This window comes from Microchirus variegatus (assembly GCF_963457635.1).
Source record: "Microchirus variegatus genome assembly, chromosome: 9".
Taxonomy (NCBI): domain Eukaryota; kingdom Metazoa; phylum Chordata; class Actinopteri; order Pleuronectiformes; family Soleidae; genus Microchirus; species Microchirus variegatus.
The window spans coordinates 18,730,606-18,802,258 of NC_139810.1; the positions used below are offsets into that span (position 1 = coordinate 18,730,606).

The 71,653-nt window shown below is 40.9% G+C and overlaps 5 protein-coding genes across 5 annotated transcripts; 2 read left to right on the top strand and 3 right to left on the bottom strand.

The window, feature by feature from the left end:
* Window positions 1-384: 384 nt before the first annotated feature.
* Window positions 385-12,740, top strand: rimkla (ribosomal modification protein rimK-like family member A; the record flags this gene model as incomplete). The annotated part of the gene is made up of 5 exons (XM_083894529.1): window positions 385-547; window positions 7,998-8,228; window positions 9,461-9,547; window positions 10,834-11,037; window positions 12,220-12,740. 5 exons carry the CDS (start codon window positions 385-387, stop codon window positions 12,738-12,740), a joined length of 1,206 nt encoding a protein of 401 aa, XP_083750655.1.
* Window positions 12,741-17,318: 4,578 nt separating this feature from the next.
* On the bottom strand, window positions 17,319-26,742 carry zmynd12 (zinc finger, MYND-type containing 12; the record flags this gene model as incomplete). Its single annotated transcript, XM_083895467.1, has 8 exons — window positions 17,319-17,450; window positions 19,468-19,613; window positions 20,967-21,060; window positions 21,176-21,298; window positions 21,952-22,121; window positions 22,226-22,397; window positions 23,457-23,586; window positions 26,600-26,742. The coding sequence occupies 8 exons, from the start codon at window positions 26,740-26,742 to the stop codon at window positions 17,319-17,321; spliced, it is 1,110 nt and encodes a 369-aa protein (XP_083751593.1).
* Window positions 26,743-27,137: 395 nt separating this feature from the next.
* On the bottom strand, window positions 27,138-31,035 carry LOC310931864 (epithelial membrane protein 3-like). The gene is made up of 5 exons (XM_083895102.1): window positions 30,957-31,035; window positions 29,594-29,685; window positions 29,111-29,213; window positions 28,867-29,007; window positions 27,138-27,572 (listed from the first exon to the last, which is right to left on the bottom strand). Exons 2-5 carry the CDS (start codon window positions 29,669-29,671, stop codon window positions 27,397-27,399), a joined length of 498 nt encoding a protein of 165 aa, XP_083751228.1. The 5' UTR covers window positions 29,672-29,685; window positions 30,957-31,035; the 3' UTR covers window positions 27,138-27,396.
* A 2,990-nt stretch (window positions 31,036-34,025) lies between these two features.
* On the top strand, window positions 34,026-45,170 carry ccdc30 (coiled-coil domain containing 30). The gene is made up of 26 exons (XM_083894632.1): window positions 34,026-34,234; window positions 34,405-34,525; window positions 34,645-34,835; window positions 35,100-35,186; window positions 35,359-35,436; window positions 35,939-36,095; window positions 36,672-36,743; window positions 38,252-38,367; window positions 38,459-38,565; window positions 38,667-38,859; window positions 38,983-39,081; window positions 39,562-39,690; window positions 39,785-39,922; window positions 40,218-40,396; window positions 40,496-40,757; window positions 41,043-41,165; window positions 41,632-41,802; window positions 41,944-42,153; window positions 42,677-42,834; window positions 42,975-43,140; window positions 43,406-43,527; window positions 43,640-43,781; window positions 43,881-44,017; window positions 44,406-44,523; window positions 44,712-44,776; window positions 44,872-45,170. The coding sequence occupies exons 1-26, from the start codon at window positions 34,079-34,081 to the stop codon at window positions 45,092-45,094; spliced, it is 3,720 nt and encodes a 1,239-aa protein (XP_083750758.1). The 5' UTR covers window positions 34,026-34,078; the 3' UTR covers window positions 45,095-45,170.
* A 4,245-nt stretch (window positions 45,171-49,415) lies between these two features.
* On the bottom strand, window positions 49,416-56,464 carry LOC310931634 (zinc finger protein 362-like). The gene is made up of 9 exons (XM_083894855.1): window positions 56,392-56,464; window positions 54,189-54,252; window positions 53,662-53,917; window positions 52,563-52,667; window positions 51,526-51,841; window positions 50,843-51,067; window positions 50,132-50,210; window positions 49,821-49,979; window positions 49,416-49,702 (listed from the first exon to the last, which is right to left on the bottom strand). The coding sequence occupies exons 2-9, from the start codon at window positions 54,249-54,251 to the stop codon at window positions 49,586-49,588; spliced, it is 1,320 nt and encodes a 439-aa protein (XP_083750981.1). The 5' UTR covers window position 54,252; window positions 56,392-56,464; the 3' UTR covers window positions 49,416-49,585.
* Window positions 56,465-71,653: the final 15,189 nt, after the last annotated feature.

The following is a 71,653-nucleotide window of genomic DNA, read 5'->3' on the forward strand; positions in this document are numbered from 1 at the left end:
GTTTTTTTGTGGTCGATATATTTTTTTTGTTTGTTGTTGGGTGTGCGTGTGACTCGCCTGTGTCGAATTGGCGCGGCCTGACAGAGGATTAGATGGCTGCAAATGAAGGCACACCGATGTGATAAAGAGCATTAGCCATCCTCGCCGGCTCGGCCCCAGACAACGGTTGAGTCGTGGTCGCGTTTCCAGCCACCATCGCAGCCTGCACGCACCGCTAGCCGCCGAGGTCTCCATTGTGTGAGCATCTCCTGTGCTATCGCTATAACCAGACCCCCGGATCCCGCGCTGCCATCACGCACCTGCCCCCCCTTTTCCCCACAGCTACACCCGTTGTGTCTCTAGCCTTTTTTTGTTTGTTTCCTGAATCGACGCATCCAAAACAAAATGTGCTCTCGGGTATGGTTCGTGACCGACCGGCGCATCAGCCAGGAGTATCCACAAGTTCAGATCCTGCGGGCATTGAAGGAGCGCTGCGCCGAGGAGGATGTTGAATTCCGCTCACTTCTCATGGATCAAATTGTATTGACGATCACCGAGGGACAATTGGGTGAGTGGAAGGCAGCTAATGTAAGCAATCTGTCTGTTCGCGGGGGGTTGTGTGAGTTAATACCGCTGTGGAACGCGGGTTATTATTTGAGATCCACGCAGTCGTGTGTGCGCGGTCCACACACACACTATTGTTTGGGGTCTCCTCCACAGAGTACAGCGAGGGGAGGGAGCGCTAGCTGCTAGCAGAGGAGCGAAGTGTGCCGTGACCGCCTAACCCACTTTCCAGTTTCCTGAGAGCTTCCACTCTGAGGGGAGCGATCACTCTTGATTCGATTTCGCTGAGTATGTCGCAATCCCAACAACGGATGATCAGATTTTCAAAACAAGAAACCGAGTCATGAGATCATAGAAGACAACTGGTGTCATTTTCTGGGGGGGGGGGTTTCCTCACATATGTAAATGCAAGGGGGGGGGGGGGGGTCGCACGTACAGATAAGGGCTGCAATAATTAACCGATTATTCGTCGCTTATTGATTGCCTTCTGTTTGTTAAATGTTAATATATTCTGTTTTCCTCGGTACCGTTACTCCAGCAGGTACATGATCACTCTGTTCAAGCATATGTCTGTATAACAATATACTATCATAGCTATAATCATCAAAGATACTAAAAGACAACCGTGGCTTTTATATTAATGTCAATGGTGTCCTTAAAGATAATATCAGAGGTCATCACAGGTTCACAATACCACATTTGCACACACAAAAAGATCATAATTGGGCTCGTTGAGATTTGGGAAACATCAAATGTAATGTTTTCGTAATTGTAGACATTTTATAGACAAAACAAGTAACACACAACACATGTTTTTTTTTCTTTAACACTGAAGGGCAGATTCATCATTAAACGATTTAATTCAATAATTTCTGTATAAAATACCACATTTAAATACATTTTCACCATGTATCCAATTGTTTACATAGAAAATGCATTGAGGTCAAAACAAGGGATATAACAAGCACACCCTGCATATATATATATATATATATATGTAAATGATACATGATTATCATTTACTATTATTACTCTGTCACGCTATTATTACTTAGATTACTATCAAACCAAAAAACGACAATGATAATAATCATGTTCATTGTCCACAAAAGTGGAAATTAGCAAACACACACAATATTGAATAACACATGTATGTACACAGATAAATAATAACAAGCATGGCTCTGAATATACAAGACTGGATCCACTCTGATAAACTTCATGGTTTGTTTTTTTTCTATATTCTATAATTCGTCACTTTTGTTTTCCATCCCACAGCTTTTCCTAGAGCACAACATTTACGTTCAGCCTGTTTTACTATGACAACGTTTCATGGTATTGAGCCCAAAGGCCTCGATTAAGTGGTGGTAGCAGTAGGAACACTCAACAAACAGACACACATTGAATTTTTCAGGGCGGTGTGAAGTGGGGCTGTGTCGCTAGATGAGAGGTGTGGAAGTCTCAATTAACATGAGAGTAGGTTGGCATTAGCAGAGGCTGACTAGTTGGGGAGAGGATTTGGGACGGAGAGAGGTGAGACAGGGCGGCGTGTCATTTTTTTTTTCACTTCTCCATGCTGCCATTTTGTTCTGTTACACCTATGCAAAGCTTAATATCGAACATGAGGTTTCAAATACCAGCAATAGAACAGACGGCCCAACATGTGATATGTGTGTTTCACACATAAACAAGTCTTAGTCTTGTGACATTGGATCAAAATTGGATTTTACTTGCATAGCTGGAAAATCTGATCTCAACTACTGGTTATAACTCAAAATGCTACATTTTGTGTTGGCATATATACACTTCTTTAATGGGTAAGGAGACAGCTGTCCAGACACACACACACACACAACTAGAGCAACGCAGTTAGCATGACGTGTAATCCATGCTGGCTCTGAGTTGTCCGCACAGTAAATAGCCTCTGACCCTTGGCTTGACATGACAGATTAACAGCCAGAAGACAGTCTAGCCACATTATATGTTCTAAAACACCGGAAGCAATGGAGTACATGCTCTGCTGCTGCAGGGCATGCTAAGTGCATTATGGCCCAGTGCACTCTACGTTCACCCAGAGATGAATTAACCATGCTTCATTTACATACAACCCACAGAAGCTCTAAAGTTGGACGTTTCTAAAACAGCTGACAATGAGTTAAATTGTTTTTTTCTGGCTGGGGAGCGGCACATTTAGAGCTAGATTAAAGCCTGGTAAAGGCTATAAATAACCAATTTCAAGTCCACTGTGGCCAAGGAAACACTCAAATTAGGGACTTTTTGAAATTAAGGCATTTGGATCTCAAGAGAGCGACAGAGAAGGAGAAAAGCGGCCACAGAAAGCCACCAGCAAACTATATTTTTCTGTATAGCAGTTGGAGCATCGTTGTAATTTGGCCCCAGCATGACACACTCTGAGCTTGCACTGTCGAATCCTCCAGAGTCAGCAGTGGTTTAGTCTACGACAGCGTTACACGTGTATGTCTGCCATGCAAATGCAATGCACAGATGAGGAAATTGTGGCCAAGGGAGACATCGCCGAGCTCACAGTCTTGTTAAGTTGAATGTTGCTCCAGAATGAATTCATTAGCTCATAATATTCATTTACTTGTAAAAACCTTGAAATGTGTTCATGCACAAGTGGCACTTTTACAGCTCACTATGCCAAATTGTCATTCTGACGGCCCCTTATTGTGCACTCAAGCCAGGTCGAGGTCCGTGTTTCACACTGAAGTTAACGAGTTCAGTCTGTCCTCGGGAGCAGTGACAAACACACACATGCACATCTAACCACTCTTTTGTTTTAACGAGCAATCGATGGCCGCTCACATTAAACGGCCAAAGCCAGCCTACAGCTAGCCGGAGGCATTTCACATCCCATGACCTGCGCTGTTAAGAAGTTTAAACGGAGCCAAGGCATCACTTGATGTCACAATCCTTTGTGATCCGTACACATGGTCACTCCAAACGCGATAAATGTAACGCCTCTATGTCAGTGAGCAAGAAGATGGATCATATAGATGCAGGTTTGGATTGTTAATGTAGTGCTAGACATGTGAGCATGTGTACCAGCATCAGCATACATGGTGATGTGTTTAAACACAGTTTAGGTTATTTATCGCAAAGAAAAATACATTCAAAATAATAGCACAGGCTAATGCGTCCAGGAAACATCCAGTTTAGTAATTAACAGACAGTGTCTCACTTGTGGGAACAGGAACATTTGCATTTTATTGGGTTTGCCAAAGAGCTCAGTTTTCTTTGTTTATACAAACCACTGGTTCTGGTGGGTAACACATATTTCCAGACTAGCATCATGTCTAAATGATAGAAATAATGATTCAGTAAGGCTTGGCAAGTTTATACACACTCACTCTGCCAGTACTGACTCATCTATTCTCTACAAATACATAATGATTTTTTTTTTACAAGCTTGACTCGCAGGTTTAATGGTAAATTCATAAATCACAAAGACATTATCATGTATACTGGAGTCATTTTTTATGTGATACTGATCTATTGCCGTAGCGCTGCCAAATACCTTGCCAAATAGCAGGTAAAATGAACAAACTGATGTTCACCACTGTGAAGTAGATATCTGCCTGAGATCAATGCAAAGTAGTTAGCAGCTATGTTGGTTCATTATCTCCATGCTTGCTCGGCCTCACTTTATGCAAATGGAATATTGAAGGCCTTGTTAGCCTAAATGCTAAAAATTCTGTAGGAAATTGTGGGAAAGCCTCATTTAGTGAGGATATCCAGGATTAGACTGAGGCTACATTTAGCACCGTCAGGACCCACCAGCCCCAAACATCACATGTAGCATTTGTTGGCACTGCTGGCTTTGCGATGTTGCAGCGGTATGCACAGAATGCCTGTTATGCTTGACAGCTTTTGTGGGGGAGATTGAAAATGCGATGCACATGTACAGTTCATCGAAGCATGAATAGTTTGACAAGAGTGCTGTTGAGGCAATAGGACGCCACCAGTAATAATTAGAAACAGGGCACACAAACAGAACATTAAGACATTGTCCCACAAAAACATTACATGCCGTCTTTGTTTTTTGGTTTTTGTGGTGGTCATATGACGGATAGTGCAGTGAATCGGTCCTATTCATCTGGCTGCCTCATTGGTCTCTGTTTGGTTCCCCTGGAGATGCCATGAGCATCACTAACAGTGAACACTGTCAAAAACCATGAGACCACATCCCCTGACACTTCCCACTGTAACACCACTCACTGTCTTCTCAGCGGCTGCACAATCGGAGCAGTGTGAGAGTGTTGAATAGGGCTAGAAAGACAGTAAATCCTCTCCTACACTGAGATTATGAGGAGGAAGAGGGAACAAAAAGGAGGGATAGCAGCAGGCTTTTCATGGCTTCATCTGCCCTTGTTTCACACGTGTCGCCCCTCCCAGTTTTCCATGCTACCACTACAAGACATCTCTAACCTTCTCTGCACGCTGCCTTTCTTTCTCTTGTTCCCTTTTCTACGTGTTTGTGCACCTCAAGTTAGTGGCCCTCAAAACAAGTGTTTATTCAACCCTTGTATGCTATGCAGGCTTGATGCTCAGTGTATCCACCAGGACATCCATAGCTGTGTCTCTGTCGTTGTACGTATGCAGTAGCCATCTTGTGACCTACGATGACCTCTGCTAGCGGTGCTGTCACTATGGCGACTCAGTTCAGAGCGAGGTGTCTTTCAACTTAAAGTTTGTGGGTTTGATTCCTGGCTTCTGCGAGTCTACATGCTGATGACACTTAGGCCCCGTCCCAATACCTCCCCTAACCCTAAATTTTTACCCTAACCCAAAATTGTGCGCATTCTCGTGTAGTTAGGGGTTAGGGGAGCAAAGGGGTTGCGATTTTACCCTTAAAATCAACCCTCAAAATGTAGTGAGCTCTGGTGTGGGCTTAAAACAAAGTGGAAGATGAAATTACCCATGATGCTTTGCAAATTCAGCAAGCCGGCTGGTTTTTTTCTACAAAGATGGCGGCCACATCTGCAGAGGAACAATTTTGTCGTAATATATTTTCACAAATAAGCATGCTACAATGTCGAAATGTGTTGGAATATGTTGGTTTGATATACATCCAAAGGAGCTTTGAACACTAATGTCAGAAAATAACTGACAATTTATGAAAGCAGCTAGCTAACTAGCTAGCTAGCGGCTATTTGCCGAGTGCTTCGAGAGAGTCTCGTTAAATAGCCGCTAGCTAGCTCTGCTACATCTGGGTAGTTTTGTCAGTGTTTTGGATGTGTGTATTGGTGTTCACTTGAACACAAATACCCTGGACTTGTCAGATTTCAGTCACATTCGTGATATAGCGTTTACGAGGACGGAGAAAAAAACGGCGTCGACGGAGAAACACAGCCAACGCAACAGGCAACACAACAGCTGGATCCGCCTGCATTTTTCCTGGATGAAAATAGTAGCACGCTCCACCGGTAGAATTGTCAACATGTCACGTCAGGTTAGCACGTTCGTTGCGTGCACAACGCTAATTTGCCACTTCCCTCAACAAGGGGAATTTACAGTTGAGGGCCCTCCAAACCAAGTAGACATTTTAAGGGGTAGAAATGGGACGGGGCCTTAATCCCACCTTGCTCCTGATGGCTGTGCTGGCAATGTGAGTGAATGGGTGTAAATGGCAAAAACTGGTCATCAAGACTAGAAAAGCGCTATACAAAGATACAGACCGTTTACCATGGTGTACCTGCAGATACTAAGATGGCTGATGAATCCAGGACATGGTAGAGGTGGACAAACATGTCTCTTTCTCCATACGTACAGTATACTTTGTGCACACTTGCACGTTCCCACAGGTTTTTTGTCGCCCACTCGGTTCGTCAAGATGAGCTGTTGAGTCGCGTCGCCTGCCGAAAAATCTCACAGTGTCTCTGTTTCCTCTTCTCATCCAGGGTGACAAAGTAACACCAGTCACCAGACAAGTGCTGCCAAATCTTTGGCTAAGGCGAGTGAATTTGCCATCTGTGTTTTGGGCAATATCAAGCCAATATTCTGTTATCACAAAATCCTTGTTTGGCTCTGTTGCTCGAGACTGGAGATGGCTGAATGATGAAATGGTGCGTTTCAGATGTATGAAGAGCGTAGCAGGCGAGCCTAATTCTTGCCATCACACACTCACGCAGTGCTCCACTGCAATGACTGATCAGAGACAGGTTTTTGTCCAGACGAGCATTCAAACGCCACACTAGAGATAATCTACAGCCATGCAAATATCCTTGAAAATGCATATCATGTTGCATCACACATGGATGCCGCATCCAGCCCATTGTTACACACTTGAATAATACCCTGCCCCCTGTTCCCCCCATGTGGGCAGTTTGTGGCATTATGAAATACAGACTTTTAACTGCACAACAAGGTCAGAAACATGTTAACCTCACTATCACCGGCCTCAGTAGACCTTCACAAAAAAAACCTTGGAGTTCACAGAGTAAAACATGACCAGCTGAGTTTTAAAAAGTGTCTGTTTTAAATGCTTGAAAACACTGGAGAAGTCTGGATGCAACTCTAACTTGTTTGCTTCAAAACTTGCTCATATAAAATTTGAATATGCAATTTGAGTGTCCAGCTGTGATGCAATTTCACTTCCATGATACAACAAATATCCCCCTAGTTTCGTTTAAAAAGAAAAGAAAAAAAGAGGAAATAATCATGCACCACACAGAGTGGGCATTTCCGTTAGCATGCAGGTAAACAAATCACCCACACTTGATGTACTTCACAGTTTCAGTTATGTCCAAAGGACCACTTTCAAATAGGAAACTACCATATGTGGGCTAGGATCTTGTTTTGAGTGCATTTACACTTCAGCTCAACCATTAGGAAACAGGTGTGAATCGAGTCTAATGTACATTTCACTTTGAACGAAATTAAACAGTGGACTAGAGATTGGAGTCAAAATAACCCAGAATTTAAAGATACACAAATGCATGTATTATATTGTATTATACAGTTAGACAAGGAAGTAAAGAGAGGGAGGGAGACAGTAAATGAGAGGAGCTGGTAACACCACAGGGGAATAATGTATATGGATATGCGCTGAATGTAAATAACGCTATCAGCAGTCAGGACACGTTCTAAATTCATGGCTGAACCCACAGGCCTTGGAGCTGGCTGCCTCTGCCTGGCGTTGTAACCTGGCCAACGCTCAGTCTGGGGCAGTGTGGTGACGGGACAACTGGAGCAATGTCCACAAACAGTCTCCATGAGAGGAGTAAACTTTTCCACCAGTAGATGATGGATTCAAAAGCTCCCTAACCACTTTTTATATCACATTATGTTCCCAGCTAAAGTAAAAAAAGAAATGACTTTAGGGTTATAACAATCAGGTGTCTGTCTTGCTGCTCACTAGTATTTTGTGACCTGGAGTGTGCAAATGATGTATTTTCATCTAATGGTCTATTTTCTGTAATCTCACCCTTCAGGTCTGCGAGTGGAACAGGAACTGGTGACGTCCTATCCACAGGTGGTGGTGGTGCGGGTGCCAACGCCCTGGGTGCAGTCAGATAGTGACATCACTGTGCTACGCCACTTGGAGAAAATGGGCTGTCGACTGATCAACCGACCCCAGGCTATACTCAACTGTGTTAATAAGTTCTGGACCTTTCAGGAACTTGCGGGCCATGGGGTGCCTCTTCCCGACACTTTCTCCTACGGTAAATCAGCACCTGATGTTAATTATTCTTTTTTTTTTTTTTTTTACATTGTGTTGATTTGTTTTGGTCGCACTGTGTTGTTGTAACTAAGATGACTGAAGCTGTGAGTCTCCACAGCTCCGTGAGTAGAATGAGGGGAGTTAGAAGATGAATGTGGAATGTAAGCCACTTTCAAAACACATCTACTTCTCAGTGTGTGCATGGTTTATTTATGCCGGTAGAATTCGATAAAAAAATAAATAAAATAGGAGTAAACACTCGCTGTAGATTATTTGAAAATAACAGTGTGAGTTAATGTCTAAATAAACACAGTGTAATAAATCATATCTGGAGACAAATTTAGAATTAATTAGACAATCACTACTCCACTGAAATGACTCAAACAATTGAGAGAAATTCTCTACTCATATGTGTCATTTTAAGGCATGAGAGAGCTAGAATCCTGTTTTTATTATGTATATATATAGCAAAACAAAGACTGCAAACATCCAGGGAGCAAGATGCAGACAGAGAGAGAGAAAAAAAAAAGAGGAGAGGGGTGTTTGGCCTACATTCCATTTGTCTCTCTCCACAGTAGGCCAGGCAATGCATGCAGAGCAGCTGGAGAGCTTATGTAACAACCTCTCCCCCCTCCACCACCTCCCATTGCTCCACCCCATGCCTCATGATTTTTCAAAATACATGAAAAAGAAAGCCGTTGCCCCCCCCTCTCCTCCTGTTGACTGCCTCAGCAGCTTGTGACGTGGAAGGGCCTACACTTGGTGGCCACCCCTCTCCTTATCCTCTGCTCTCTTTCTCTCTCCTCTCACTGGAAACACATGTGCGTCTGTAACAAAGCTACGTGACAGTGTGGCTCACATCTGCTCCCTTGACCGAATGCCACAACGAGACGAGACAAGCAAACTGGGGCTGGAGAGGGGAAGGGGAAATTAGTTGGGTTTTTTTTTTTTTGTGTTTTTAACAAATTTTTCAATGGGCTCTCAAACCAAGGCTGAAAAGGCTTAAGTCCATCTGTTGCTACAATCTGTTGTAATGATCCAGTGTTGGTCAGCTGCTTCACATTAATGCATTCTTCAGAAATCACTCTGTTCCAATCATATGAATAAGTTAGGGTCAACCCTCCTGAAGACTTGCTGTTTTTGAATCACTTTTGCTGCTTTAGCAGTGTTTTTCCCTTCTGTATTTTTAAGGTTTTTAATGGGTTTTTTTCTGTGTGCGTGGGCATTTCCCAGGAGGGCACGACAACTTCCGTAAGATGATTGACGAGGCCGAGCCACTCGGCTATCCAGTTGTGGTGAAGAACGCACGTGGCCACAGAGGTAAGACAAATTGCACCGCAGGCCCCTTATTGCAGCTCAGCCCACCCTTCTATGAAATTCATTAACAGAGTGTTAAATTATTAGAGCTCTGGTGCTGCAACAGACGCCTGCACAGCCACTGCTGGGTTAATCATTTTAGTTTCTAGTTTACAAATTGACCCTAGTTTTCTCATTTTGCCACAGCGTGGAAAAATTATGCTTCCGAGACATCAGCTGACCCATTAGGCATTTTTCTATTCATATTTATTGACACTTGACTGGCTTTGCTATTGTGTGAATGACTAATAATGGCCCTTGGCTAGCCCAGGCTGTCATCTTACCACACTGTTGGGAAGAGGCTTCTGGTCAGCCATAAATGTGACTTCATGGAGTTCCCAAGGGTTGCTTTATTTCCTTCTGTGGTTGACTCTTGACCCTGGCCCGAAGTCCAGCTTGCCTCCCTTTTCCTTGAACAAATATAAAGACTTTTTATCTTATTTTGGTCCCGATAGCCATCGTCTCTAATAGAATTTTACTAACTGACCCGTCTGCATGCAGTCTGCCTGTGAAGAAGTGAAGCAGAAATGACGATAGCAGAATTAATCAAGCGAGGAAAAGAAACGTGGCAACAAAAAAAAAAAAGCAGGCTAAATTTAAGTTCCTCCATAAACAATGACCTCCTCTGATTTGTGGGTGTGGCTTTGATGGGACAGGCTGGGATGTATCGGTGGCTCTTTTGTAAAGACACAGATGTGAAATGTTGAAAATCCCCCAACATTAATGTGTGCCTTGAGGCGCACAAACAGTGCTGTGTCAACAGAACAGACCCGACATAATCTCCTGTCTCCCTGAGTCATGACTCCTTGTTTGGCATCAAGTGTTACATGATGCCTGCCAGTGTCCATATTCACATCTTTATAATGTTAACCAGGGACCACGTCCTCGCACACTACGTGCACATACACGCAACAGTCACATGATATTCCCCTGGCGCTGGAACACAGGGGTCAGAGGGCCTGACAAACAGGAGACAGAGCCAAGTGGTGCTAATTAAAACAGGCGTCTTCTATCCTCTGTGAGAAGCCATTCTGTGGCTGACAGGGTTTTTTTTTGCCCTGTCCATGATATAACCATAGATCAGAAATGAGAACTGGCGTGAGACTTGGTCAGCAAAAGCAGCGACTTGTCAGCTGAGACTTTGAGGAAGTAATACAGCCTCAGCTTATGTTGCGCAAATATTAGACCCTGCAAGCTTCATGTTGACATGTTAACATAAATCCAAATATTCTTCTTCCTCCTCCTCACAGGAAAGGCAGTGTTCCTAGCACGGGACAAACACCACCTGACAGACCTGTGCCACTTGATCCGCCATGACACCCCCTACCTGTTTCAGGAGTACGTGAAGGAGTCGCACGGCCGCGACGTGCGGGTGGTCCTGGTGGGCGGCCGTGTCATCGGCTCCATGCTACGCTGCTCCACCGACGGTCGCATGCAGAGCAACTGCTCCTTGGGTAGGCAGACGCTCAGTCAGAGTCCGCGATGACACAGTTAATTGTTTAACTATTGAGCATTATCTCACTCACATATTGAATTTCCGCACTTGCTCCCCCCTCCCTCCCCATAATCACTATTTAATGTGGAGGCTTCTAAATGCCCTCATTGCTTTGGTCGCTTGAAATCTGTCCTCAGTTGAGTTTATGGTTCCAATGTTTTGTTTCTAGAAGTCAGGTTACATAGTCGCTCTGGTTTTTAGAGAACTGAAACTCACCACATTATCAGAAACCAGTTTTAAATCGTATTTCTTTTGATCAAATTATATTTTTGACAAGCGCACAAGCTATTTCCACCCAGTTGAGTATGTAATGTGCTGTGACATCAGTTATCAGATTACTTTTTTTATGTGACAGATCATGTGGGCACTTTCATTCACTTAGGGTGGATTTTTTTTCCACATTTATTTTTAAAGGACTCATATTATTATACCCTATTTCTCCAGGTTAGCCTAGTTCCCTGGTGTCCTAATGAACATGTCTGTGACCTTACCGTACCTTAAGGATGAAGCACCACAGCAGTTCAATCACCCGGCCAAAACAGCCCTGTTCAAAACGCTTGGTTTTTAGTGCCTGTCGCTTTAAATGCAAATGAGATACAGGAAACTGAGTCAACGTCACTGAGGCTCTGGCAGCTAACAGCAGGTAGCATTTGGAAAAGCCTTCATTTGCCGACACGCGACGGCACATTGCCGTCATATATAACATGTGTCCACTGGACACGTAAATCCTCTGAGGCTGGAAGTTTGTGTAGAACTCTGTGCTGCACTGTGCAGCCAAGAATAGAACACTTTGCGGACATCCGCTCTTCCGGATACTGTTGCCCTCGCCTGCACTCTCTCGTTTTTTAGGGACAAAGTGGAGGAATTTATCAGTCTGACGTCAGATTGCGTGCGGTAGTCAACATGTTTTATTGACTGAGGCGGACCACAAAAACATGACTTTTCACACTTTGCCTACTCATGGGGCCTACAGAGTCCCAAATATAAGTATTAAAATGATTAAAAAGTTAATTTTGAATAATATGTCCCATTTAATGATGGATCCTTACTATTAAAAATGACTTGTCAAGTTAAGTTAAGTTGAATAAGACACATTGAGTGGCGTGTATTAACCTCTCTTTGTCTCTTCCTGGATTGATAGGTGGCGTGGGTATGATGTGTCCACTGAGCGAACAGGGAAAGCAGCTGGCCATAGAGGTGTCTAATATCCTTGGCATGGATGTGTGTGGGATTGACCTCCTGCAACTCAACGATGGCTCATTTGTGGTCTGCGAGGCCAACGCCAACGTGGGCTTCATCGCCTTCGACCAGGCCTGCGGCATGGACGTGGCGGGCATCGTCGCCGACTTCGCCCTGTCGATGCTCCCCAGCCGCCTCACCCGCAAGATGTCCTTGCTGTCTGTCGTGTCGAGCACCAGCGAGACCAGCAGTGAGCCCGAGGTGTGCGCGGTGCCCTCTGGCGGTGGCTCGTTGCCCGAGGCCGTCTGCAACATGAGCGTGGGCTCTACTTCCAGCGAGAGTGACCCGGAGCTGGCTGAGCCCTCCCAGTCGTCACCGCGCCAGTCCACCGCGCCCACCTTGGCCGACCTGCCGGACCTCCCCGATCCAGCCTACAACTTCAACACCCTCCTCGCCAACGAGATCAAGTTATTGACTGAGTGAGATTCAAAGCGGCTTCATGCACACACACACACACACACACACACACACACACACCGACACCACGAAACACACATCAAAACACGCTTACCCACACGTATGTATGTATGTATGGCAACATTCCTTAACACATATCAGTCCAAAAATGATACAAACACAGGATGTCAAAATGCAAAGCTAGAACAGAGTGAAACCGAACATGCAACAGAAACATAAACAAACCAGAACACAAGCCTTTTTCCTGCTTACTCCTTTCAACAAAAGCAAAGATCTGAGGCTGCTCCCCTGACTCTCCTGCCTTTGCACCTCTACTCCCAAACTGCAAACCTCAAAGCTTAGCTCACTCTGCAACACGGTGGTGTGATTACAGTACACAAGACGAGTGCTTACTGACTCTTGTAGTTTCTGTTTTTGGAAAACAATGAGGGGTAAAGGGGTTTGAATTTATCTTTTTCTTGTGTTGTTATCCTCAAAAAGAATAGGGAATTACTGTTATTGGGAGGAAAGGTTTTGTGATGAGGCTGTTTGTCAGAGTTTGGTGGATTAGAGGTAAAATGAGAAGGTGGTTAGCTTAAGCACATCCTTGTGCGAGGCGCATTCCTGTACCAGTCCCTCCAGGAATTCGCAACGTTGTGATCACAGCAATTAACGTCAATTCAACCATTACCGAGACCCTTTTCCACAGTTTTGTCTAATCACCGTAGTTTTCCGCCAGGCAAATCACCGTGACAGAGGCCGCTTCATCATTTGTCATCGGTTAATAGAGCTACTGAATACAAAGAGTGAGAATGGACTTAGTCCAGTGAATCAGACACTTAACAGTTTTACAGCTTTTATGATGTTGAAGCAGTTGAATTTTGATTCAAAAATAGACTGCTGTGAGTGAGTGTGTCTCTCACACACACACACACACAGTCAGCAAATCTCCGACACAGCAGCTCAGTCAGGACTGTGATAATCCTAATTCATGATCAACATCGCACATATCAGCGCCATTACTTCCATTTTGACTCGTTAGAATATTTATATGGAAGATATTCATGTAACTGAATCTGTATGTCGACATTTTCGACATGGTAGGCCACATTTTCTGCAATTTCTTCGCAAAAAAAAAAGCGTTTGTGGTCACAACAGTCACGGAAACAGCCTGCGAAATCCTGGAAGGACTGCTATACTGCCAATTCCAAATGTAGCAATACAGACACACACGACAGAACGAGGACCAGGAAACGAAGGAAATCTAAAGTCACGGCTATTCACGACGGGAGAAAACGAATGTACACAGTATCTGTCTTTTTTTTTGTTTTTCGGATGCAGATCAATTTATTGAATGAAATACTTGAGTTTCAACTCTCTTTGCCTTTAACTTTAAGTCACATGGTAACACAAGTTCATGTCATCACGATCCACGGAATCCCAGTTTTCAGTCATTTGTATTACAACGTTGCGCGAGCTGCTTCATTTACAAAGAATACGAGCTTGAAATCTCTGTTCGGTGTGAGCGAAGCAGACGCGTGTAAATGGACCTGTGCAAGGTAGTACATATCACACTGCCGGTCTGGAATTACATGTATAAAACTTCTACTCTTTTTCATTTTTTACATACCTAGGTAACTAGTTTGATTAGCCTTACCAGCAGCAGCGGTAGCCTGTTGTTGGTTTTTTTTTAAAAACCAGAAAATTCCACTCAGTGTTTAGCACTTTATGATAAAGACAAATTTAGGAAAACACCGTACAGTGTGTGAAACCTGCATTGTCACATGCAAGCGAAATATACCTCAAAAACAACGATGTCTCACTGCCATAGACAGACTGATATACACTACATATCGGCCAGGATCCTCGTGGTTTTCAAATGACCCCTGACTTACCAGCTGTTCTCTCTTTGTGTCTAAGAACTTAAAGGTAGTTGTGCATTATTATTATTATTATTATTATTATTTCTTTCTAGCCTTTTGTAAATATTAAGGTAGTGACTTAATGTAAGTACATGTGAGTATCCAGCTGATGTAACTGGAATGGTGGAAATGATTTGCCAACCTAGAACATTCATAAGCTATCATCGGCAAACGTATTTGTACAGACCTGGAAAATGGAGAGGATAAAATTGAATTTTGGTGCTAAGATTTCTGGATTTAGTTAGAGTTGATTTCTCGGACTTTATTTCTAGATTTTTCCGTCTTGTTTTTTTTTTTGTTTTGTCTTTGTTGTTTTGATAAAAAATAAATACATAAATAAATCATGAACTACAAAATATGCTGTCATGACATTTTTGGCATGGTACAGATCAATATTTTTGCAGTCACTTTGAATAGAATGTTACTTTCTCTTTCCTCAGGAAAACACCAAACATTATCAAACTGGGATTTTAGTGACCAAGCATTTGCTGCCCGTGTTTGCATTCTGCTATCCATTTTATTTTTTTACACCCTCTGAGATTTTAAAACTGAGGCAGGCAACTCTGGGGGGCACCTGTCATTTTTAAGAGTTACTCACAGATCGAATCAAAAGCACAAATGTTAACCAAATGCAGACTGTGCCACATACGGAGGTCAAGACCACGTTCTTTTAGGCCTGTAACCCTTTCTGTTGAACACATCTCAGGGAAGCAGCCTGGATCCCCCCCCCCCCCACAAAAAAAATCATATCCATCCAAACACAACAAAAACACAACACTTACCCACAAACAACAATGAAAAAAAAAAAGGTTGTAAGAAATGTGGTGTATGCCATGGTTAACGTGCACTTTTTTCTCCCCCTCCCCCCCACTTGTTTTGTATTGTTTCTTGTTTAATTCTTAATTTATTTAAAAAAAAAGAAAGAAGTGGTTTGTGTGCACTAATATTGTCTCAATAAAGTGAAACCGCTGTGAAACTTGATTTTATTTTTTCCTTCTTTGTGGCCCATTTAATTGTCTAGAATCAAAAAGAGAGGCCCTGCTTTGTGGGGGTGGGGGTGGGGGTGGAGGGGGGTGTTAAACCTAAAACCCACCGGACAAAGAGGAAAAGCAGCTTCAAGTGATCACGCAGGAGCTTTACTGAGAGAATAAGACCATTTTTACACTACTGTGATGTCATCCAATAGCTCTATCATCAAATAATCTGACAAACAAAACTGTGAAATCCTATGAAACACTCCAGGTCCGATAAACTTGAACACTGATCCCGTCTCCAATGTTCAATAATCCAGTGTTCAAATTTTACACATGGGTATCTCCAGTTGTTGTTGTCCCCCCCCCCCATTTTTTTCTTTTCTTTTCAAGTCTTTGTCTTTGTTTTGTCATTCCACATTGTGTACATGTGTGTGTGTAAATCATAAATCTCAAAAGCCAGCCACTTAGAACAAACTCCTCTGTTACAGCCCTGTTATTCGAATCAGTATTTTATACGTCAGCCGTTGACGGTCCATTTAACTGTGCCCTAACAACTCTCAATATGCCTTTCACGGTTTTCTCTGGAAGCCTTGTTTTGAGTCAGGGTCCCAGTCCAGGCAGGTTGTTATTATCTATTGGGAAAATATGGAAAAGAGGATACAAGGCATGAACGCTGTTAATAGAAACCAGGTACCACATGCTAGTGACGCCAGGACACAAGAAGTGTATGTAAATGATGAAATTGTTCAGAGTGTATCTGCCTGTGTGGTGCTCGGCCAGCGTGGAATAAATGTTTTTTTTGACAAGTCACTGTGTGCGCCGACACAACCGCGAGCACAAGGTTGCTTTTTAATTCCAAACTTGCTGCTAATGTATATTTGGCTGAATAAGGAAAAAGGGAATATCCAAGTGTTTTCCATGTCTTGCTGCCTCTCGACACATGCAAATGAACCTGAATGCCAAAAATAAGAATTTGTTGTATAATTCCGTACTAATGACACTAGTAGATGAGTGAAATGTGTGTTTCTTTGTTTTGATATGACGAATAAATGTGTGAGAATTGTATATATGTTGGGATTTCGCAGCGAACATCAGGTGCATTTTATGTCGACGTGTTTTTAATACCTGACATTTGCTCAAAAAGGTTTACAAAAGTTATGATGTTTATGCTTCGTTTGAGAAAAAAAAAAAAGAGAAAGAAAAAATGCAGCTCTCTGTTGATAGTTAAAACAAATTATATTTAATCTGCATATGGTGGATTGATGAAGATTCTGAACTGCCAAGATGAGCAAAAACATTGTTTAAAAAAGGTTCCTTGCAAATGGGTTTCACTATTACTCCATTATTCTCTGTATCATTCTGACAGTCTTACAAAAAGGATCCAAAATTTGTGTCATTAACAGATGTGCAAAATGTTGTAAATATATATATCCCTCTTTTTTTAGATTAAAATAAAGATGAGTCATTGAAAAGCAATGGAAACCTGTCTGCTCCTCCTCTTACTGCTTTTATCGAGAGATTCTGAAACTGTTGTTATACAGTATGATTAAAAATGTCTCTTTATCTGTTCACAGTACCACACCACAACATCTGGACAAACCCTAAATGACATCACTGTCCTCAGTAACCTCTCATTTCTGATTAGTTCAGCAGTTTACTGCATCTCCAGTTGTTTTGATGGCACAGAGGCGGCGAGGACGATCCAGTGATTATCCAGATCTGGGATGCGGATCCGTCTGCAAACTGCTCACCAGCTGCAGCAGGCGCTGGACGCGCTCTGTCAGGTCGTGATTCGGTATCAGCTGGCTGGTCTGCAGCGCCGTGCTGCCAAATCCTGCTGCCTGGCACACAAACACAAACAAACACAGCAGCTGCAGCGGTCAGACTCCAGGGAGAGAGAGTAAATCGTAATATGACTGAAAAGTGTGACATTAACTCGATTTCATTGACCTTTATAGTTTGTAGCAGAGAAACGGGGGACACGCAAGCATTGTTTCAGTACTGTTGAGACAAACCACGTGTGCATCGATTGAGACACGCCAAAGCTCAGTGTGGAATTCCTCAGGGTTTTGCAGTAGCATACTTGTAATTCCTACAGTTACTTGTGTTTTATAAACAGCTGGAAATGAGTGTTGTATTTATGTTACTTGAGTGTCCTCCCACAGTCAGTGCTGAATGTACAGTAGTACACACCACACACATCCCTGTTTCTTTCCTCTTTACAAACAGAATAAAAGGTGAAATAATTCAACTATAATTGCCCTTAAAGGGATCATATTATACCCTCAATTTTTATTTCTCCAAGTTAACCTAGTTCCCTGGTGTCCTAATGAACATGTCTGTGACATGCTTTGGTCAAAATACCATAAGGATGAAGCACCACAGCAGTTCAATCACCCTGCCAAAACAGCCCTGTTCAGAACACTCTGTTTAGTAGTATCTCTTTAGATCCACCTTAAAAAAAAGTAAAACAAAACTTAAGGGACAGGAAATGACATCAGCCACAGAGGCTACTGGGAGCTAACAGCAGTTAGCATTTGGAAAAGTGATCATATTTAGGCTCTAGCAGGCACATTGCCGTCATATATAACATGTATCCACTGGACAGATAAATCCTCTGAGGCTGGAAGTTTGTGTAGAACTCTGTGCTGCACTGTGGAGCCAAGAATAGAACTTGTCGCTGACTTCCTGTTTTCGGCCGTTTCCCTCGCCAGCACTCTTACGTGTTTTAAGGACAAAGCCGAGCTCCGCGAGACAACAATTCCAGGAATTTAGCGCATTGTGACGTCCCAATGAGTGCGGAAGTCCACATTGCGTGTTTCATCTCCTGTACTTAGACTGAGGAGGACCACAAAAACATGAGTGAGTCATCTTTTTTCACACTTTGCCGACTGATAGGACCTCCAGAATCCCAAATATAAGTATTAAAATGATTAAAAAGTTGATTTATATATTATATGTCACCTTTAATTATAAGACATCCTGACACAGCTGTATATAATTACAGCTCTGGAACACACAATAGAGCCATGACATGGACAAAAACAGCTGAAAATCCAAAATAATCATCCCACACACCACAACATAAAAGAGCAAAAGTGGTGATTACAATTCAAGGCCTTGCTGTGTTTTATTCTTATTTTGTAGCTCAGTCAATATAAGGACAAAGAAACATTAGACCTGTGGCTGAGTCGCAAAGTTTATATGACTTCACTCTGCTCTGTGACCTTGCTGTGGACACAGGTGAGCGAAAACGAGAGTTTCACTGTGAAGATTACAAATTGACCGGTCAGCTGAATGAGGTTATTTAATTGCAGACACACGCATTGTTTCCACGGAGAAAGAGAGCTGGGAGAGGTCTGAGCAAGTTTCCTGTTTAGCTGTTTGTGAACTAGATTTTCTCTTCAAAAAGCCAACAGATAAAAACACTGAAACTAAACAAACGCACATGTATAGTGATTTAATTCAACCCTTAAATTCCTCCTGCTCTAAAAGCATTTTAAGTGGCCACATCCATCCTGAAGTGTCACTGTCACAGATACATTCAGCGCACAATAGCCGCCTCTGTCTTTCACCTGACGTGACACCAGGTTTCTGCTCATTTCGCTCCCGACGAAAGGTTGTCACGTAGACAACAACCTCTATTGGTTTAACAGACAGAGCAGAGACCGAGCTGGAAGTGGAAGACGCACTCATCAGCTCCCACTTAATCCCACCTCACCTTTACGGCTTTACTTTATTTGCGGTAATCCCATCTTGAGAAGGCGTCCCAAATAGGGTGCATGAGCAGGAAAGGAAGAACCATGTCACTGTGTCAGACGGAAACCTTTTAATGTGCTTAATGACTGACTGACTCACCTTTAGTTTATCTCCGCCCAAAAACCACAACATGGCCAGACAGTGGCTCACCACAGCAATCTGACCAGAGTCGTGTGTGGAGTTTTTCTCTTCAAACTCCAGGATCGTTCTTAACATCTCATCCACTTCCGCATGTTGGCTTTTGTCTGATCAAAAAAAAAAGTCAGGAGACAGAGTTAGTTTTTGCAGCATTCTTTTTAAACTTAAAAACTTAAAACAATGACGATGCTGCTGTGTTTGTTTCGATTCACATTCTGTTACAGAGTTGGATCAAATGTATTATTTTAGATCTGTTACTAATAAAACTATAATTGACAGAAACACAATGAAAAGCAGTGTAGGTTTTTTTGTTTTCATGGAAGGCATTCACTATGACGTCAACTTTTTCATCAGTTTGATTTTTTTTTTTTTCCCAATCCCAACTTCCTCTGTTGTTGTGGGAATGAGACATGTAGCTCAAATGATCAAAAAAAATATATATTTTGGGGGGTTAAATGGCCTTTGAAATGTCCAGTGGTCAACATTTAGAATGGCTTTGGTTTTCATGGCCTTGGAATGAGGGGACTTGCAAAGAACAAAAACAACATCATATTTTAAGGCCACTGCAGTTCCCTGACCGTTAGATGTCACTAATTCTTACACATTGGACCTTTAACATAGAACGCTACGCTATGTGTCTAAATTTCGTGCAAGGATGTTTTCCTGCTGTCCCTGTCGCACCCTGGCAAACCTGTCCCAGAATACCTGGGAAATTGTGCCATAGCTAACAAGCTTAGCATCACATGTAGGGCAGCAGCTGTGATGGAAGGTGGCGGTGTGGATGCTGCACAGCCTGAGATGTTAGGAGAAGTGGTCTCAGCTCTAAGCATGCTGGGCTAAACCTGAGGTTTAGCTTTTCGGATTGCGCAGCAAGACAGCTCAGCTAAATATAGCACGGTTGAGTTGACCTTATTTTTTTTTCTTTCACCGGCGTTAGTGTTGCGGAGCAAATGATGGATTGGTGATGTCATTTTGCTGATTCTAGTACAACAGAAGTGGACATGTTGAGAATACCAAACTGTATGTGGATGTAGAGAATAGAATAGAAAAGAATAGAATATCCCTTTGGAGCAATTTGTCAGCAGTATTATTTATACATCTCAAAGAAGAAGATGACAAAGAATAGCGCTAATAAAATTCAATTAATTATCTGTTACTTCCTGTTTTATTTTGGTGAGGGTTCCCTTTCCTGTCCATCTGCACTCTGTCTTTTCTGATCCGCTAAATGTCTGCACCTGGTGTGATTCCTTATTACCTGCACCTGGCCTTGGTTCCCTATATAGGCGTCTCCCTCCCTTTGTTTGTCGCCTGTGAGTTGTATGTTCCCACACATTTGTTCTTGTCTTGTGCATTTGGGTCCATGATGTGTGACTGCTACCTCTAACACATTATAACAATTTGATTAAATGCCAATAAAAGAATCCTGATAAAAAAAAACATTTTATGTGTACAGGACGAACCATAGGAGTGCTCTGGCAGCATGCAAGGATTTTGGGCATTTTGGACATGGGCCTGGACAAGTTTGGACAGATGGTGGTGCCAAGTTTGTGCCACCTATGATATGAGGGGGAAAACAAGAAACAACGTGAGATATACCCCTAACCCACGAAAACAGCAAAAAAATACTTCACGTCACATGGGTAAATACAGCCTAAGTTGTTTAGTTCACCGTAGAATACAGAGAATGAGTAATGCTCATCTTCCCCTGTTTGGCAAAGACGTCAGCCATGAGAAAGTAGCCTTGACAGGTGACTGTGCTGTCCGGACCATACTCCTCACTGGCGAAGTAGATCTGAAAACAAGACACAAAATGATCTTTAATTACTTTTACTCGAGTTACTGTAATTGAGTAGGTTTTTTGGTGTACTTGTACTTTTTAGAGCAATTTTTAAAATGTGTAAATTTACTTCTACTGAAGTATGTGTGGACAGGTGAGTGATGAGCGCAGGTGAATGATGAGGACAGGTGAATGATGAGCGCAGGTGAATGAGGAGGACAGGTGAATGATGAGGGCAGGTGAATGATGAGGACAGGTGAATGATGAGGATAGGTGAATGATGAGGACAGGTGAATGATAGGGACAGGTGAATGATGAGGACAGGTGAATGATAGGGACAGGTTAATGATGAGGACAGGTGAATGATGTGGACAGGTGAATGATGAGGTAACTAAGTAACTTTAACGCTACATTTTAAACAAGCTACTTTTTTACTGTAACTGTAACTACTGTAACAGTACATTTTTAGACCAGTACTTTTACCGAGTAGAATTTTATGTACTTTTCACCTCTGAGTATATTGTACTGGAAATTGAAACAATGTGCACCTCACACTCTATAAAATATTTACAAGCAGGCACTGAGGCGGCTCATTAGTTCATTCTCCACATCACAATATCAGCAAAGTAAAGCGAACTGAGAGTAATAATGCGGCAAACGACACTGACATAATTTGCAAAGTTAAATAGAGCAGCGTCCAGGTTTCCAGTCCCTGTGTGGAGGAGACCGAGGCTTCTGTGCAGCTGCCGCTGGAGTGTGTGACCACAGTCTGGGCTCTTCAACACCACCCACTCCACCTGGGACAGGATCTCTGCCACCAGGCCTAGATTACCCAAACCTGGAAATGCAAGTACAGTATGAATATACATACAGTATTCATTGTGTAAAGCGAGGTGAAAGGAGGTCGTTTGAGGTGAGCAACCACTTTTCCCACTTCCTCACCCATGTTTGCCTCTGCCAGCAGCAGGTAGGCAGGAACCACTTGGACAGTGCAGGGGCCGTGGACGTCAATAGAACAGCGCAGGCAGAACTGAGCAGCAGGCAGGGCCTCGTAGTGCTTCCTCTCAGAGAGTTTCCTCAGAGCCTCCAACCTGCAAATCTCAATCAGCTCTGTCTGAGTAAGGAAAAGAAAAGCACAAGTCACAAGTTTGTAGGTGTCAGAGCTTTTCTTCTCCCTTTCTAGAGGTATTAGTAGGGGTGGGGGAAAAAATCGATTCGCATATGAATCACGATTCTAATCATCCACGATTCTGAATCGATTCATAAACTTCAAAAGTTTTTTTTTTTTTAAGTTTATATCTTGTATAAAACACCAGTTTGTGTTATTTGTGTACAGTTTATTTTTGTGACTTCTGGGAGAAAAGGGCAGCTAGCCTAAGCTTTTAATTACGCAAGTTTTTTTTGTACAGTAAGTAAGTTTTTATTTGTTTTGAATGAATAAATGTTAACTTTTGTCTTAAGCTTGCCTTTGTGTGATCACCTTATCACATTATCTTATACAAACAGTATTGTTTTGATGCTATAATTTGCCTTAACAGACTATGCATTGTATACATTTTTGAACCGAGAATCATTTAAATGGAGAATCGTTTGACTCGAGAATCGATTTTTAATCGAATCAAATCGAATCGTGAGCCACCCAAAGATTTCACATCCCTAGGTATTAGCTTACAATAGAAGTGTCTCTGGAAACACCGCATCACCAAAAATATGAATTGAAATCCAGGAGACAATATTTACTATCTTTACTGTTCACCTTTTAAAAAAAACATTTTTAGTCACTCATTCACAGTAAATAAAATAAAAAACTATGTATAAATGAAAACAAAATGTGACTTGGGGGTTGAACTGAAATATTGTCTCTTTTTCCCTCCTCGCCCACTGTAATTTCAGTCTACTTGTTCTGCTACTTCAGTTTACACTAAATACATCTATTCCACATTTAAGATATGTGAAATAGATGTAAATAAGATGCGATAGTGACATCAAAGATTGACTGAATAGTTCAATTCTTAAGTCATAACATGCTCCACTGTCTCTATACTATCACCAAAAAAGTAAAGAAATCTGAAACAAGATGATAAATCCGAGACATACTTCAGGGAAGAAAATTGAAAATTTACACCATTCTGTATGTTTCATACATTCTTGATGCCATGTTGTACATCTTCACCTTTTTGAGCTGCATTTCAAGGTGTCCGGCCCCCTGCAGACTGTAGAGTGTTGTGGTACGAATGGGAATAAGCAACTGACAGATTCTCCCATGGATCCCCGCCCAGTCGGCCTGCTGGTGCTCAGCGTCACTGAAGAATCAAAACACACACACACTGCAACTCAGGTCATGGTAAGTTCCTAAAGTGTAGACGTCGCCCTCTTCGCTCACTCACCTTAAATTCAGCTTTTATTCATGGTGAATATCCTGCCAGTATGGATCTGTTTTAACTTCACATTTAAGCAAAGATGGAGCAAACCATATTGGCAATAGTGTCTGTGCTGTCACATTAATTTACAGAGCACATTAAAAACAACAATGAGATGACTTACTTAACAGAATAAAAGGAATCAATATCACAGACCGCAGCCAAAGAGGCCACAATATAAATCAAGTTAAAGACATTTAGAAGTCAGAGAAACATCTTGCAGGTGAAATAAGGAGTTAAAAAAAACAACCATACACAAAGGAGCTTGATTGAAATGAAAAAAATTGCACTCTTAAATGACTTGGTGACGCCCGGTAACAGTGAGTGGGTCTTGTGGGAAGTCTGTGGGAACTGTAGAGGCGGAAGAAATGCCAGTGTTGAGAGAGAAACTCCCAATTGTTGAGGCCATTTCTTACATTTTGTTGTTATATTTTTGTGCTAACATTTACAAAGCCTGCTCTTGTCAATGCAAACTCCACATTTGCAAAACAGATTTTCTGTCCCACTTAAGAAATACTGTATCTCCCGAGCGTACTAAATTGTATGCCATTACATAACGGGTCTGTAATTTAGTTTATCTGGCTCTCCTCTTCTGAACACTTTAATGGAAACTGTCTTGGCTTTCCTTTATATCTTCTCTCCCTCCCTCTTTCCCTCTCTGCTGAGGAGCATGTGTGCTCATTCCAGTGTGTTTGTGTTTTTGGACCTGAGACAGCGCACAGTGAGCAGGCAGTGATCTGGCCACGTCACATCGACTGTGTGAGTTGACACACAGGGATTCAGAGCGGCTGCCCTTTATTTTGTTTCTGCTGAGCTATATCAGTGTAACATTACTCAATGTATTGTATATACTGGAAACAGGAGCCTATACAATGTAACACCATGTGATTACATTTCAAGTAGTGATCAGCAGTTCATTTGAGTGTACTGAATCACTAGAATATGTTCATTAAAATGATTCGTTCAAAAGATTCGTTCACCGAATCGTTCAGTGCTTAGCAGGACCTCAGTGCCTTGCTATGTGACTCATGTCCTCCCTGAGTGCAGAACGTTCGTGCCGCGGGTCAGTGAGTGAGTGACAGCGCGAACGAGATTCATGTCCTCAGCCACAGTTCTCCAGTTCTCTGTGTTTCAGTTCGTTCCTCAGCCACAGTTCACCAGTTCTCTTTGTGTCAGTTCATTCGTGAGATTCACATCCACAGCCACAGTTCACCAGCTCTCTGTGTGTCAGTTCGTTCCTCAGCCACAGTTCACCAGTTCTCTGTGTCAGTTCGTTCCTCAGCCACAGTTCACCAGTTCTCTGTGTGTCAGTTCATTCGCGAGATTCACATCCACAGCCACTAGTTCTCTGTGTGTCAGTTCGTTCGCGAATCATGACTGAGTCAGTGACTGACAGCGCGAACGAATCACAGCAGCACGGCAGACACAGTTCTTCTTACTAGTCACTCCCTCCCCGCTCGGCGCACGTTGGCTGGCGTCGTTTGCCGAAGATTCAAATCACATCAAGTGAGTGATGGCCTCAGCGAACGACTTCACGGGTGATTCACAGAACGCGGCAGTTCCACTCCCGGCCGCCACGCTCACTGCTGAGCTCAACTGAACTAAGAAAGGAACGAATCAGTTCATGAAGTGATCCCAGTCAGTTCGTTCACTCAAATGATTCGTACTTTCAAACGAATCACTCCTAACCGACACAACACTAATTTCAAGATGAGACTGCAAATTGTAACCAAAAGTGGACTCCTCCATTCAACATTCTATTGTTGTTGTTCTTATGTGTTTGCCGAGATTAGCACTGTTCAAGCAGCTTGGTCCATTCAAGCTGCTGCACAAACAAGGTGGCGCAACATGGGCGCCTTCATAAAGCAAGGTCAATGTATAAAGTACATATAAAAAGGCAGACACATTTGCAGGTAATAGAATCAGTGTCTGCTTATGCAATTCTCCTAAATTTGACTTTATTTAAATCCACAGAAATGGCTTCCAGAGACAAAAATATGTTGGTCAGACAAAGAACAAATGCTTAATTAACTCTTAATTGGCAGAGTGTACTCTATAAGCTCTCAAGTGTAAATAAAGACAACCATTTTTCAGCCATTTTGTGCCTTGTTTCAATGTGTCGCTGAAAGAAATCAGGCTGAAACTAATGTAATTCAAGAAATGTGGTGGCTTAGATGAAAGGAAGCACAGTAAGTCGCTGTAAGCTCCCTTTAAGAGACTGGGTGCAGTGTCTCATCCCTTTACATAAATCCCTGCAGGGAGAGAGATGTCACCACATGCTCCTCTCCACTCCCATTCTGTGCTGAGGAGGCTTTCACCACCACCATGCAGGCACCATCTTAAGATCTGTGATTGACTCTACATTGAGTCAACGGCAACACTGCTGTGTTACGTCAATAGAAAAGAGGGCTCATGTTGTCCAGCTCAAACACAGCATTATTCCACAACAGTCACAAGAGCAAAAAAATAATAATGGCTGTGGTGATTTAATTTCCAGCTGTTCCTCTGCCTCCTGACAACACAGTCACATGAGCGGCGACGTGTCTCACTGTGTCTGTTACTGGTTAAAGAATTATGTGTGGCCGACACTGCCCCCTTGCGTCCATACCAAACATTGCAGTTACATAGTTTGATTTTCTATTTAAGAACTGTAAAGAGGGCAAATGACGCTTATGGAATGGTGTTATCCATCTTTAAATCCCTGGTGTGAAGTAAATAAATGCAACTTAATTATTATAACTATCACATATGCAACAAATTATAATTATACTTCGAGTTATTTTTAAATATAAGTAAAATAACAGTAATTATATAGAATGGAATGACATATATATATATATAAGGATCGTTTTTGAAAGATCTCGTTCACAACAACTAAACAAAGCGTGTAACTTACCAGTAAAACGTGACTCGACACTTGTTGCACCGCAGCTTCGCTCTTCTCTGACACAGTTCACACACCTTTTCTGTTCCTTTGGGCAAAGACAGAGGAATAATCCGGGATGTTGTCGGCCCCGAAAGCTGTGACTCCTCGTCCATTGTCACAATAAAGCCCAGTTTTAAACTGAGTTTCCCGACGACAGGTGTTTTAGTTTCAGCTGCGTGTAATGTGTGAGCAGAAACAAAGTTTACCGTTGCTATGGCAACAACCTAAGCGTTTTTGTCTCCTCTCAGTTAAGTTTTTTTTTTTTTTGTACATTACATGGACTTAACTGTGTCTGCCGGTATAAAGTGAAAGGATGAATTACAGACTGACAGTTTTTGGTATCAAAAGTGACTTTTATTTTGTAAAAAAAAAACCAACAACAACAAAGAAACAATATGTGTATTAAAAATACACTGTGACAATAAATTGGCAATAAAATATTGTCCTAATCTATGATTTTGTCAGGAGCAGCCTTAAAAATATATATTTGAAGGTAGCGCTACAATGCTAAAACAATAATAAAACAAGAATTGTGCTTTGATATTTGTCTTCCTCTATCATTGTCAATATATAATAGCAGTAGAAAACACAAACAATAGAAAAATGCCTTAAAACAGAAGATAAGCCAGATAATTCCATGTTATCTTAATATTACGCGCTCACTTTTCTGATATACATATATCTAAGATCCAAAAAAACACCATCACATAACATAGGCACTATGTTTTTCTTTACTGCTGCTGCTGCTGCAGGGTTAATTTTTCTGCTTACTCTTTTTTACGCAGGTGGATATATACGATGCCACTGCACAGCAACAGAGGCACGCACACCCAGGCCAGGATGAAGCAGTAGCCAAAGTGTCCTGAGGTCAGCTCTTTGGAGGTGGGAAGGATTTCCCTGTTGTGCAGTGTGTAGATGAGTGCGGCAGAAAAGACTGTTAGGCCTGGAAAAATAGAAGGAATTATAATGTGGTTTCAGGGAGGATGGAGAAAAGTCTGCAGTGTTGTGTCGTACCAACAGCAGGAGGAGAGCAGAACAACACAAACTCTATCAGCATCACAAGATAAAAAAAATTACTGTACTCTGTTACACGTATACCTGTTTATCTATGACTGTTTTGCTGCTTTAAAAGGTGAATGATCCCCACTGTAGGATCAATAAAGTCAACTCTAATCTAGTTGAGTCTAATAGAAACTAAAATAATGTCAGATGTGCAAGAACAACAAAGGGGCCTCAAATGTATACTTGTTCCACCATATTAACCTGTAAAGTAAGAGCTACAGTACTCAATAATCACACCATGAAGGTATAACAATAATACAATAATATTCTTTATACATACAAATCCAATCCAAATGTATTTCTATAGCACATTTAAAAACAACAGAGTGAAGCGTGTTGCACATCGCATAAATACACAAAACGGACAGGATATGAAACAATGTAAACTAAAGGCAATATTAAAAAAAAAGAAAAGAAAAAGAAACAAAAAAAACAATTAAAAAGGAAAATATGACCAATAAAACACAGAAATGTTTGGGACAGAAAACAGGTTCTACACTCTTAGAAATAAGGGTTCCAAAAGGGTCCTTCTACAAGGGCTGAGGTTCTACCTGGAACCATTTGCTTCTGAAAAACCCTTTCCCCGAAGAAAGGGTAACACTAATGGTTCCAGTAAGAATCATTTTGATCCAGAGAACCCTTTAAAACCCCTTTCCTGAATAAAGGGTTATAAAAGGGTTCTTGGTGGAACCTTTATAAAAAGGTTCTACCTGGAGCCAAAAAGGGTTCTCCTATGAGGACAAGCCGAAGAACCTTATAGGGTTCTACTGAGCACTTTCATTTTACAGAGTTTACAGGACAAGAAATGGTACTTTAATCTACCGATATCAGGTTCTGATCTCCAACACTGAGGTTTTTACACTTGACAATTAATATTAACATCTCTAATTCTGCTGCACTTCAAAAATATACATTCACTGACTACTTTATGAGGAACACGGGACACTATTCTATTCAAACCAGAGAGATGGTTGTAAAACCAGCAGACCAGCACATCTGGCACCAACAACCATGCCACATTTAAAGTCACTTTAATAATGTTTTTTTTCTCTTCTCCACTCTGACCACACCCCCATGTCTAAATGCAGTGAGTGGCTGTCTGATTTTGGATTTACTCCCTGTGTAGTTTGCGAATGTTCTCATCATACAGAGACATTGTTTCACTCCACTGTTACCTGCAAAGACTTGGCACAGTCCGGTGAAATAGAAGAGTCCACCCTTAGACATGGTGAACAGCTGACCCAGGAACACCAAGAAGGAGATGGAAGAGAAGACCACGGAGAGAACCATCAGCACCTGAACGGCCTGCAGCCACTCTGTAAAGAGTAAAGAAAACCAGATTAGATTCTCTGGTTTGGTCACTCAGAGGAAAATGATCATGTAAAGTCTCTTTTATTGGGTGCATAAATACTGATTTACCAGTTTCTTTGGAGGAAGCACAAAGCCAGGTTCCCGTGAAGTTGTCAAACCTGCAGTTGTACCAGAGGTCTGAGTTCTCCATGCCGTCCCACACCCACCACGACTGGAAAGAGAGTTTAGACATGACAGATGCAACTGTTTATTCTGCACTTAGACTGAATTATTTAAAATAAATAACTTATTGAGATTGTTTTGACAGGAATTGAGCATATTTAAAATGTTATATTTGTGCAGATCTGCGAGAAACAACGATGTTCTCTTCAGTTCGTACAATAATATGTGTAAAGATCAAGACAATAATTCATCTAAAATGATATTTTGACACACATTTTGGCTTTAAAAAAAATACTGTGCCTCCTGCAATTATTGTGATTTCCATAAAATTTACATTAATTGTCCTGCCCTAACTAATCTAACTTCTGCTAACAATAATATCAATGATGATTAAGTGAGGAAACATCATGTCCTAGATATGTTTATTACCTTCTCCATGGTTGCAATGAACAGCATGGCCAGAGTGATGAGATGCAGCAGGGTCACAAACATAAGCAGGTACGCCATTTTCAAATGTGTTCCTAAAAAACAAACAAAAACAGTTGTCTAAAATAAAAAAGAAGAAGGTTTTCTGAACTAAAGCACCCACTATTTCAGTGTGTGACCAGTTTAACGGGGGTTTGCATGTTCCACAGTGAAAAGTATAGTGTTGAGAGACTTTCCTGTTTTGCTTCAAAACACAACATGGAAAATGTGAGTAAAAGCCGAACACAGTACACTCTGTGTTGCGTGAGTTAATTTTAAAACCTCTCTCTCTCTCTCTCTCTCTCTCTCTCTCTCTCTCTCTCTCTCTCTCTCTCTCTCTCTCTCTCTCTCTCTCTCTTGACTGGCCTGTGTGTTACCGTGGTTCAGCAAACGCAGAGTTCTCTGGGCGGACCTATTGAAATCTAAATGATGCCAAAATATTTACCCAATTAAAGCCGTAACCCCCCTGTGAATGCTTGTTATGTTTCACTGCAGAGCGTAAAGAGCCTGCGATTCAACTTACATTTGGATTTCATTAGAGCTACTCTAGTTGTAAACCTACAGAGGAAATGAAAGTCTGAGGGTTTTTTTTCCAAAGCGATCTTACAACTACATATAGAGAAATAAAGCAGAACACCAAAGAGGCTATTAGAAGTAGCACAACGAGGAGACGTGTGGTAATAAGACAGAGAGGAAAATAAGGAATGAGATGAAATGGTCTGTGAAGATCCCTATCTGTAGGAGAGGTCCATTTGGGTGGTGGTGGTGAGTGGACTCACAATTACTCTTAATTATGTCACTAGAGGTAATCCATCATGTTAAAGTGGATAAAATCGCAATAAAGTGGCGAGAATAAAAGGCTAAAAGAACAGCAAAATGGTTCAAATTAAATTAAAAAACAGTTTTGTAAACCTATTAACAATGAACACATGTATATTTTGATGCCAGTATTTTGCTGAGAGCTTGTGTTATTGTGTAAAAGTCTTAGTCCACTTTTAGATTGTCTTAGCAGTGCTACAATGGGAATTTACTATGATGTTCTCAATCTCCTTATTAGAAAACAACCTTCTTATGTGATGATCATTGAAAGGTTGCCAACATAAGACCACATTTCAGTCACATCGTGTATTCAAAATGCCAGACATCGTAATTTTACAGCAGCAAAGCAATCATCAAAACTAGAGTTGACCTTAGACTTCTGCACAGTAGTGTGTGTGATGCAAGAGTCCCTACGATGACACATTTGTATAAATGTAATCTACACACACTGTGGTTTAACAAGATAGCTATTGAAATGTTATGAAAAGTCAAGAAAATATCTCCTTACCACAGTTTCTGCCTGTTCCTCTGACTCTGACGCGGAGGTTAGGAGCACTTTCACTACTCTACTACATTGTGCCCCTCTTGGTGGTCCTCTCCTTTCCAGCCTTGCCACACCCCCTCTATTTTTTCAATCACTCCATCCAAACTTTCCAAGGTGAACGCCCATTTCCTCTGTGCAGAACAGAGCTCCCTTTTGCTCGGCCTCGTGGTCCCTCAGAACAACATCACTGTCCAAAAAAAAAAAAATGAGTCAAATGAGACCCACCCATGGGCAGCGGAGGCACGTAAAAAAGCCACATGAAAAGAACTTCTCTGTAAACAGTCTGCTGTACGTGCTTCTCTGGTATCATGAGCATTTGGCCATACCTCATATAACCCATTCAAGAGCTGACTCTTACTCGAGTAGATATGAAAAATGAACACACGGCTGCAACATAGCTCACATTTCCACACCAGAGCTTTATGAGTATTCAGAGTGCACTGGTCACACCTAAAACATCTGGGTGGGACACATCATGGTAACGTGCCCAAATGCATGCACCGTGTAAGGGTCAGTGAAGGTAACAGCCACACTTATTATCAAGCTTAAGGTTATTCCTGTATTTGTTTATTATTTTTTTATACAAGTGCAAACCATAGAGAGGATAACTTACAAAATAAAACAAATTGGAAGATACATTTCAGAGAAAGTGGAATATGGTTAATGCCGAATTGCAAGATTATTCAAATACTGTACTGGAAACTATACATTTTTTTGCTATACATATACACACACACACACACACACACACACCGTACACACACACACACACACACACACACACACACACACACACACACACACACACACACACACACAATATCAACTTCTGTATGATTTTTTAATGACTATATTTGTTTTGCATCGTAAATAGGTTTTTAATATGAAGTATATATTCTTCCATATCAAAACAACCCCTTTTATTTTGAAATTCTGTGAACTATCGTCACTAATATTGACATTTTGATGTAATTTTAAGATCATATCCCGCACCCCTTACTTTTTTTTTTTAATTGTCCGACCCCTGGTGTTTAAATTAAAACAATAATCCGTTGCCCCGTGCCTTCTCTGAATGGTACAGTCCGTTGCCTAGGCGAAAATAGAAGCCGATTCACTCCGCCACGCCTGTCGACAGGCATGGAAACCCGAAAAGGCGAAGACCCGCCCCTTACTCGTCTCTGATTGGTTAATGCTTGAAGAATCCGAAAGATGATTGGAGAATATTGAGGACCTTTCTAGACAAAGCCAATGAGAAGCGTTGAAGGGGCAGCACACTCCGCCCGCCGGGGGTGGGATGAAATAACGGAGGTCTAAGCGCTTGATTTTCTCGTCGCATTTACCGTTTAAAAGGTGAGTGAAATGTGCCTTGCACTTTTATGAGCTTCATCACTTCACATAAACAAGCATTACACCGGACGAGTTCAGTCATTGCAGCCAAAACATTTTACGGTACACACCAGTTAGGGTCAAAGCTAATAGCTACGGCCCTTAGCGATGTAGAGCTAGTCTAATATGTACCGTAACTTCGGAACAAACTTTGCTAACTAGCAGGTAGCCACAGTTGCCTCGTTTTGTTATGTATTAGCTTTTAAGCTCCTTAAACGCGCGGGTGGGAAGAGTTCAATTGCTACCAACGAACCTCTTTCACATTAATGAGCTTGCGTGACCAAAAAGGAATGTAAGTGGTCGTTGTCCTACAAAAGAATCCTCGTTTGCTCCTCCTTGTCAGACATTTTGGGGCGAGTGGTTAGCTTGGAATTAAAATGTTTTTAAGTTTCACATTAAGGGAAAGTAAGTTCACATTGTACTAATACGTAGAAGTTTGAGGCTGAATGCAACCGTTTTAAGTTCATATAAAACCTGCCCTTATGCTGGTCGTGTTACATTCTCTATGATAACAGTAGTAGCAGATGCAATATAACTAATCAGCTTTAAGTTTTGCATAGCTTCAGGTGATGCATTGTACCTCATCTGTCACAAAGGGGGTGTGGCTGCTTTAATCTCAATTCTTCTTGACTGCACGTCCTAACATGACTTTGACAGTGTTGTTTTGAAAGTATTGTGTGTACTACAGGGTAACCGGAGGACGTTGTTATGGATAAAATGCTACAAGAATCATTTGGCTAACATGTAGGCGAAAAGCCAGCACTTCCACTACTGAGGAAGAATTGCATCACTCACATGCAACTTCAACAAACTTAATGTCTTACCATGGATCATGAAGAGGTAACACTCATTTAAACTCAGGTTTTTGTTGGCAAATGTCTGTTTGTTTGTAAAGAAATGTTGATGATCTTTTCTGGGGATGTAATTTATGTGAGGGGTTTCATTTTATTAATTATTATTCTTATCATTATCATTGTTATAATTGTATTTATTATTTTCAGATGTCATCTTGTTCTCTTTCCCAGTGTTTTTGTCACATGTTGCATGATAGCACAACATAGACCATTTGGTGTGATGTTTAAATACATCACATCATGAGACCTGATATCTTACTTGGGACAGTTATGTTGCATGTTGTTAGAGCAGCGATGTCTCCTGAAGTAATTTAAATGCTGCATGTTGGTCTGCTCAGGTTACAGGGCCTACAAAGTGCAGTATTGAATTCAGTAACAGGTGTTTAGTGCTGGCATGCCACTCTGATGTTCCCCTATGTGTCTTGTAAATGGATCAGTTTTCAGAGGAGCGGACAACCTTGAACTCATAATGTAGTACATGATATATATTAGATCAGTGACAAAGGTAAGTAACAAATGTGCTGATGTAGCATAGCATGATTAGTTTTAAAAATTAGCCCATAGTAGGAATAAGGCACCACAAGGGGTGTGCGAAAGGTAAGGAAACATGCATCATGGTAAAATTAACAACAGTGCTTTACAGTTAAGAGACTGTGACAATTGCTATTCATTCATAACTTGAGTTTATTTGTTCTTCTGGATTCAGCACAGTACAAAGATCATTTTAATTTCAGAAGCTGCTGCTGGTTAACATATAAAGATATATATATATATAGATATTAGGTTCCATAACATTCAGCACCTTCTCTGGATCCTTAGCTGCACACGGAGCTGGACCAGATTTCTATGCGGCTTCAGGAGGATGGCTTACCTCCAGCTGCCAGTGCGGAGGAGCGGCAGCGTTTTCTGTGGCAGCAGCTGCTTAGTGGTGAAGACAAGCTTCAGTCAGTCAACCAGGAACTGCAGACCTTGCGTACCCAGCAGGCTAATGAGATGAAAGAGGTGAGACTTGTTTGTGTTGTAAAGACCCTTAGACCTAAATCCTTATGATTTAGGTTACCCAAACATCCTTGTCTCACATAGTCAACTTGGGGGGTACATTAATGAAGTACTAAGCCAGATGCTCTAAATGGCTCATTATTCTGTGTTTTTTTTATTTCTTTGTCTGTCAGGTGGAGAGCTATGTTGCACATATCCGTGGGCTGTTGGAAGAACGCGAGGGTCTGACTGCAGACTATGAGAAAGACAATGAACAGCTGCGACATGAACTCCACCAGATCAGACAACAACAGGGTAAAACTAGTGATGCTGTGTGTTGGTTGTAGCCTAGCCTGACTCACCTGACTGGGAACACTATTTTGTTTTTACTTTTTATGCCAAGAACTAATCAGTGTAAATGTCCTTTCCTTTAGAGAGTCAGAGCAAAGAGCTGGCAGAGATGCTGGCTCAGGAAGAACTTGGAGAGATGGGCTTGAACAGCCCCAGTGAGCAGGTGGCATACTTGCTGGTGGAGAGGGCGACACTGCTGGAAAGGCTGGAGGCTGCTGAGAGAAGACTGGAAAGTCAGAGCCTTACTGGAAGCTTAACAGAAGGCTACCACCAGGTAAATGATTGACCTACTTGAGAGGACTCAGTTTTTTGCAGGAACTTAATCACATTCGTGCCTTTTACATATGTCTACACTTGATAGACTGTAGTATGAACAGTGACCATTTGGACTATAAATGTAACATAGTTTCCATTATCGTGACTTCGCAGTCTGTATTGACTCTGCAAATTAATCCAAATACTTTAGCTCTAAGGGGTAACTGGTTAATTATCCAAGGCAAATGTGGTAAAGTGAGTTTCTTTCTATCTGTGACACCAGGGGCAGGAGCACATTCAACACATGATGGGGGAAGACCTACGGCAGCAGAAGGAGGATCTACAGAAAAGAATAGAAAACATGACCAAGGTGAGGTGAATCTCTGTCCTCACTGACTTGCACATTTATTTGAACCTCTCTGACTTTTCAGGTTGAATTAAGTTGTAAAGAAAAGTAACAACCAAGTTATTTTTCCTTTTTGAAGTACATGGACCCAGTTTGTCTGTTGTGATTTTCCACACACAATGGTCTTTCCTCTCAGCAGTGTTCATCCCAGAGTCCATGGAAGAAGCTGTTTGGGCTGCGCAGGTCTGGTCAGAGCAAGCACAATATTACCCCTGTAGGTTTCCACTTCTCAGCTTCTACTAACTTGGTAACTAACAGATATTATGATGTAGAGTCAAACAGGGGCATTGTGGGCTTGTTAACAACTGGTCCTCCTTTTTGAAATTCAGTTCACACTGATGACGTCCCTTGATCTCTGCACTGCCACTATGATGCAGATAGCATTGCTTGTCTCGGTAACACACTGTCAGTATCATTTTGTGACTACTGATAAGTCTTGGAAATGGGTGAACAGGAGGTATGGGGTGTGAGGGCATGTCACAGGTAACAGCATGTGTACCTTTTGTCCCACTAGTCATGCTCTGCAGTCGAAAGCTCACTGCTCTTGAATCTTTTCAGGCCTGCGATGATGATGATGAGGATGGTGATGAATCTCATCCTCAAAATGCATGTCTTTCAACAGCATGGGTCACTTGCATCTCCACTATTTCTACCAACGCTCTTTCCTGCTCTTCTCCTCCCACTCTAACCATCCTTAACCTGCATGTTATTACCAGGCCCACTGTGAGGAGACTTCTCAGGAGCGAAATGAGCGCCAGCGACTGGAGAGAGACCTGGAAGAGGCGTCTAGGAGGCTGGCGATGGCTCATCAAGATATCCGCAGACTCACCAATGAGCTGGATATTGCCAAAAATAATAACCTGGATTCAAGTGGTAAGTTGTGAAAGACTCACAATATGTATCACTCAGAGTAATGACTAGCATTTGCTGTTTTTTAAGAAATACAGTACTGTGCAGAAATTAGATGTGTTGTTTTAGCAATGCTATGACAACAGCAAAAAAAAACATCCTCTACAGGTGTTAAGTATTTAGCGTGATCTACACTTACACTTGAACAATAACACAGCTCTGTTAATACTGGAGTGGAACCTTAATGTTACTGGTAAATCCTGTGTTTGTCCTACTGTTTTATTTAAAGAAATATCTGCTGTAATGTCTGTAATGTCTATTACGCCAGGTTTATTCAAGACATGCTTGAGCATTACATACACATGTTGCATGAGTTAAACTGCTCGCTAATATATAAGACCAGCTGGTAGTGCCTGAAACTTTTGCACAGTACTGTATGCATGATTAACAAATTAATGTCCTGCTCTTTAGGCCTTGGATTTGGGCCTTTTTGTTGCTTTTGGTTCTCTAACATAATTTGAGAAGTAACATTTAAAATGGCATTGATTAGTAGAAAGTATATTTCTGCTTTATAGACTTAAAATATGCTTATGATCTCAGGCTCTGGACTTCAGGGAATGGTCCAGGAAGTAGAAAACCTGAGGAGTGAAGTGGACAAACTGAGACACTGTGGTGAGACACACTTGACTGTGATGTACATTATAGCAATAAACACAGCCTGACCTAACATTTGATGAGCTACCTATCACTTGACCACATGTCACACTCAATTCCCTTTTGTACTTTAAAAGAAGAGAGGGATATTCTATTATTAGTATCATTATTATTATTATTATTATTACTATTTTTATTATGTTGCATGTAAATGAATAAGAGAGAGAGGAGAGAGAAAGCAGTGGACTTTTTGACCAGATTGTTTAACACTATCTTGGGGAGCAAGAAAATGCTTGAGGAATGGAGAAGACGTGTAGTGGTGCTGATTTTCAAGAACAAGGGTGATGTGCAGTACTGTAGTAATTACAGAGGCGTAAAGTTGATCAGCCACACAATGAAGATGGGAAGAGGGAATGAGTTGTTGAAGCTTGGTTAAGGAAAGATGTGAAGATAAGTGAGCAGCAGCAGTATGGGTTCATGCCAAGAAAGAGTACCACAGACACAATGTTTGTTTTGAGAGTGCTGATGGAGTACAGAGAAGACCAGAAGGAGTTCCACTGTGTCTTTATGGATCCAGAGAAAGCTCATGTTCGGGTGCCAAGAGAGGAACTGTGGTACTATGTAAGGAATTCAGGAATGGTGAAATATATGAAGTTAGTGCTAGTGCAGGACATGTATGAGGACAGTGAGACCGTGGTGAGGTGTGTAGTTGGATGGGTTCAAGGTAAAGGTGGGATTACATCAAGGATCAGCTCTGAGCCCCTTCTGCAATAGTTTGCGATGGTGATGGACAGGTTGAAAGATGAGGCCAGACAGGAGTCTCCATGGACTATGTTGTTTGCAGATGATATTGCAATCTGTAGTGAGTCTATCAGGCAGGTGAATGAGAGCTTAAAGAGGTGGATATATGCACTGAAGGAAAGGGGAATGAAGGTTGGTAGGAGTAAGACAGAATACCTGAGTGAGATTGGTGGTAGGAAGATGGAAGATGCAAGGAGTAGAGGTAGTGAAAGGGGAATGTGTTTGAATACCTAGGGCCAACCATCCAAAGCAATGGACAGTGCAGAAGAGAGGTGAAGCGCAGGCAGGGTGGAGTAGAGGTAGACAAGATATATCCATCCATCTTCTACCACTTTATCCTCCACATGAGTTCTCTACAAATTTCCTGAATGCATGCAGCAGGAGCCCTCCTTGCTGCAACAGTGAGCAGGATTCAGTGTCACATGAACACTTGTGGCCTAATTAATCACATGACCTCTTGCTAGCATCCTCCCTGCCACGCAGGTTAGACATGTTAGTTATGCTAATAGGGAGAAAACATCCAGACGCCAGCATCCACAACTCTTGTACTGTATGCTGGACAATTCAGACTTCAATATTTCCACATTGTTAAAGGTTCTAGAAAATAAGCGATGTTTACCTTAAACACTGTGCCCATTGATGTAATCTGTTAGCAACATTTAATGAGTTATAACTCATAATTAAAAGTCATGGTGCGCTTACGGTGTTATGTTTTTTCTCCACAGATATGATGAAACTCAAACAAGCCAAAGAGGAAAATGACAGACTCGATACTGAGAACAGAGCTCTGAGGGAGACTATACGCACTATAGAATCTGAGAAGAAAAATCTCCAAGAACAGGTTGATATTTATTAAATGTATTTACCAAAAACAAAACTCAGGAGACCCACAAATGTTGTTGGAGGTGCCTTGATTGTTCTGTTTTTTTCAGTTGACAATAAATGATGCAGACCAGGATTTAGCTGGAGATGTTTCAAAGGACAAGGGCGCTGGCATAAAACCACAGAACAATTCGTCTGTGGATCACATTCATAGAAGGTAAATTTATGAATTTCTCAATATCTGAAACATTTATTTTGACTTGATTTGGAATATTCTACTCGCTCTTTCCGACTTAAATCATCACCATTCTGCATTAGGTGTCGTGAGGCGATGGAAGATGGGCTTGTGCAGGTGAGAGAGCTGCAGCGGCAACTCCAGAGACTACGTAAGGAACAGGAGGAGCTGGAGGAGAGGAATGAGGAGCTGGAGGCGCTGTTAGGCGAAGCTCAGAATACCAGCAAGGAGGAGAGGCGACGCCATGAGGGGGAACTGGAGGGTCTGCACAGGAGGGTAATAAGCAGCACTCCATTGTTGCTCAAAAAGCTCACCCAATTTCTCAACATGACAGAAGTTAGCTCCTCCAAAGTCTGCATGTTTTAAATGGCTGAATAATAATCTGATCTGGTCAAACAGATCAAAAGCCTGGAGGCAGAAGTGAAGAAGCTGAATGCCCATGAAAAAATAATGAGGAATGGAGAAGAGGTTAAAGCCACCGAGTCCTATTTACAGCTGGTAAGAAATTAATTTGATAGCAATGTTTAGTCTGTGGTACACACAATTTAATAAATCAGTGTGATTAATTTCAAGCTCCTCCTGTATCACAAAAGCATTTATTCCTATTAGTTAATATGTAAAATGATGAATGACATGATTTGGGCTGGGAAATTGATCTTCCTATGCTATGCTATAAAAATTAGAGGGAACTGTTATTGTGTTCTTAGTTTGACAGGAAAAAATCTAATTTGGTCTCCAATAAATAAAAAAGATACTAGTTAGAGTGTACAATTGAATAGTTCTGTTATTGTCCACCTCTGCCATGCATATAAAATTAAACGTGAACCTAAATAATTAACTTAAACCTTAACTAACTATCAGCCTTCAAAAATGAATTCAAGTAAATAAAATGAATTTTATTGAATTAAATGTGTTTATATACAATGCTTCCATGACTCACTAGAACTTGTGAATACTCTGCTTTTGCTGTGCGTGAAGCACTTAAGGGATGGCAGCCAGGAGAGAATGGCTCTGTTGGAGGCACGACTGACTGAGGAGAAGGACTGGAGGAAGCAGCTGGAGGTTGACCTCAGTTCTGCCCAGGCTGCCCTCAAAAAAGACAAAGAGGTAAAAAAAATGCTATCATATTTTGAAAATGTTAACAGTAAGAGTTGGTAAGTAACAGTAAGTGTTAATTAATTCTTTATTCTCATCACCAAAGGCTTTGCAGATAGGTGAGCGAGAGGTGAAGAAGCTAAGAGTGGAGGTCAACAGTCTTCAGACAGAATGCCAGCAAGGAAAAACACTCATCAAGAGCCTCACCCAAGTCAAAGGGGAAAAGGCAGTTCTGGAAGAAAAGGTTTGTTTGTCCTACTTGTCACCTTCTATCACTCACACAGGAAATTCATAGTAGAGAAGATAAAATTGTATAAAGAAATGAAAATGCACCACCCAAGTGAATATTATGCATAAAAGTGTGATAAAGAAACTAATATACCAACTACAATTGTGTAAGTTAATTACCAGCAAATCAAAATATACTTGAGAATATCTAAAATATGTTAGCATGGATTTACAGGCTGCATCTACTTGACATTTATAATACTAAGATGAGTTTCTCTCCATCTTTCTGTCTTGGACTCTTGGCCCATCAGTTAGCCCAGATGGAGCGCGCCCACAGTCGACTGCAGAGTGAGCTGGAACGCTGTAAGAACAGTACCAGGACACAGGAGGAGCAAAGGGAAAACCGGCTTGAAGTGGACCAGTTGCAGGAACAGGCTGGTCGACTGACTGCTGAATTCTGCAGCCTCCAGAAGGCACACAACACACTGAGGTTGTTGTTCGTTTAGAGTCCATGCAGTGAGACGATGTGTTTTTCCAAAGATCTTCTGTTTGCATTTTTCCTATATGTCATTTATACATTGTCTTCCAGGGAAGAAATGGTTTCTGAGCGAATGCAGATTGCTGAGCTCCAGGCCAAACTGAGCTCTGCTGTCCAGGACAAACTGGCAGCTGAGGGAGACGGAGAGAGACTGGAGCTTGAGATACAGCACCTCAAAGTGCAGCTCAAGTGGCATCAAGAGCAGATCTCCTCTACAAAGGAAGCACTTAGCAGCCAGAGGCTTGAACTGCGCACAGCTCATAATGATCCCAGTCATAGTCCAGTGGAGAGGAATGATGAAAGCTTGCATCAGGTAACTGGTTTTATGTCTTTAATTTGTAAGATATGTGAAATCATCATGTTTTTTTTTTTAATTAGTGCTCAGAAATTATGTTAAAAAAAAAACAGAAGTTGATAACTTTATAGTAGCTTTATTGTGTATGAGTAAGTCACTTGACTCCCTAGACATTTTTCTATAGCACAGCACTGATAAATCAGTGATAAATTGTCAATCTGCTGATAGTAAAGCAGGTTGAGAGGGAATTTCCTCCTCCAGGCTCATGTAGCTCTCATACGTGTATGTGCGTTGTGTCTGTATGTTTCATGTACAAAACAGGAGCTGAATAATATGCAGATGAAGCTGGAGGAGGAGCAGCAGCTGGCCTCTCAGCATCAGCTGGCCCTCCAGGCTCAGGTTAATGAAGCCCAGGCACTCATTAAGGTACAGTACGTACACACACACACGCAAAACGTGTCTTTATCTAGCTCAACAGCAGAAATCTTTAAAGGCCAGTCAATCAAACCACTGTCTCATTTAATGAGACAGTCCCTGGTTTGAATTGTGTAGCCTGCATTATGGCTCCATAGTTAAGGGATCATATAATGGATACTTAGATGTAAGTAGTACTGTAATAATACAAATATTTATTGCTTAACCTGTAACATTTGTGGTATTTGTACTTTCTGTTCTGTTGTTAATGAGTTTTGATGATTATTGCAAAAGCTTTAGGGCACACAATTTCTGTGCCTTGTCATAACACAATCTTACAAAAAGTAAAAAAAAAACATGTGGTTCTGGCTTTTGATGCATAATCGCCTAGCTAAATGCACTTCTGGTTATGCTTATTTATTTGTTCCCCCTCTTGATATTAACATTTCTCAACCTTGTTTGTCATTTCCTTTCTCAGTCCCAGGAATCAGTGCTGAATCAGAAGACAGAGGAGGCCAAACAGATGAAGCAGGACCTGCAGAGGGCCCAGAGCCTGTTCGCCTCAGCAGAGAGGGAGCTGCGCTATGAGAAGGAGAGGAACATGGACCTGAAGAGACACAACACCCTGCTGGACCAGGAGAAACTCAAGGTGAGTATTTAATTACAACACAATTGGAGTTTTCAAAAAGCCTTAATCACATTCTTTGTCACTCATTTGCCTCAATGTGAATGCCAATTGAACAAATGTGTAAAGGTGCCTTCGACGTCAACAGATCATTTTTGTGTTTAGCTTTGTGCAGAGCTGAAGCAGATCCAGACTAAGCTTGTCCAGGTGGAGCAGACACTCCACTCTCAGGTGGGTGAGAGTGAACGTCAGCAGCAAAGAGTCCGAGAACTGGAGTTGGAACTGGCGCGTAGCTCCACAAATCGCAACGCCACCACCAGTCTGCAGGAGGACCTGCAGGCTGAGAGGGGGCGGCTCATTGCAGCTGACAAAAAGGTAGGTTTCTGCTGTGAGTATATGGTACACATTATAATAGAATCTTTTTTTAATCAAACTGGTGAAATATTCATGTTCATCTAACTAGGGCTATCTGGTGATGGTCACTGCCTTGTAATTATGAATTTATGAATTTCTTTTTCATACATATTAAGCGTGGCATTAACATGACTATTTTACAGCCACCTGTGTCAGGCTGTCATGTAACTGCAAGTGTTGTCATATTATAAATGGACAAACTAACACAGTATAGTAACCCTAACCCACAGAGTATTTTCTCATTAGTTATTTTTACCCCAGGGCTTAATCTGATGATTGAGTCCAATCAGCTTATTTTACCATTTGTTGTGAATGGAATTGTTGTGATTTGTTGGTGTGACAAAAGTTTGGTAGATAATAACCAGTAATATCAACACATCAGACACCTTAGAGACATTCTTGGATGTTCTGGAAATGAAAGGGAGGTTGTCGAGCTCATGTGCTCTGTTAGAGTCACCGAGTGTGAATCCTGTTTGAATGGCAGGTGTTGGAGCTGCAGCAGCAGCTTAAAAATGCCCAGCATCAGCTGCGTGTGGAGGAAGCTCGGGCCGGAGAGAGCAGCCGCCTGGAGCGGGACAGCAGGGATCTGTCTGACGCCTTGTCAGCACTGAGAGCCCAGCAGCATGAGGAGCATTTAACCAGGTCACACAGACTGTAGTTCTGCTCACACCACTCACGTTGACTTGTTTCCTGTTGAAGTAACATTGCACGTTTAAGGGCAAGATTGTGAGTCGCTCTGTTTATCCTCCATTTAACCATCATTTTCTCCGTTTCTGCCTCAGGAAGCTGTTGGAGCAGCGTGAGGAAGAGCTGCAGCAGCAGTTGCGCTCCTTGAGGCAGAAGGAGGCCTCCTTGATCAGGAACAACACAGAGCTTAGCCACCGTGTTCAGCAGCTGGACACACGTCTGGCCATCCTGGAGACTGAGCTTAGCAAGGCCAGGGAGGAGGTAAGGAACCCTAGATGTCAGTGATGCTGCTGGGTTTTGGACACTTAACTCACATGTAACACTTCCAGTATGTCAATTTTATATGATCAAATTTTATACTCAAATGAGACTTATATTGACAGGTTCTCTGTACTTGGCTTTGATTGTAATTTCAGTCGCATACAATTTCTCATCTTCTGAGATGCTTTTGTTTGAGTCTCTTTGTTGGTGTATAAGTTTTTATCATGAACTTATAGAATGAAGTTTTATGTCATACGTCCTCCAGCAGAGAGACAGCCAGAAGTCCAGCCAGAGGCTGCATGAGGAGGTGGCGGCCAGCCAGCAGGAGTGTGACAGACTGCAGGAGGAGCTGCAGGAGGTTCTCCTTCAACTTGACATGCACGTCAGGTGAGGCGCATAAAGTGACACCAATATTTACACAGAAGATTTGATCAATACTTAAGACATGTGAAGAACGTGGTGCTTTTCCTGTTATTTCCTTTCTTCCTTTAACTCTAAGGAAGTACAATGAAAAGCAGAGTCAGCACAAGACCAAGCTGCGACAGGCCAAGCACGTCTTTCTCAAAGTAACGGCACAGAGGGACCGCACCATCCAAAACCTGGAGAATGACCTGGAGCTGGCCTCAAGCCTCTCACACAAGGTGAACTAGATCTTGCAGGATGATGTTTTACATTTAAACATGTTTAATTTTGTTTTATGTTTTTTTTAATTTCTCACTTTTTTATCTCTCGGCACACAGGAGAAGGAGAGGATCCAGACAGTGATGGAGGAAAATGAGAAACTCTTGGACGAGAAGAGGGAACTGTTGAGGAATATAAGCGAGGCAGAGGAAATGGGAAGCACTGGCATGAGGACGGCATCAACTGTTCAGCACAGGTATCTTCACACAAAAGCTAAGGAACACACGTCCTGCTAGAAAGCAGAGGGACATGCTGTGTTCAGAGGTTTTGTGAGAACCTTTGTAGTGGAAAATCACACATTTCGATATTACATATACAACAGCAAATGTCATTAACGCTGTTATCCATAATTTTTCAGCACAAACATGAGTTACATAGCAGATGAAAGCCAAACAAAATGGTCTTCAGTTGTAATTGTTGTTCATAGTGGCTGAATAATTCAAAAAGAATGAGTCACTGGGTTTGATCTAAGTGAATTTCCTACAGTGATGATTTCCATTGTTATTTGTGTGCATTTATTAGCGAGGACACAAAGGACACACTGGATAAATAGGTTTTCATGAATGAGTATTAATCTTTTCAAGGGTCAACGTCTTAGAAGTGGAAAACAGGCAGCTACAGGATCGAACCTTAAAGCTCTCCAATCAAGTTAGTTCCTTAGAACGTGCCCTGAGGAACTCTCAATCCTTCTACAGCCTGGAGGTAACTCTACACAGTACATCAGTACATCTTCTCATTATGTTATTAGGACATGCCACACAGAAATGCAGGTTTCTGTAATCTTTTGAAATTGCTTATACAATGCTAGTGTTAAAAAGTTTTATCTAAAGTAGAAAATGTGATATTTCTTGTCATAAAAGGTTTTGATTAAAATAATAACTGCTCAACAGAATGTCAAGAAAGTGCACTCGTCTGATAATCTGTGTGACAGCATCCTACAGGCATCTACTCTAAGGTAAAGCAGCAAAAACAGAGCTAATAGATTGGGTAAAATTGTTGAGTTGAGAATTGCTTGGTATCTTACACTTTCTCATATATCTGTGTCTCTAGTTTGACGTCAGGCTCCTGTGACCCACTGGACATCCTGGACAAAATCTGCCGCGTGAAGGTCGGCACGCACCTGATGGTGGACAGCACCCGAGCGTCGGTGTCCACACACCAGCTATCAGAGCAGGGTTACCTGAATCTCACCTCCCCGCTTGTTTCTACTGTGGCCAAAGGCAAAGAGGAGAACTCTGATAACGGTGACAAGGTACAGTATGACACCTGTTGACCGTGTTTACAATCTGAATCTTGGTGTACTGGGGAGCACTTAGTTTTTACCCACTCTCCTGGATACAATTGGTACAATGCAATCAGTATGAAAGAGTTAAAAAATATATATATATATATATATATTGAATCATTCTTTTAAAAAGACAGTAATAATGAAAGGGGCCTTCCACTGCAGTTCTGCTCAGGGTGAAATCACTTTAAACTTATGAACAGATTACCGTTTGTCTTGCAAGTACTGCATTTTGACTCGGGTACAGACCGAGATGGAACATTTGTATGATGAAGAAAAATACAATAAAATGTCTGTGTCAATTATTTTATGACACATTCCAAAGGCAAGTGGATATTGTAGAAAATATAATTTGCAGGTTCATCTGAGTTGTTTGCACCAGCTCACCAAAGCAAAGCCTTGTGTTGGTTCACGGTACAGATGTCACCTTTTTTTCTTTTTAAATTAAGGTACCTGAGTAGGTAGGACTTCACATTAGTGCACAAGAGGATGAATTTGAATGGGCCTATTTTAAACTAAGCACTTTATATAAGAAGACTTACTTGTGTTTACATTAGAGAAAATGTAGCAGTGGAACAATAAGTGGAATTTTCACCTCCAAGTTAATATAATCCTGGCAGTGTTTTCTATGAAGAAAAAATACATGTGGTATTGTATGCTTCTAGTTTTACTGTGTCAAAATAATTATTTCAGATGTTGTATCTGTTTACAACGTCCGTGCAGATAGGGCATATAACATTGATGTTGTGGACCCACTTTATATCCAATATTGGACTGTGTGGTGAACTGTGAGGAGCCTAAAGCTGGGCAGCCTCTCCAGATTTGTAGTTAAAAAAACAACAACAACAAAAGCATCCACAATATTGGCAAAAGCCACAGAATTCCAGAAGTTTGTTTTGTCTATTTTCAGCATCCCACACTGTTGTTTCCCCAACCCTGAACGTTTCTTCTAAGAACATTCAATCAGAAAAAAGTACTTGTACTTTAGCCACAAACAGTCAGCGGAGATCAGTGTATTGTATATGCGGCATTAATTACATGACATTGATTACCACTATTCATTTCCTATGTCGGTAATATTTGTACACCCTGTATTTTGATTTCAATGTGCCTGAAATGAAGTGTTAAACTATATATCTTGCTGCTTCGTGAATAATAACAAAAGCCTATTTGCGACAGACATAAAAACTGTGATGTAATCGATGAGAAACTTGCTGTAGACATGTAAATACATTTTTAAACAAAACTATTTTCATAAATAAAATAAAACAAAGAACTGATGTAGTACTTTTTCTTTTCTGTCCCATTCACCTTGCTTTTTTTTTTTTTAGAAAACAGAATTATTGGCACGTCAACCTTTCAGTAAACAAAGTGAGGAATTTGTAACAGTCTGTTTATTAAACAAGGTAAAGATACAAAGCTTTTTTTTTCCTTTTTCTTTTTTTAAACATTGATAACCTTAGTTTAACTTCTCAGTCTTGGCTGTGCATATTTAGTCGTCTAGAAACTGTTTATGAAACCACAATGCAAGACAGGAAAAAGTGTAATAAATCTACGCAATATCTTTTCATAGGGAACATGGGTTAAACAGTTATCATACAGTTTACAGCTCAGGAATTCCATGCGGAAGGAAAAATGTAAAAAAAAAAAGAAAAAGAAAAAAAGGTTTACACAATTGAATACTGCAGAACACAATACAGAGTAATGGAAATGGGATGATAAAACAGTTAAGGCTTACATGTAAATAACTGATATAAAACATGAATATTAATAACATACAGGTAGACTAAAATCATTACAGTAAAGTCCATACATAAGCTTTTACAAAACCCAAACAGAGCATGTTTATGAAAACTCAAAAATAGGTACTACAAATGAGTAACATGTTTTACAGTACAGCAACATGTACATTTTCCCATTATCTCAAAAGAGAGCAAGTTGAAGAGGCAGGGTCTGTTGTTGGCGTAAATGTCTGTATTCAGGCCTGTGGCTTGAGTAATAGGTTTTTATTCTTTTGAAAACATACTATATACTGTATATGTATTTTACAATTATTCTCAGTTCCATCTCGAACATAACATCTAGCTGTAGCACCTGTTCTGAAGTGCCCTGAAGAACACAGGGTACTCTATTAGTACCATCCGGAGTTTAGTAACAGTAAAAATACAACAAACAATACTGTGTACGATAAAGGGAAAACAAAATGAAAAGGGGAAGCATCACCTCCACATAAACTCAAAATATAGGCCTATGAAATATGACTTATACTGCAGTTTAATTTAAAAGGGTAAAGCTTATTAAAGATAAAAAAAAAATCTTAACTGGGTCAGGGTACAATAAGTTCACATTTTGGTCCAGTGGTTGGGGTTTAAAATTGACCACTCATTTCTGCTGAAGTATATTTAAAAGTAGGGCTAAGTAGGGTGGAGCTGGCATTGATGCATGTGAAATGTATTCATCCTCTGCAAAACATATACTCGAAAAGAAAGGTTAACTGAATAGAGAGAGAAGACGCACTTTTACAAGTTGTTTTTTTTCTTAAAACCTTAACAAGGATCATTCCGTATATGGCACAGTGGGAGGAAATGTAACGTAAAAGCTGTGTTTCTTTGATCATATTTCAACATCATAAAAGGTGCTGTGAAGATAAATGTCAACTACGGAGTGAAAGATTGGAAAAAATAGTAAAAAACACCTTTCTTCCTTTAATTATTCTGTTATTCCCTCCTCAAATCAACAAAGAAACATCTTAATACAATCATTAAATGTAAAAATTGTCATCCACCGATTGCCTTTCTCCAAATTTAGAGGACCCTGTTCATGTGTACTTGCACAGAAATGTGAGCAAAAACAAAGAAAGTCACATAAAGACTGTTTTTTTTTTTCTTTTTACACAGTCAGCTTAGCTGCCACTAGTAATGCCCTTTGGCATTTTCCATCCAACAAGATTGAAACAATTTGAGCCAAAAAACCACAAGGCCTAAAAAGTGCTTTAAGATTATCTTTGGATGTCTCCAGAATACACCCAGCAAACGTTTTCTACTTTCTTAATTCTTTAAAAAGGGCAAATATCACCTGGCACATTGAAGAAACCCATTTCATGGAAGAAGGAGGAAAAAAAACAAACAAAACAAACTAAACTAAAACATTTCTGATGGCCAATGCATCCGGCAGTTTACATGACGCTTACGAAAGTGCTTATTAAATCTGACACGAGACATTCTTTGCCACTCGATCCTCCGGACAACATCTAGCTGTTTTGTTACATTCACAAAATAACGCTGTGCTCATTTATGACAGACAGCCTGCGTCGAGACAATTTGAGGCAGTCCGCTGAATCCGAATCTAGCGCTGAATGTTGACAGCACTCTCAGAAGGAATTCAGACCTCTTCACTTGGTTCACACTTTATGTTGCAGCCTTCAGCTAAAATTCTCAAACTTCACTCACCAGATGGGCTCATAAATCTAAGTGTTATGTCATTAAGGAATCCAGGCATCGCTCCTCACCTGCATTATACTGTCCCATCCGTGAAACATGGAGGTCACTACATCAGTTGTTGCAACAGCAGGGAGATGAATCGACCAGAAACAGCCTCAAACCAGTGAGCTCAGAACATCAGATTGGGTAGAAGGGTTCACCTTGCAAAAACCACTGACTCTAAGCATTCATCCAAGACACAGGAGTGTCTTAGGGAACACTCGACTTGTTGTCCTCAGGAGTCCCAGCCTAAGACGACCCCATTCAAACACCTTCAGAGACCTGAAAGCAGGCGTCGACTCACTTTCCCCATCCACATTGACAGAGCTTGTCACTCAATACCAAAGAGGACTTGGGACTGGAATCGCTGCCAATAGTACTGATTAAAAGGGCTTAGTCCGTGACGTATTCGCTTTAGTAATGTCCATTCTCTGAACTCCTTGAATTTTGTGATTTGGCCATTGCTATATTGAGGTTTTACATGTGGAAATCCACAGACGTCACCTGCAACAAGGCACCTATTGGACCAGGACCAGATACCAGGTGTCCGTCACACTGGTGTCCAATCGTATGTGCCAGTACGTTATCATCTGTTAATAATAATTAGAAGATTGACATTATATGCTATTGGAGAAGACCTGAAACTGGTGATTAACTCCTCAAATAAAACGTTAACTGATGTTATAAACCAAGTGAGAAGTACTCACTTATGAAAGTCGCCCCCCCCTTTTCAATATCTTATAACGTCCTGGTTGGTCTCCACCGGCAAATCTCAAAACTACATTCACTGACTGTATTGAGGGACAAACACATTTTTCCAAAGGTTTTAGGAAAAGACTGCAACATGAGAAGCGAACAAGTGTGTGGGCCTGAGTGCACTGTATGTCAGCTGTCATAATGCTAATGTAAGCCTTATGTAGATGGCCGTAGGTGCAGGGCCTCATAAGAACCAGCCGAACACAGACTCTAAATCCGACCTGCTGCTGAGCGGCCGAGGAGCTCAGATGAGAGAGATGCGTATGGGGATGCTGGGGGACTCGGTCCGCTGGGGCGACTGATGGCTCACTAGGTGCTCCACCACCGTATGTTTGGACATGTGCTTCATAAGGTAGGTCTCCTGCACAGACACACAGAAATACACACAATTGAATCTGTTGCTTTTTTTTTTTGCTGATATATCACCATGTTGGAAAAAAAAAAAATTGAAGAAACAGGAAACGGCTACTTTCACTCACTGAGGTGTATGCACGGCCACACATGCTACAGGAGTAGGCCTTCGCGTTTTTGATGGCGTGCGCTGACAAGTGAATCTGCAATGATGCGGAGTCCGAGTAGGCACGGTAGCAGTTTGGACATTTGTACGGCTTATCTTTATTGTGCTGCCTCTGGTGAGACTGTGGTGTGTGGGGGGGGGGGAAGAGTGTTAACAAAAATGTAATCCAACCAGTTAAAGAAATACATTTGAAGAGAAAATGAATACTGAGCGGTTGTCTAACTTGGTATAATGCAACAGATAACACAGTAACTTGTGTGAGGATATACTGACCTGGAGGTTAGACAGCTGGGTAAAAGCCTTTTCACATCCAGGGTGAGCACATTTATAAGGCCTATCACCAGTGTGGATTCTGTGGCAAAAGACACAAACGTAGCTCTATTATTGACTTGAATGAAAGATAACACTGCTGCAGCACTACAGAGGAGGAGGATCATTATTACTCTATATTATTAGTACTACTCTATACTACTCTATACTATATTCTATCGAGTGTTTCCACCATGTATGAATGACTTTGTTTTTTTTTAAAATGACATACAATATAAAGCAGCAAGATACCACACAGTTGGTGTAGTGGTTAGCACTCTTGCCTTTGCAGCAAGAAGACCTGGGGTCGCTACCTATCTTTCTTCATAATTCTCTGGTTCTCTGGTTTCCTCCCACACTCCAAAAACATGCAATATGGGAATTGGTAAATTGGGGACACACAAATTGACCGTAGGTGTGAGAGTGGATGGTTGTTTGTCTCTATGTGGGCCTGTGATGGACTGGCGATCCTTTCGCCCTCTGTCAGCTGACATTGGAGGATAAAGCAGTAGAAGATGAATGGATGGATAAAGTATTTAAGTGTTGCCCTTTGAAATCTGCTAGTTGCATAATTTAAACTTTCAGATTTCAAGCATTTGCTCAGCAGTTGCTCTTTCCTTCTCCCCACACTAACTCTAATTAATTATCCTTCTTTGTGTTCACAGCTGGACTGACCTGGTGTGCTGCTGCAAGTGTGACAGCTGACGGAACGAGTTCTCGCAGTAAGAGCAGTGATAGGGTTTGATCCCCAGATGGATGCGCAGGTGCTGCGCCAAGTAGGAGGCGTTGGCGAATGTCTTGGAGCAGTGGGGACACTTGTGTGGTTTGGCCTCCGTGTGAGACTTGGAGTGAATCTGCATCTCTGACTTGCTTAAGAAGGTGAGTGGACACACTTTGCATCTTTGTGACAAAAAAGAAAGGGTAGAAAGCAAAGGTGTGATCAGTGTCAGTCGAAACTAGAACCCCAAAACCTTCAAAAAGGGTATTGTTTAATTCAAATGAGGCAGGTAACAATTTTGTATCCTGTAATTTCTATTATAAAAAAATCATAATCCTGTGACCTTTAAGCCAAACCCTCAAGATGCAGTCTCGCAAGCTCAGTTTTACTGTGGAAAATAAAACCTGATTTAAGTTTGGCATGTGGAATTTTAACTGCTCAAATAATAGTGTAACATCATTGAAGAAGAACATGTATCATGTTATCCAGGTGACAATATAAAGACCAACAAACGGTTCACTTAGAAAAGCATGGGTCCACATTGATATATTAGTGAAAAGACACATGAAGTCTGCTAAAATCTTTTTTTATGCAAATGTCGCCATGCCGAGAAAAACGGGAGCAGCCTTCTGCGTCGTACCTGTAGGTTTTCCCCTCTTTGGGTGCAATGACACAGCCTTGATCAGCTAGGATGGGGTAGGGCACCACCAGCAGTGGACCTGACGCATGTTCAGCTTTGATCTTCTTTCGCCCCCTTGGTGCCTTGGGTGGGGGGCCCAACAATCCTGCCAGGCCTCCAGCCTTCATGTGGTCCATGCCAGGGCCGCTTGCCAGTCCAGAGATGATGTTCACAGAGGAGGCCCCACCCAGGCGGTTCTGCATGCTGGAGGTCAGAGTTGTGGGTGTCAGGGCCTCCGAGGTGCTGTGGCTGTCAGGCCGGGATGAAGGAGCCAGAGCTGTGGAATCAGAACTAGTTTAAAACTACAGAAAACACTCAGAGAGCACAAACTTGCACCAGGACTGCTCAGTTTTACCCAACAGACTCGATTCAGGATCCAGATCTACCACCCAAATCTAATCATCAAAATCTGACAGACAAAACAGAAAAACACCAGCAAAAACACAAACCCCCTTGCCAGAGCTAATGAACAAAATACACTATAAATAAATTCAGTGGAATTAAGTATCAAGTATTCTTGAATGCATGCTCACACTGTGTATGTCATTGAATATCTATGTAATTGTGCAGACATCCACTGGTTTCCATTTCCTGCTGTATGATATAATTATCTCTCGCTCCCCCCCCCCCCCCCCCCCAGTCTTCAAAGTGCAAAGAAAATAAGAGGAAGTCCCAGTGTGCAATAAGTGTGTATGTCCTTTTAAATCTTCATATCTAATCTTAGTAACCATGTCTTTACACCTTCATATTCAACCACCAGCCTGAACATTAACTATTCAGTGTGTTAAATACACAATTTCACACTTTTGTTGATTAAATATGTTGTTTTGTGAACCTTTCGACTCACTTTTGAGACAGTTTGCTAAGCTAACTGAACTGTTAGCCCCTTCTTTGTACCTGTGTGTACTGTATACATCAGTGTATCCCAGTCCACCCAGTCTACAGTCTACCAAAAGTATGATTCATAGCATTCCAGTTGTTTTAAACCCCACCAGTACCTGAGCGATGGTTGATCCGGCCAGTTTGCTCGCTGAGCTGTCTCATGTGCCAGTCTTCCCACAATCCTTTGGCCTTCACCGCTGACTTGTCGTCCATAGATCCATCTGAAAACAGTCAGGTGATGGCATTTTAATCAGTGAACAGGAAATAGTGTACGTCTGAGACTGCCACAACATGTGGAGTAAACAAATGTCGGAAAATTTCAAAATCTAAGGTCAGACTTTTGATACTTCTTTGATATCGTAGTTGTAGATATTTCCTACCAACTGTAAACGATTGTTTCTTTACAAACCCTCTTTTCCGTGTAACAAACAATGCTTATTGTTTCTGTGACACTTCCTAGATAAAACGGTCTAAATTTAGCAACATATCCTGATTCAAACAAACACATTTGGATCAAAGAATAGAAAAAAACAAATCTCACCGAGCACACAATGGTGAAACTTGATATAGTTTGTGTTAGTGGATGTTGGTAACACATCAGATCTGTATTTAAAAATACACTGAGGGTCAGTAACCAGGCCTGCACACACTTCAATACACAGTATGTGATTTCTACCAGTAGGGGTCCGCCAGTCAAAACAATATCAGAAAACCTAGTTTGATGATGTCATGAAGTGTGGAATCAAGGGATTTGTTGCCAAAAAATGGCTATGAGTAGTTGTGATCCATTAGCGACGACTGGAAACACGAAATACGAAATATGTCCTTCTCCACTGTGATGTTTCATTGTAGGTTTGCCCTGCAAGTTTAATCCGTCATAAACGGTCGTCAACAAATGTGGTTGCTCACTTGCTATGTGCATTTCAGCAGGCGCAGAGTTAACAGGAAATCATGCAGCTAACACTGTGAAATACATAGGAGAGTTGTAGGAGAGTCGAGTGTGTGCACACTACACTATGTCGTTGCCTTCTCCACGGTCATTTAAAAATAGCAGAAATGCGTACAGCAGATGACCCTATCTTCAATATAAATGTGGATTTAAAAAGTTTTGGAAATTTCTGGCTAATGTAATCCTCAAACAATATTTACCCTAAGTCTTGTCATTTTTTAGACATTATAATACAGAAAAGTTCCATATTATATGTTTAAAGCTACCTTGTCCAGAGCTGGAGGCAGGGCGAGCATGCAGAGCGATGTCTGGCTGTCCAGAGCCTTGTGGCTGCGTGTGGTGACCCGGCACCTGCTGTGGCTTTGGGATTTGCATACCGTGCTGTGTGCTTCCATCTGGGGACGAGGTGGGCACCAGCAGAGTTTGCTGGGATGGGTTGGAGGTAGGAGGCAGGTGCAGGGGTCGGATCTTCTCGGCCATCAGCTGCTCCTTGATCTTGTTAATGAGCACCAGGTTATCCAGCTGAAATGGTTAACGGGTCATGCTCAACAGAAAACAGCCACCGTGTGTGAATGTCATTCATGCCCCAAAAAACACATCCCAGGACAGAAAACAGTGGCCAGCACACAGTATACTTTTTGTTGTTGTTGTTGTTGCTGCTTTTTCAATCTACAAGAAGGAACTGAATGTTCCTTTGACAAACTGGTGCTGAAAAACGGCTGAAAAGACATTCACACATGGAACAAATGGCAATGAAATGTAGAGCTATCACACCAATTACAAATGGACTTACCTGGCCCGGCATGGATGGCGGTGGCGGCCAGAAATACGGGTTGTTAAATCGAGGCTCTGCCATCCTGAAATGAACGAACATTTACATTTCAGTCACATTTCAAAGTTATATTTAACAAGCTGTTATTTCATTCCACTTTTGGATCAGTTAGGTGTATGATGCAAAACTCAAAACACAATAGAGAATAGACACATTGACGATAAGGCACTGTGTGCACTGTTCACCAAAAAGACTTCTTCATTTTCACATTATTTTTAAAGCATTAGCAATTTGGAGCATAAAGCTTCAGACTGTTTCGACTCAAACTGCTCTACGTTTTCAGCGTGGATACTGTGCTAATAAACGTCTGTGTCTGAAGGTACCAGAGAATGTGAACGATAAAGGTTACAGAAAATCTTAAGACTGGCATTATAACATACGAACACATGTTTTGGACACGTACCAAAGTCGAAGTCCACGTAAAATAAAGGTTTTATCAGTGTGGTATTTAGTTTACACCCTTTTTTAATGGAAAATATGCGATGCAATGCAGACACAAAATGCAGAGACTAACCATAGGTGTTATTCGATAAATGTTTATTTACATGAAGCTATCGCATATAGTGTGGTTATTAAAGCATTATCCTTTATCAGATGGAGTTCGAGTCTGCATCATCAGTCTGTTTTTCGACATGAATTTGTGATTTGCCCTTAAAACCCAGCAGAGAATTAAATTCATGCATGATATTTTCAAACCCTGTGAGTGAAACAGCAGAAACGGTGGACGAGAGTGTGGACGGATGCAGAAACCACAGCATCCAGGAGTGAATATTACTCTATAATATCTATAATAGAATAGATTTGAAAGTAGAAAGGAAATGTGTTTTGATCACACACTTTTTTTCCCCATGTCGGCTATTGAAAACATCTAAACAATCGTACGACAGGTGTAACAATAGCACAACACTGTTTTAGTGAAATGGTGTGGATAAAATGGGCCACATTTTCAGAATAGGTCAAGTTGGGTTGGGGGGGGGGGGGGTCTAAATTATACAAAGTATATAAGTCATTTATAAAAACAGCACAATATTCAGTGCAGTGCTATGTGAGGATTGCCTAAAATTCAGGTGTATTTAACTGCGAAGTCTTTTACAGTTGTTTTTCTATTGTTAAACCAATTAATTTTAGGAAAAAAGTGCCCCTAAAAGCCTCCAATTCGTGATGCCAAACCTGTGTCAACATTGTAAAAGAGTGACTGTCTTTTCTGCCAGTAATTTAAATTAGGCCTGCAGTTTAAATAGTCACCTTTAAGTTAACACGGGTCAAACAGAATAACTGTCAACTCATTTTGAATTGTGCCCACTTGCTAACATTTAGCTGCTCTGCTCCTTTTGTCTCCACACTGAATTTAGAAGAAAATACGTGCAAAAACACCACGTCACTTCAATGTTCAGCTAAACGCGAAGACTAGGTTTAAAAAAAAGCACACACATGAAACTTTCCATCCTTGGACTTTTTTCCGGACATGTGTGTGGACAGAGAGCAGGTCTGAACCGGCTCCGACAGAGCCTGAACGAAGATTCGCCCTCCCGCTACGAGCCAGACACACTCAGACAGTTTTCTTAAAACATTTCCAGACAAAAGAGAAACAAAAATGGCAGCCTTATTTTTATAAGGCGGGACGCCATATTCTGCAGAGCCCCCCCAAAAATTTAGGAGCGTGAGCGTGTTGTCGTGAGGAGACAGTCGGGGACGAGGAGCGGCGAACACGGACACAAAAAAGGTGTGTTTATCGTTGTGTCAAAGACGTGATGGGTTGTTTACGGCGGAATAGCAGGTTTGAATAGCCCGGCCTCCACCGCTTAAAAAAAAACTGACACTTCCTACAACAACCATGCTTCTCAAAAAAAAAAAAAAAAAAAAACATAGCACGGAAACGGACAAGATGCAAGCTCGACTCTAAACGCCTCATCGATTATTATCAACCGTGCTGATGCGTTCAGGGTCCGAGCACACCCAGCGACACAATGCATCGCCTGCGCTGTTGCCATCTTTAGCAGATTCCACTTTTAGGGCTGCTGATTTTTTTTTTCCACATCCTGCAACTTTTGAGCGAATCAAAGGGCAGCGATTGCATTTCTGTGCACAATCGCACGCAACCGGGAGTCAAGCGCTCAATACTGACATGCACAGCAGCGAAGAGCCAAAAGACATGCACAAATACCTGGTGTCCCGGTTGCAGATATTGTCTTGCGAGTACAGCTATAATATAAAAGGTTGATGTGCTGTCTTGCCTGCCTCCAGTCGTCGGACCACCGCTTCCGGGTCGCTTTGTTCACTTCTGGGTGCTGTTGCAGACTCGCTATAGCTGCACAGACTCTCACTACTCTCACACGGAAATATTCAGCTAATGGTGCCGCTCTGGACAATTTCTCACAATGACCTTCTTTATTCACCTTTAGAGGAAAGCGAAGAGCATTTTTTTGATGAAATTAACAACGTTTCCTCGGCGCGTTTTGCAGGAATTTAGACGACCTACAGATGTGCAGGCTTACTCGAATCAAAATCAAAGAAATACTGCAAGAGGGAAAGAAAAGTGTATGTGTATATATATATATATATATATATGTATATATACATATATATGTGTATATATATATATATATATATGTATATATACATATATATGTGTGTATGTATATATATATATATATACATACATATATATGTGTGTATGTGTATATATATATATATATACATACATATATATGTGTGTATGTATATATATATATACATATGTGTGTATATATACATATGTGTGTATATATGTGTGTATGTATATATATACATATGTGTGTGTGTATATATATATATATATATATATATATATATATATGCGCACTAAAGTATATTGTAAATATTGCATAATTTAAGTTCCCTTTCAAAACAGTGAACCAGTCTTTGTAATTCACTGGTCATACTCAACATTTTACAAAATGCCCACACCAATAGACAAAAAGCATTTAATTCACTATCCAAAAGGATTAAACATAAAGTACACATTACGATGGAGTAGTATAGGGCCAAACAACAAAGATTCGTCATATTATGAGATTTTGCAACATTATTTTATTTGTGTGTCATCTTGTCGCAGGTTGCAGCCGAATGTCTTTGGTTGATATCATAATATTACAAGTTTATTCTCGCAATATTACGATTTTTTTTTTCTATCGTACTATGAAGTAAATGCCATAGAGGTAGAAATTCCAATGATATCTAACCAATAACCAGAAGAATAGCCTGAATTAAAATCAAGATGGAAAAAGAAAAGAGAAAATGTACAGTACACACAACATCCATCCATCAACAGCCAAGCCCAGATGACATAGGGTGAAAGGCAGGGAACATCCTGGAGAGGTCACCAGTCTATCACGGGACACGTATAGAAACAAGCAAGCATCCACTCTCACACTCACACCTACAGGTAATTTAGAGAGTCCAGTGTTTTTGGACTGTACGAATACAAGTAATATTTATATAGCACATTTCATGCGGAGATGCAGCGTAATCAGACAGAAATAAAACAAACAAAACATCGATTCAGTCACGTATAACAGGATTATTTATATATTTTTAAAAGTGTACCCAAATCAAAAGCCATATATTCAAATGTAAGTCTCCAATGGAAAAAAAGGAGTCTGATAGAACCAGGAAATATGCAAAATATAGAAACAAGGTTATGTAAATACCTCATGTTTTAACATATCATGAAAGTTCAGTATTTCTGCTGGGAAAAACAGCAAAGTTCCCCCCAAACAGCAGCAGTGTCCCAGAGAGATATGGAAACAATGAGTGTGTGTGAGTGTGTGCGTATCTGTGGTTGTTAAGGCAAATTATGGAAAATTTGGGGAAGTGTAACTGGTTAGATGCTGAGGGATTCGTTATGTCTTTGAGTGTTTGAGTGTCCCAACGTGATGAAGTTGGTGCGTGTGTGTATGTGTGTGAGTGATCTCACTGTGTTTCCTGTTCCTGGCTCCATTTCTCTGAAGACTCCTCAGAGGTGACATTTGTGACAAACATACAAACACTTTACTTGACTAATCTTCTAAAGGAAACTAACTGGAGGGTTAAACATCAGAATGCCTCACTCTGCTGGTGGATTCACTCATATCGTCCTCTGGTGAAATCTCTATGGTGTCAGTGTCAGTGGATTGTTTGTTAATGAAACAAACACCTTTTTAAATTTGATTTTCCCGGTTGCCTCTTAGTTTGGTTTGCTGACATGGACTTTGTCTTGGTGAGTAGTGTTTGCACCAGCTACTTTTCAAGAATGCTTTCATTTGGTTTCTCTGAAATAGATAGGTGGTATGAACGTTACCAAACACACGTGCAATATAGATGGCATTGTTTTGGTCGTTAATGTGAATGAAACGTAATTGTTTTACTTTTTTAGGAATTTGTAATTTTCCTGCACAACTCTTTAGATTTACTCAGGGTTTAAGCATTAAATATGTGATTGCAAACCTCTAGTGACATAAAGATATAACTAAAGTATGGTCTATTTATTATCCGGGGCCCTTGTGTAATAATTTATTGAGGCTTACAACTAAATTGTAATTTAGGTCAGAGAAGAGAAAATAATCTGTTTCTCATCATAGGAGTCTAAAATTGAAAACATCCTGACTGAAATGATTTTTTTTTAAATTCGCTGAGTAGTCGCTGATTAATTCGACAAACAATAATTCAAAAATGTACACACAACAAAGCATTGCGGTGCCTCTGGGTGTACTTGGTGTCTGAGATGCAGGTATTTGATGAAAGCCCTGGATAAAAGAGTTTGAAGATTTATGTGATTTAAGCCACCTGTGAAAATCTCAGTAGATCAGCAGTTCCTGACACAACTCCACACCAACTACCATACCACCTTCAATGCCAGTTAAATCACCTCTGTCCCTACCAGCTGTGTTGTGGCAGTTTTCATCAGGCTTGGATTTGTGCAATCTGAATGTTTCACTGTTTTAATCTGAGCTGCAGCAAATGACAACATGTGGATAAGATAAGCGCGATACTGTCCCTCACAGAGGTGTTTGATACCCTTTCAAATGCACACTATGTGTTATATACGTGATCATATTCCTCCACATGCAGATGAAGTTCCTGAGGACTTCAAGATCACTACTGTCTAAAGTGCAGCCGTCGCCTTCCTTCACCGCTTGCTTTATTATTAGTCATTACCTCCGCCAAAGAGTTTATGTTTTCACCGGAGTTTGGTTGTCTGTCTGTCTGTCTGTCTGCTAGTTAGCGACATTACTCAAAAAGTCACTGACGGATTTGGATGACATTTTCAGGAAATATCCGCAATGGGACCAGGAACAAGTGATTAAATTTTGGGTGTGATCCGAAGACACTATCACTGGTTACAACACTCGCTGTCTGACCATAACATGTGTCGGCAGGGTGCATTTTGTAGGCACTGAGCTGTCTTGGTGGAGGTCTGCACTCTCCGAGTACTTTTCTAGTTTTTAAATTCAAACAGAGGGGGTAAAAACATTAAGGGAACATGTATATCTAATATGGCCCAGCAATGTTTTTTCCCTATGTCAGCTGGGACATAGCTTGACCCTCATGTGGATGATAAAGCGGTAGACAATGAATACATAATACTTTTGACTCATTTATAGGTTGGGCAGCATCTTCTGTTTTTTTTTTTTTTTTGTTGTTGTTTTTTTTCTAATGGGCTAATCTGCAATTTATGTTACAATGTAAAGTATGTTTTTTTTCATGTAATCCTATTGTTTGTAGTGTATCATAAACAAGTATGAATAGATTATATTCTCATTCATAACATGTTTGAATAGACCTTTGTAATATCTAGGCAGCATGCTTAAACTTGTAATACTTGTATGGAAATTGAAAAGTCAAAGTGTCATTCTGAGCGTCACTCTTTCCACGCTGTAGTACAGATCTTCAAACCCTCACTTTTGTCTTTCAGGGTTTCCCACTGATATTTCTCCTACTTTCCAGTGGACACACACACACTATGCCAACAGAACACTCCACTAATAGATGTTATGCAATGTGTCCAGCTGGTAAGTTACAAGAGGGGACTATATGCGTTGGCACAGTGAAATGATCACATTTCAATTCGTTCACTTTCTCCATGTCCCCACTGTGCTCTAGGATATTATAAGCTTGAAGAATGCACCAATTCAGCCGCAAAGATGTACAGATGTAGAAAATGTGACAAGAACACATTCACAGAACATGAAAACTACGTTTCATTTTGCATGCGGTGTAAATCATGTGATAGTAAGTATCCGTCTTGCGTTGACTGATCTGTTAACGTGTTACCGTGTAGGATTTTGAAATGATGACCTACGATATGATAAATGGATTTGACAGTGTTGGTTTTTTAAATGAAAATATGATGCTAGCTGTTGTTGTCAAATGTGGAACTTTGTATGCCATCATGTCCACAAGGTAAAGAAAAGTAAGACGATGAGAGTGTGGAATTTGACTGGACTAGATTGAAGCTGTTTTATCCTGGTTTACAATTTAAACAAAGTCCAAACTGATTTAAAATAACCTTTGAATCGTGCTTTCGCAGCTTGAATTACAGAGACATTAATTCACAGATACAGTCATTTATGTTTTTTCCCCAGATTTAGAAGTGGAAATACAGGCTTGCAACATTACAAGTAACACGGTGTGTGACTGTAAAGAAGGATATTACATTAAAGAATATCACTTCGACGGCAATGAATACTCTAGAACATGCACGGCATGTCCGCCAAGCGATGGTAAGTGAAGTCAAAGGACACCATTTTGAAATGACATCAACATAAAGATGCCACATTCCTCCCATATAATCTTCCTCTTATTTTTTCCAGGGCCTAAAAACAATTCTGACTACAAAAAGAAGTGCCAGTCCGACAAAGGGTGAGAGTTCTTGTGATTTTTTTTTGTTTGTCTCTGACAGGGTGCCAGTTGTGAATGAATCTACACTCTTAGAAATAAGGGTTCCAAAAGGGTCCTTCTACAAGGGCTGAGGTTCTACATGGAACTATTTGCTTCTGAAAAACCCAAGGGTTCTTGGTAACACTAATGGTTCCAGTAAGAACCATTTTGATCCAAAAGGATTTTCAAAGGGTTCTTGGTGGAACCTTTAGAAAAAGGTTCTACCTGGAGCCAAAAAAGGGTTCTCCTATGAGGACAAGCCCTTATATGGTTCTACTTAGCACTTTAATTTCTAAGAGTGTATTCGTCAACTGACACAAAATGAATCTGCAACTGATCAGTATTTAGGTATCTTTATGCAGACAGATACTGAAGCATTTTGAAGACGTTTTCATAAACTTAAAAAAACCCTATTTTGGCTTTGATTTAAAAAAAAAAAGAAATAAAAAGACAAATAAAAATAAAGTTGGCAGAGGAAATCTCTTTGTTTTGATGAAACCCTTTTCTTTTTTCAGGAAGGAAAGTCCAGCAGCACCAACCACACTTTCAAATACAACGCAACATCCTGTCCTGAGCCCGCCTTACAGTTAGGTTTAAATATTTATTACACTTTTACTAGAACATCATAGTGAACCTCGTTGGGCTTTTATTTACTCCCATTAGTTCTGGATGAGACACTTTGGAACTTTGTATGCCATCATTTCCACAAGGTAAAGAAAAGTAAGACGATGAGAGTGTGGAGTTTGACTGGACTAGATTGAAGCTGTATTATCCTGGTTTACAATTTAAACAAAGTCCAAACTGATTTAAAATAACCTTTGAATCGTGCTTTCGCAGCTTGAATTACAGAGACATTAATTCACAGATACAGTCATTTATGTTTTTTCCCCAGATTTAGAAGGGGAAATACAGCCTTGCAACATTACAAGTAACACGGTGTGTGACTGTGGAGAAGGATATTACATTAAAGAAGATCACTTCAACGGCAATGAATACTCTAGAACATGCACGGCATGTCCGCCAAGCGATGGTAAGTGAAGTCAAAGGACACCATTTTGAAATGACATCAACATAAAGATGCCACATTCCTCCCATATAATCTTCCTCTTATTTTTTCCAGGGCCTAAAAACAATTCTGACTACAAAAAGAAGTGCCAGTCCGACAAAGGGTGAGAGTTCTTGTGATTTTTTTTTGTTTGTCTCTGACAGGGTGCCAGTTGTGAATGAATCTACACTCTTAGAAATAAGGGTTCCAAAAGGGTCCTTCTACAAGGGCTGAGGTTCTACATGGAACTATTTGCTTCTGAAAAACCCAAGGGTTCTTGGTAACACTAATGGTTCCAGTAAGAACCATTTTGATCCAAAAGGATTTTCAAAGGGTTCTTGGTGGAACCTTTAGAAAAAGGTTCTACCTGGAGCCAAAAAAGGGTTCTCCTATGAGGACAAGCCCTTATATGGTTCTACTTAGCACTTTAATTTCTAAGAGTGTATTCGTCAACTGACACAAAATGAATCTGCAACTGATCAGTATTTAGGTATCTTTATACAGACAGATACTGAAGCATTTTGAAGACGTTTTCATAAACTTAAAAAAACCCTATTTTGGCTTTGATTTAAAAAAAAAAGAAATAAAAAGACAAATAAAAATAAAGTTGGCAGAGGAAATCTCTTTGTTTTAATGAAACCCTTTTCTTTTTTCAGGAAGGAAAGTCCAGCAGCACCAACCACACTTTCAAATACAACGCAACATCCTGTCCTGAGCCAGCCTTACAGTTAGGTTTAAATATTTATTACACTTTTACTAGAACTTCATAGTGAACCTCGTTGGGCTTTTATTTACTCCCATTAGTTCTGGATGAGACACTTTGGCTAACTGCTTTGAGGGATTGTGCAGAGTTTCATAATCAGGGACGGCATTGTTGATGATGACTGTCGGTATTTGTTTGTGTCCACTGCAGTGATGTCTAGATTCTGGCTTCTCTGCATGGCCGTGGTGATATGTGTTGGGGGTTTGTTGCTACTGCTGCTCATCACCATCATCAATTCAGGAAAACCAAACAGTATTCCCTGCTGGAGCACCAACAAAGGCGTGGAAGAGCAAAAAATTAATCTCAACGGTAACCATCCATCTATCTTCTATACTGCTTTATCCTCCACATAAGGGGTTTATGATTCAAATTTAACGTAGTAATAAAAAACATACAGAAGTAACTCATTTAGAGCTGCAACTAATTATTATTTTCGTAATAGATTAATCTGACGATTATTTTCTCGATTAATCGTTTGGTCCATACAATGTCAGAACATGTTAAAAAAAACCTTGATCAGTGTTTGTCAAACCTGGAAATGACAATTTTCGCTCATCAAAATAGTTGACGATTCATTTAGCAATCGATTAATAATCGATTCATCGTTTCAGCTCTAAACTCATTATAACTTGATATTAATTGGTGGGTCACATTCATTTGATTTGGGGGCCGCATGTGGTTCGTGGTTCTCTGGGAGAACATGCAAACTCCATGCAGAAAGACACCTTGTTCTGACCGGGTCGAGGACCCAGGTCTTCCTGCTGCAAAAGCAAGAGTGCTAACCGCTACACCAACCGTGTGGCCCCTCACAAGCAGTAAAATATACAGTAAAAATACTAAAACATCTCCTGTTGACCACCACCATGTCCGAAAAACGGTACCACATATGATTGAATATAATTAGCAGAAAGTAATTTAGGTGTCCTTTATATGATAAACTCTACAACATACTAAGAAGTCATGGTTGAAGTAGAATTGAGACAAGTGTAGAAGCAAAGTAACGTTATCAAAGTAGTAGATGTGCTGCATAAGAAAAACAATGTAACATATATTCAGTTTTGTGTACAGACACAGCAATAATGAAATGTGAGACAGGTATTGACCAAGAAACACCCTTTCTCAGAAGTTTAACAGAAACTGTTTGTTTTTAACCTTTCTTGACTGAGCAGGAAGTTCACTGATAAAAATCTGCTTTTCTTTGTGTCTTAACAGAACTTCACAGTCATCAATGCAGCAGCCCAACCACACGGGTTTGTGTTCAGTTTGTGACATTTTGACATGAGACATGAGTGCATTAGTTGCACAGTCTTGACACAACACTCAGAAGAAGTGAATCCAAGTTGTAATAACAGATACACGTAATTTACTGCTGCTTGTGAACATTTCCACATATCTCCTGCTAAACATTTAAACAGACACTGACCTCCTTGGTAATATTTGTCCTTTTTTTTTTTTTATAAGACGTTTCACGTTTCTGAGGAGCCAGTCGATGGTACATATCTGCTGCCAAGCGCTGAACGTGAAGGTAAAATTCAAGTGTTAATTGACGTTCTATCTATTTTTGCACCTGTATGTAATGCAGACATTAAATAATAATGTAAAAAGAAGGCAAACCTCATCATATAGTCATAACCCATATAATCATGTCAAGCTTTTTTCCAGCAATGTGTATGATGGTGCTTGTTTATAGCAGGCTAGTGATTTCTATCATGGTGTTGGAGGAAGAGTGACAAACCCATATTGGGTAAGATTGTGTGAGATGTATGATGTGAAATTGTCACTGGGATTTATGAGACTCTGAGTGATCCAAAAAAGACATTTCATGAGAAACTGAAGTCATGGTCATCCTACACTGCTGAAGAAGAGGAGGAGGAGGAATGAGGCATTTTAGTATGGATTAGTCAGGGTGGTGTTGGTTACTGAGGCAATTTGTGGTAGAAATAATACACATACACATATGAGGATACTTCTGACTCCTGAAAAAAATAGTACAAGCAAAAAAAAAATTTAACAGTAAGTAGTACTGTAAAGTAAGTGTGGGTTTAATAAATAGCGTATTATTAAAACAAGATGATGCTAGATATGAATTATATCTTTTGTCTTCAATGTGAAAAACAGACAAAGAAGAAAACTTTTTGCTAATTGAATCCACACCACTTAAAAAGCGGTTGACATATAATACCTGGCTGTTTAAATCAGATTTCAAAGTAACTTTTGAGTCCCTCACATGTGGAAACACATTTCTAATGTCAGATCGAGAATGGGAGTAGCTGACCTTTGTGACTAGTTGTTTTCAGTGTATCTGAATCATTACAATCAGTTGGATTTATGCCAAAACTGGTCAACAAGGCAAAGGAAAAACCTCCTGTTGTTCTTTGAGTGTTTAGTGTCAGGTAGTGTCAGTGTTTAGTGCCATAGTGCATTTTTCAATGAGATGTAGTGACTTAAAGTGTGGTCGACCAAATGGCTGAGTAGTACCTTAAAGGGTTAAAAAGTCAGCTTGATTGTGGGGGATAAATAAAAAGGTGACACCCCTGCACGTTATATGGTGGCAAATGTCATGAGAAGAAAAATACAAGGCGGATTTCTGGTAACGGGTTTTATCTGATGCTGTGGTTCCTCTTTGCACGTGGGGCAGGGAGCCTTTTTTTGTTTTACCTTCATTCGTTCAGCACAATATTTATCACTGATCAGTCGTGTGACTGAAAAGAGCGGAGGTGGAAACAGGGAAACGGGTCACCTTCACGCTCACACGCAAAAATAACGTGAAAGGGAAATGGGAAATCAGATAATGAGTATGCGTCACTGTTAACTGTGAAAACTTTGCATCCTCCCTTCCTTTACCACATTTATTTAACTCATTAACAGCCACATAATAGTTTAGATATTGCTCGTATGTTTGTCATTTATTTAATTTATTAAAAGACAAGGCTGCATTTTCTGACATTTATGATGTCATCTTGTTGCATGTAGCATTTAGCTGTGCTGAAAACCCCGCTTTTTGCTCAAGTTGTTTACACTGTTCATTATAAGTCGATGATTGGTGGTTGTCCTCCACATCTTATGCTTTTACTTATTTTTTATTGTGTTGCTTTAGTTGTTGTTGGGTTGTATGGCTGCTCAACATTTTATGCAGAAAACGAATGTGGATTAGACTTTTCTTCTTTTTTTGTCTTCTATGATGTCGGTGACCCAAAATATTTTAGTCCACAGCGACTAAAATATGTGCATTCTCCTTTCCTTGTGTGTGTGTGTGTTTTGCATGTGTGATGGGTTGCTAACCCTAACCCATGGTGTCTAGATGGTAGCTGATTGGCCCTGCACAGGAAGTGCAGTGAACTTCCCTTGAAACTCTCACAGCCAGCAGACATGCTTATTTCACTAAATCCTTAAAGGGGACATATTTTACAAAATCAACTTTTTAATCATTTAAGTCCTTATATTTGGGACTCTGGAGGTCCTATCAGTCGGCAAAGTGTGAAAAAAGATGACTGACTCATGTTTTGTGGTCCTCCTTCGTCTAAGTACAGGAGATAAAACATGCAATGTTGACTTGCGCACTCATTGGGACGTCACAATGCGCTTAATTCCTGGAATTGTCTTTCGGAGCTCCGCCTTGAGTGCTGGAGAGGGCAACGGTATCCCAAAACCGGAAATCTGCGAAAAGTTCTATTCTTAGCTCCACAGTGCAGCACAGAGTCCTACACAAACTTCCAGTCTCAGAGGATTTATCTGTCCAGTGGATACATGTTATATATGACAGCAATGTGCCTGCTAGAGCCTGCCAATGATCACTTTTCCAAATGCTTACTGGTGTTAGCTCCCAGTAGCCTCTGTGGCTGATGTCATTTCCTGTCCCTTAAGTTTCGTTTTACTTTTTTTTAAGGTGGATCTAAAGAGATACTACTAAACCGAGCGTTTTTTGGCAGTGTGATTGAACTGCTGTGGTGCTTCATCCTTATGGTATTTTGACCCCAGGGAACTAGGTTAACTTGGAGACATAGGGTATAATATGAATCCTTTAAGATAGTTTATTGAATGTGTTGCTGTTTTTTTTTTCGGACATTGGTAAGTTGGCGTCTTGGGATCAGGTTTTCCATTAGGCCTGATGGTAACACAAAGACCATAAGATTCTGAAATATGGGACTGTACATTAAATCACAACATGGGGAATGTCATAGAACAAATATTGTTTACTCTGTGTGTACTCTGATTCTCTGTGATTCTCTCCTTACAGCTAGGAAACAAGACAATCATTCAGAGCATTTGCCGGCCATTGTTCTCTATGCGATTATCAAGGAGGTGCCCTTGCGTAGGTGGAAGGAGTTCTTGCGTCTGCTATCGGTTGCCGACCAGCAGCTGGAGCGGGTGGAGCTGGAGACGGGTTTAGGCCTGAGCTCCATGGAGAAACAGTACCAGATGCTGAGGCTGTGGAGCCAACAGTCCAATGCGAGCCTGAGTGACATCTTCTCAACCTTGCAATACATGGACTTGTCCGGCTGTGCGCAGCTACTCCAGGAAAACCTGGAGAAGCTGGAGTGGAGTCCTGAATAAAAGTGAGGTTTCCCATCCTGCAGAGGAAACACAATATATGATGTTAGTGGTGCAATAGGACACATGAGACACCAACATGATGCCGTTTATACAATTCATTGCACAAGTGCAACTTGGACTGAAAAGCTGTTTCTGTTCAGTTACAGTTACAAACTGAAGCTACTACATGGTACAGCCAAAGAAAATTGCAACTGTGATATAATTGGTTCTTACTGAGTAATGAAGGCTATTCCAGAGGCATTATTATTGTTACACGATTGTTCAAAACAGGTCTCTCTTGTGAATAAGATACTGGGTCTCAATGAGATGTACACAGTAACAAAGCCCCGGTTATAATAGGAGTTTTTCCCAATTCTTCTGTTGGTTGAAGGTTAAACAAACAGCATGTTCATACAGAAAAGAGTGCATTCGTTTCAGTTAATTACAACAGAAACCTTTGCCTCAAATTCCAGACCAAGGGAAAATCCCCTCCCATTAAGAACACTGTCAAAACCTTTGATAGTGTCGAATATATCTTAGTCTTCTTCCTGTGTGGCTTCTCATAAAAGTCAAACAGTGGTGGTGCACTGTTTTTTTTTTTAGAGTGCACTGTTAAAATGTCAATAAGTGAAACTCTGACCGTGTATGTGCATGGTGTGGTGAGTATGCTTCATTTCCAAATGTGAAATCTGGCCTAGTAACCAGTCGGAGTGATAACATGTTCTGTTTGAAATGTGAATACTTAAATGTTTATACACTCTTAGAAATAAAAGTGCTAAGTAGAACCATATAAGGTTATTCAGCTTGTCCTCATAGGAGAACCCTTTTGGAGGGTTCCACCAAGAACCCTTTTTAAAACCCTTTGTTCAGGAAAGGGGTTTTAAAGGGTTCTCTGGATCAAAATGGTTCTTACTGGAACCATTAGTGTTACCAAGAACCATTGAAAACCCTTTCTACTGGAAAGGGATTTTCCAGAAGCAAATGGTTCCAGGTAGAACCTCAGCCCTTGTAGAAGGACCATTTTGGAACCCTTGTTTCTAAGAGTGTACAATATGTACTGTACATAATGTTTAAACAGCGCTACTGCCGGTCATATCTCCTTCATCTTATCAGACATTAAGTGTCTGTAATAACAGCTCAACCATGAAGTCTTGTTGCTCACCCTCACAGGGGAAAAAAGACTGGAATCCCCAGACAGGGTTTTTCCTCACCTCACAAATTCCATTCAAACTGATGGTTTTCTTTAGTGGTGGTGTCGTATCTCGCCTCGAGAGTTTTTGTTTGTCAGCTCAGTAACTGACAGTTGGACTTTCCAATAGTGATGGATATTTTAATATGAATCATGGCCTTTTGTTTTGGGCCACTGCGTGTGTAAATACTGTTGTATTATATATATATTTTTATTATGTAATATGTATTTTATTTTTTTATACAATTGTTAGGGGTTTTATCCCCAGTGAAGTTGCCTATGTTACAAATAAATATATGTACGCCTGTGTTGGCCACAAGATGGCAGTGTTGGTTGTTGGTTGCTGGTTGCAGCTGTGGTTTTGGAGCACAGCCTCTTACAAAAGAGAAGTTGGTGTTTAAAGCTTTTATTCTCCAGGAGGATTAGAACAATCTCATGAATTGCAAATTCTGCCTCGGCATAAAGAGCAGTGCCCATGTATTGTCCATATGCCTGGGATATGGAAAAAAAAAACATTTACATCACAGTGTGTTTCATATCAACAGTGCCTGCAATTTTGACAGCGTATTTTAAATAAATACTGATGTTATTTTTAGATCTCGATAGGCTGCTAAGTATAAAAAGGAGTTTCCATTGTTATATTTGTGGTGCATATTATTGTGGCCCACTACAGAGAAGATGCATAACTTACTAATGTTAGACTTTGCTTTCGTTTGTGTAGACAAAAAAGAGTAATATTAATAAATCAATTTGGTGCAGTAAAATGTAATTTAATATATTTTATAAAATTATGAAATTCAGAGGAAAAAAAACCTGTTCAAATAAAGATTTATTTTAGAAATTTGGCACGAAAGTAACTCACAATAGTAGCATTAAGTTATCTATTAATTACACGTAATCAACCAACATTTAATTTTCTCGCTTGTATCATGTGTAGAAACAACAGATGTCAGTTTTGTTTTTGTTTTGGGAAAATAAGAAATAGAAAGAAATAACAGCGGAGGACAGCGTTAGTGGTTTCCATGGAAACGGGACCCGTGCTCTCGAGAACAACAGCTCGCGCTCTCGCTGACCGTCCCGTCTGCAGACAACAGAGGCGACATCAGCAGGAGGGAGTTCACTGTCATGTGAAGCTTGTTGCGGTTTGTTTGCTTTTTTGTTATTATTATTATCACCTCTTTATCTTGTTTTGTCTTTTCCACCTGTAATAGACTCAAATGGGGGTTTAAAAAAACCCCCCGTCATTGCTGCGGTATTTGTTGAACGAGTGGACACAGCGTTGTCCTGGCAACTTAGAGGCGACAGCTATTGAATTACTAAAATGGGGGCCCACGCAGGTTTTCTGTTCTTCGGGCAGTCAGAAAATGACCTGAGATCTTTTCCTTATATAGACTTTTGAGACGTCACTGAATTTGTCCGGTTGTGTTTTGTTCCATTTGTGTTGGGACTGTTAGCAACACAAGTCAGAGGGGGAACGTGGGGAGGTGAGGTGTGTCTGATAGAAGCAAACCTCTATGCAGATAATAATACTGTATATATATATATTAACCAAAGCACACCAGCATTTTTTTAAAAATTACTTACAATATCACAATATTGTGCCAATTTTTGTTTCCAGAGTAAAGACCTAACATTTTAAACTCAAATTCAAATCACTGATGCTACGTCTGCACGTCTACAAAGTGCTTCATGGGTCATGCTCCCATCTATTTAAATGCTCTCCTAAAGGCTTATGTCACCTCTCCACTAGAGCTGAAACGATTAATCGATGAATCGATTATTAATCGATTACTAAATTAATCGCCAACTATTTTGATAATCGATAATCGGTTTGAAGCTTTTTTCATGATTAAAACCAGATTTCTGATTGTTTTAGCTTCTTAAATGTGAATATTTTCTTGGTTTCTTTGCTCCACATAAACAAAGAAATAATTGAAACTGAATCAATTTGGTTTGTGGACAAAACAAGACGTTCAAGAACATCGTCATTTCCAGGTTTGACAAACACTGATCAACGTTTTTTAACATTTTCTGACATTTTATGGACCAAACGATTAATCGATTAATCGAGAAAATAATCGACAGATTAATCGATTACGAAAATAATCGTTAGTTGCAGCTCTACTCTCCACTATACTCCATTCACCGAGCGCTACCAGATCATTATCCCCTCTTGAAGACCCAGCTCTTTCTTCTGTCCGAGCACTTACCTTATCCCCTCCCCTGCACCATCTCCTTCTGCACTTGGATCCACTTCTGCACTCTCACCCTCTGTCTGTCCACTGTTCCCATCTAGAGGATATGTATTCGTCTTTTGTAAGTCACTTTGGATAAAAGCGTCTGCTAAATGCTTAAATGTAAACGCAGTCCCTAACAGTAAAGTCAGTCAGTAAAGTTGTCTTCACTGTGAACAGGTGAGGAGAGCAGTTTGAGAGAGCCCGCTTGCCTGGTCATGGCCGCCTTCCTTCAACCCGGAGTGAATGTTTCACAGCTTTGTGAGGATGCGGAACAGCACCTTGAAGCGGGACAGCTGGGTAGAGCCACGTCTCTCTACATGTCTGCCTTCAGGACCCATGCTGCCTCCACCGTGTCCCACATGCGAAAATTGGAGAAGCTCTGCCTGGATGGAGTGATCTCTACTCTTGAAAGTTGGCTTGACAGTCACGATGAGAACCAGCCTGCTGAAAGTCTCAATAAAGGCTTGGTTGCTGTGTTTCTGTCCACACTCTGCCCCAACAACCTGTCAGCCACCATTTTCAAAATGGAGTCTCTCCTGCAGAGTGGCAGGCATGGCTGCGAGGAGATTTTCGCTCGCTGCACTGTCCTGCTTGAAGGAAAGAGAAGCCCTCATCCAGAGGGGATGACTCGCATGGTCTTGGACATAACTCGGGCTCTGGCCTGCTTGTTGGCAGACCCTCATAGTATTAAGGGTTTGAAGCTTTACCTTGAAGCTTACCAGAGCAACAAATCTGAAATTGTCACGCTCGTGAAAACCAGAC

Bases quoted from the DNA above. Each gene is read 5' to 3' on its own strand.
- LOC310931634 (XM_083894855.1), bottom strand. From the start codon at position 54,251: ATGGCAGAGCCTCGATTTAACAACCCGTATTTCTGGCCGCCACCGCCA. The intron at 53,918-54,188 runs GTAAGTCCATTT...TAACCATTTCAG, and splicing joins CGCCATCCATGCCGGGCCAG to CTGGATAACCTGGTGCTCAT. The intron at 50,211-50,842 runs GTCAGTCCAGCT...CTTTTGCCACAG, and splicing joins CACTTGCAGCAGCACACCAG to AATCCACACTGGTGATAGGC.
- LOC310931864 (XM_083895102.1), bottom strand. From the start codon at position 29,671: ATGGCGTACCTGCTTATGTTTGTGACCCTGCTGCATCTCATCACTCTG. The intron at 29,214-29,593 runs GTAATAAACATA...CTCTCTTTCCAG, and splicing joins TCATTGCAACCATGGAGAAG to TCGTGGTGGGTGTGGGACGG. The intron at 29,008-29,110 runs GTAAATCAGTAT...TACTCTTTACAG, and splicing joins TGCTTCCTCCAAAGAAACTG to AGTGGCTGCAGGCCGTTCAG.
- ccdc30 (XM_083894632.1), top strand. From the start codon at position 34,079: ATGCGGCTTCAGGAGGATGGCTTACCTCCAGCTGCCAGTGCGGAGGAG. The intron at 38,860-38,982 runs GTAATAAGCAGC...CTGGTCAAACAG, and splicing joins TGGAGGGTCTGCACAGGAGG to ATCAAAAGCCTGGAGGCAGA. The intron at 39,923-40,217 runs GTTTGTTTGTCC...TTGGCCCATCAG, and splicing joins AGGCAGTTCTGGAAGAAAAG to TTAGCCCAGATGGAGCGCGC.